Raw genomic sequence first — 69,660 nt, 5'->3', positions numbered from 1 at the left:
TTAAGAAGGGATGGGATTTTTAGGGATTTCCAACGGATTTTGGAATACATGTGGCAAATTACTCGTCATATACATCATCTTGCCACCTGGCAAAAAAAAATACGTGGGTGGAACACAAACAAATAGCTGACGTTGGAGAGGAGAGGCCTTGGCACATTGGGGCTTGGGGCGTGGCACAAACAAATTGTCAAAGACAGTGGGCCAAGACCCACCGTCCATGCACACGATGGACTACTGCTGTGAATGTTTCTCATCCATCATCTATTGTTTTCACTTGACTTAAGAGATCTGAGTCCAAAGTCAATCGAATCGGACGGTTGCAATGCTATGTAGACTAGACGGTAGAGCCCCATTGGTAGTGGGTCCTACACGAATTGATGGAGCCCAATTGAACCCAACCCTAGTCTGGGTTATAAAGATAACACTACACCACACAAATAGAATATTGAAAGGGGGCCCACTTAGAGACAATACCCAGGACGTGATGCACGAAGGAATCCATAGAGAATGGAGGGTTACCGACAAAAGGGGGAGCTGCCCTTCCCCACCCCCACCAACGTCCAAGGTCCATCCACGCCTGAAGTATGGCTCTTGGTTGTGAGTTGCGAGAATTGTGACTCCACCACGACCCGACCACCAGCCTCTCTGTCTCTCCCACTGGCACAGAGTCCAGAGTTGTCGTTTGCAGTTTTTTATTTAATTCCAATGTTTTAAAAATCCATCTGAAACCGAAACCGCTTTGACCATCGGTTTTAGGTCAATGATTTGATCCTTCGATTTGAATAAATTATTGTTCGGGTCAAATGGATCATCTGTATAATCGTCCAAATCAATTATTTTTTGTCAAATAATGGGTTAAGGGTGAAATGGAATTGGCCGAACCGTCTGACTGTCGATCAATAACAGTTTGAAAGCACTGCTTAATTCTGTAAAGCATTTGGCTCATATATCTATATGAATTGATAAGATGAATGCAAATTGGTAAGAGTATCCACACTTCTAACATGGTTTTAAAAACCAACCGACAAACCGTCTGACCATTCGATCCAAACTCCAGTCAAACAGTTATTGGGTTTAAAATCGGAGCCAGAAATTATAATCAGTTTTCAAGTTAAATGGTTCAACCGTCCATCTTGTCCACTTTTTTAAATCATGCTGTAACTTTGACCCCATTTTGGCGTGTTTTTACAAGCCTCATACACTGCATCTGATTGATTCTCATGAGATCTAACCATCAAAAGCTGATGCACCAAAAAGATGCAAGAAAGTCATTTTAGGCAATTTTCAGGAAACTCGAAATTGAGCTTTTCAGTTTTTTTTTATTGGAATTCACACAGAAAAACACGCCTAAGTCTAAAGGTCTTCAAACTGTCAAAATCTTAATGCAAAAGCTCACTGTATCTTTTGACTATCAGAATTAGTAGAATATCTTCCTAAAAAGATTTGTCAAATAACCCATTTATTTTCAAGCCAAGTTCTACGGGAATCTTTATTCTTAAGTCTGTGTTTGGAAACAATGCAAACATGTAGAGGATAAAACATTCATATAAATTGCAAAATTGGTTTAATTTAGCACTGACAAATTTACCTTCTTATCCAAACAGGCTTTTAGCTGTAATCGATGCAAACATGAATTCAAATAAAACATATGTTTTTTTATCAAAAGCTCACTTAAATGCAAATTTATTTATTTTTTATTGATGTACTGTTACATCTTATTATTAAATTTTTTTTATGCTAGTAACAGCCAACTAGCATAAAAAAGGAGAGGTGGGGTTGAAAATTGACATGGGCTGTCAAAAGATCAACAGTGTATGTGAGTGACAATTCCGGCCCAGATTATTACAAATCCAGGCCACGTAGTGAGTTAGTTGTAAGTTAGCACTTAGAAGTGCTCATTAAGAGGAGAGGTGAGAGTTGAAAATTGAAAGCTTACCAGTTACAACAATGTGTAACTGTAACGATGTGCTTTAAAGGCTACAGCTGTGTGTGTATGGGTAGAGTTTCTATCTTTAGAACGTTGGACCCACATCTGATACAATTGCTGTAATTAAAAGTATCTCCAGTTTGAATGTATTGCTTTATTATCCATCATTTTCATGAAATGGACGACTTTCATGATTATAGTTGGTTTATGAGATGCACCAACACCAACATTTCGCTTGCATCTTCTCACTTCTATGTATATGTGGCATACTAAAGATTAAACACCCTCCCTGCACGCTGCACATGCCCACCTTGGCTGCACCCAGAATTAATACGGAATGTTGAAAAGATTGATGGAGAAAACAGCAGAGTGGATCAGTGGATCACTTATCTTCAGTCTGATGCCCAGCATGGAGAAGGGATTGGGCCTTGGGGGCCCAAACCATTGTTTATACTTTATATGCCAAATTTTGTTTATGCAGGTAGGGTTTCATTGCCTCAATGGGGTCGGGTCGGGTCAACTGTTCCCATCAGACGTTAGGGTTTAGGGGTTTATATGTAATTTTCTTTTTTCTTTTATTTTTATACGAAACTTGGATTGGTCCGTCCATTATTGCTTTCAATTCGACTTTTTTGATAATCCAGCTGATATTTTATTTTTGCCCTAATTTATTAAGAGATCTTTTTCATCCCAGTCACATTTGCCCTATTTTTCTCAGCAGAGTGGCAGACCCAACCTTCTTTCCATAGAAATGTTCTTCTATTTGTTGCTTATTTCTTTAACTTTCAGATTTCGATTGCCTCCAACTAAAAGCCAATGTGCAAATTATCTTCGACAAATCATTGTTCTCATCGATCAATCATGGCCATCATCTCTTAAAAGCACATTAGGTGGGGTGATGGGAGTAAATTGGAGGTGGAAGCACATGGTTCTAACCTTCAAACCCTTTACCTTCTCGAGTTTCATCGCCATGATATCTTTTTCATTTCATATTCTTTTATTTTTCAGGTAAATAAGACAATGACTATTTTATCCATAAGAATCCATTATTAAAAGGGGCAGTTTTATTTCATTCAAGTATTGGCAACTTTCTCCCTATGTGGAAAAATTATTTACTCAATGGGTATCACTTTCAATTACCCTAGAAAATAAATTTTCCATTATCCCTACATAAAACTGAAAAAAGAACATGAGATTCTTGGTAATAACCAGTCCGAATCTCCCGCCCATGAGAACCCTGCCTACGTTTATCGCATCCACACATGGAGAACATCTCGTCCTCTACATAGTATTATTCAGGTGGAGATGTTCCCAATTCACAAGGGGTATTGTGTTGTGGGTAGACGTGAACAGCGTTCTCGTGGGCAAGAGATCCGAACTTAAAAATAACACCCCCTAAGATGTAACCAGGTATTCGACACTGCAGTACTTCACAATTATCCACTATTTTCTAATATTCACCTTAAATGGGATTTCTCCCTTCGCTCCCTCCTACACATCGCAAAGATTTTTTTCATCTATACTCAGTGATTACAAATTTAAAACAGTGCATAATATAAACGAAGTTTTTCATGAGTTATTATTTCAAGTTCAACTATCGAAAAACATGATTTGACTCGCTTCACAAAATAAAAAAGACAAAAAAATAAGAATTGACTCGATCCAAATTGAACTTAAAGCCAAATCCATACCGGGTGCAATGTTTTCAGTTCGCTAATCGAATCATTCGAACCATCTTCGGCCTCATTTTGCATTAGAAAACCAATAGCTTTATGGCTTGATTACTAATTGGGATTGAGATGACCTTAAATAATTTTTCTCGAGCTAAAGATGAAGCATCTCGAGTGTGCCTGTAAGAAGCTCATATGATGTGAACTCTGAATCGGATAATCGTGCACCTCTGAGAACCCTATTGCAAGGACGTCGAAACAAAGAGAAGAGATTATCTGACATGTAAATATGTGAGATTTAGGTGGTGTTTGGAACTGTGTTCATCTCGTTGATGGATCATTTCGGTCCATGGCACAGGATGAGTGCGTTCAGTTCATTGTGGACGGGATCAGTCTACACTATCTCATGGATCAGTCCTATCCATACTCTAATTTCTCGGCAATGCCTATTTTTCGTGGATGGGGTCGGTCCACGGGTTGAAAATGCTAATGTTTCATTCGCACTCTCTATAACCCTACATCTTTTACTGCTTTTTCCGCCAAAAGTCTCCAAGTTGTTTTACTCTATGAAGGTTTCCAAAGCTCTCCTCCAAGTTCTCCACTGAACTCTGTTGTGTTCCACTGATGCCGTCCAAGCTTGGCGTGGTCGTTTCCTCTTGCCTAAGCTTTGTGCAACTTTTTCAGGTTAAAGTTGAGAATTTGTCAAATTTTCAATAGGCCCAACCCGAAGCCCAAATCCGAAACAGTGTAAACTATTGACTCAGGCCAACCCGACTAGCAGCCCTACCCTTGCCAAGCTTCTAGTTGCAAGCAATAGTCACCATTCCTCGACTGACAAAAAAAATAAGGTGCGAAAAAAAATCTCAAACCTCTGTGGCATCGTTCCTATCAGGTAAATTCCATCTTCACCGTATTTTCCTCTCTTCTTTTTTCGTTCAATTTATGCTACGTCATGGTGATATATCAAGGATCTGTGAATCTTGCTTCCTTGAAAAATCAGATATTCACACGTGTCTCTCATGTACGAGTATAGCTAAGATTGACCACGGGAAGATCAATTCTGGCATCCAGAGCTGATGGTCTAGCCTGACTGGGTTTTTGTATACACATGCATTTTATAAATCATTATTTATAAATTATTTATAAAATGACCAAGTAGTCTTACATATGGTGTGGCATACTAGTGTGAAGCTCAAAATAAGTTCCAAGTTCCTGGAAAATTTGATCAAAATTTTGATATATACTTTTTAAATTATTTTATTATTATTTTATAAAAAAAATTAATTAATATTAATTTATTGATACATTTTTTGAAATATACAAAATTAGATATTAATCTATGTACATAAGATACATAGAATCAAAAAAGTGTGACATCCACACCACACTTTCTATCCACACTTAAGAATTCAGGGTGATTGTAAATGGGTGCAGAGGTTGTGGACTAGCCGCAAAAGTCGATTTTGAGACTCGCAATAACAAACTTGAACTGTTGAACACATCCAATGAACTACCTGTATATCGATTGATACGGGAAGCAAAATCGGCCAAAGGTCTAACCAATGGCAGTATTACTCAATTTGATTTTTTTTTTCTTTTATGTGGTTTTTGTCCCGCTAACAAAGAATTCTTCAAACACCTACAAGCATTAAACTGAAAAAGACATTGGTTCCTTCCCTCCGATTGAAAATCCCCCTGAACCTACTAGCATGCACCACCCTCAACATTTGACACGATCCTGAAGAACAAAGCATTCATCATCTCGATTATATTTAAGAAAATTAGGCAATAAAATTCATAACAAGAGTCGAAATGAAACACGACAGAAGGCCAATAAAACTTTGAAACCACTGGCACAACACTCGCTTTACTCAAAAGCATCGTCGTCATCATCGGGAAGAGGCTGACTAGCAGCTGCAGCAAGCTCAGCTTCGTGCCTGTAACAACCGCCAAATATATGCAAAGTTGGAAATACAACAAAATGATAGAATTATGTTTACACCTAAATCCAACACTAGTGTAGTGGGGGTTTGTTGTTGGATGTCGGATGCATATTTTTTTTTGTGGTACGTGTTGTCCATGTGACTTTATTACTGACTCCCCACCCCAATAAGGGAGTAGATAGCACTTCCACTAGAAATTTTCTTTAAGATCATTTTGCCCAGTTTTGTTTTCATACACTAGATATGGCAATAAGATAGGTAATGGAAAACTTACTGTTGCTGGGCTGCCAAATCAATATGCACTTCAGGAGGAGCAAGAGCAGGAGACTCAACAAAGTGAAGGTTAGGATCCCTATACCACCAAAACAATTTTCAATGTGACAATATGAACATTGTACCATTTCTTGCATGAGCAAAATTTTATTTCATCAGTCGAGATATCACAAAATGAACTCAACAATTATTGAAATATTCTTCCATTACCCTGCAAGTTTTCTGGCAAGATAGAGGAAGGGCTTCTCAAAGTTGTAGTTGCTCTTTGCAGAAATCTCATAGTATTGGAGATTCTTCTTTCTGTGAAATGTAACTTGCTTTGCTTTCACCTGCCTGTTCTTGACATCGACCTTGTTTCCACACAAAACAATTGGGATATTCTCACACACACTGTAATTGTCACCATTGAAAGCAGCACTTAGAAACATAATCAAGAATGGGACAAAGGCCATTTTAAACAACGATTAAAGATGAAAAAGAATTTGGATATATTCTCACTCACCGGCACAGATCACGGTGCCATGTAGGAACATTCTTGTATGTCAGCCGAGCAGTGACATCAAACATAATAATAGCACACTGTCCGTGGATGCTGCATGGCAGATAATCATTTTTAAGCACACAGGGCTAAAAGACATTAAGTAAAACCGCTACCATTACCAACAGTATGACACAGCTTTGCAGATTCAATACAAGAACAAAATAACAAGAAACAAGCATATTAAAATTTGATAAATACATAAAAGGTCGTAAAAAAAGAAAACAAAAAAGTGATAACCAATTACTGTTTGAAAAAAAGCAACAAAACAATATAAAAGAATAAAGACAACTATTATTATCCCAAGGAACATGAACCATGCTGTTGAAAACAAAAAAGTGATAACCAATTACTGTTTGAAAAAAGGCAACAAAACAATATAAAAGAATAAAGACAACTATTAATATCCCAAGGAACATGAACCATGCTGTTGCTTCTCACATCTTGGGGAACAAAAATTGTAATGTTAAATTCTACTCACAAACATTGTAACTGTACAATTGGCAAACACAAATTCTCAATGCAACCATTCAAAAAATCACAATAATAAAAAACTGAGGAAAAAAGCAGGATATAGATTTTTTTTCAGAAATACCACTTAAATTGCATGGACAAATTTGTAGAAAATGTTTTTTTTTTAATTTAGAAGCTTTTTAATAAATTCCACCTCTATCCATTGTAATGGTATACCTTTAGTTGATACCCTTGAAAACAAAGTAATTTTTTACTGTAAGAGGCAAAAATTGGGATGCCAATTACGATCATGCCACAGCAAACTTCTTACCCAGTGTTTTAAAAGCACAAGGAGCATTTTGCACCCAAGGCACATAAGGCACAAAAATGCGAAAAAAAGGGTAAATTTTCAAAATAAAAAATGATAAAAATAATAATGGAAAATTTTAAAATCATTAAACATAATAATAATTAAAAATATAAACTTAAATTTAAAACATAACGCTTTAAAAAACTTATTTTCTAAAACTAAAATACCTAAACATAACATGAAAATGTATTCAAGCATGTAAATTTTATACCAATTGCATTATTTCAAATAGCTGTGATATCAAACATTTTGCATTTCTGATTCTACAAGCTACCAAGGCGTGCCTAGGCGCACAGGAAAGGTGCATTTTAGGGTAGGCACCTAGCCCAACACCTAGGCGCACGCTTGGTGTTTTGCCACTGTTTGCCGAAGCGTGCACCTTTTGAAATTTTGCCACTGATTCCTTTTTTGAGTCTGGCGGTTGGGCCAGGGGCACCCCCCGGACCCCGTGACATGCCCCTCACTCACCGAAGCTTCAAGAATACCCTATTTGGTAATGTTGTTCATTCATTCATCCTAATAAAATATCTTCTTAAAAGCAATTAAAACTATAAAATTATTATTTTTTGGGTGAAAACAAAGAATTTAAGACCCTAACATGAACTTGTTTGGGTTTTGCCTCAAGGGGCGTGGCACAAAGGCAGCTCGTAGAATTAGGAATGTAATATGGCACATTAGCTACATGATGCAATTGAAAAAAAAAAAGGAGATTGTGGGTTCTATATGCTTGAAAATGTTTTATATGTTTGATTTCAGTTTTAAAGTCTCATTTGAATATGCTTTACATATTATATTTCAGTGTTTTAAAGTCTCATTTGAATTTGCTAATGTTGTTCGTTCATTTCTCCTAATAAAATCTATTTTTAAAACATAATTAAAATTACAAAAATGCTTTTCAGGGATTAAGAAATTTAAGACCCAAGTTTGGGCATGCCTCAAGGAGCTTGGTTGGGTCAGCCCAGAAACAAGGCTTAAAAAAAAATCAAAAATCGCAGATTTCAAAAAAGGGTGCACCAGGCACATGCCCAAGTGCACCAGGCGCATGCCTCATGTGTGTCTCTAGGGATGCCTTTTATATCACTGGCCTTGCCTCTGCGATCCTTATATTGAATGTCAAATACATTGACCACTACAGGTTATATGAATCACAAAATGCAAAATAAAAACGGCAGCAATCAAAGAGAGACTAACATTTAGCAAGTGGCATATTCTTTAATCAAACCATTTTGCGAAGAGAACATTTGGCCAATTCACAAAAATCAAGCAAGACAAAGGAAACTAGAATTCAACTCCCACATGGCCCCTTGTTTTTAATCCAATATAATTATGTAACTAGAATATGAGAAACTTAACTTTGAAAAGGTGTGGCCTAATCAGTGTAAATTCATCAAATCGGGCACCCAACTTTCTTTTCAATACTTAACACCAATAGTACATATTAATTTGACTTCTGGTTTGATTCAAGACAAAGCCAATATCCCTCAACAGCTTGGTTCCACTCAACAAAGAGAACTCATAAAGAATTTAGCAGGAGAACATCTCTTCTTTAATAATGAAGGATGTTTTGAGTTATAAAGACAAGAGATAAAGTGCTTCTCAGTGTACAAGTCTGTTTCGAAAAAAAAAATAACATATCCACCATACAGCCTTACTGAGCATATCTACTGAACCCTTTGCCAAGATAAATTGGGTAGGGAAAGGAGAAGGATTGGAAAAACATGATGTCATATTCCAGTAGAAATTCCCTATTACATCCACTCATATCAAGAACATCTTTTTGTTTTGAGGAATTCTTGAATAAAATACTTACAGCGTAATAGGCATTAAACACAAACTACTAGAAAAAAAAAAAAAAAAAAAACATTGATAGAGTTAGCAAATCACAAACGGGCAACAGAAAACAGCAGGTCAACCACAACGTATAATTTGGCATTAGAGTTAATGGAAGTAATCTAGTAATAATCCCATTCGTAGTCTACCTCACAGTTAGCTTAAAGGTATATGATACATTGTCCATTTACTATATATCTTGTGTCATAGAAGAATTTTTGACAAGCCAAATATACATTGATACTTACAGCGTAATAGGCGTTAAACACAAACTACTAGAAAAAACAAAAACCATTGATAGAGTTAGCAAATCACAAATGGGCAACAGAAAACAGCAGGACAACCACAACGTATAATTTGGCATTAGAGTTAATGGAAGTAATCTAGTAATCCCATTCGTAGTCTACCTCACAGTTAGCTTAAAGGCGCATGATACATTGTCCATTTACTATATATTTTGTGTCATACAAGAATTTTTTACGAGCCAAATATACACTGGCTACAAAGTAATCACTTACTAGTATCCATCTCTAAGACCTCCGAATTTCTCCTGCCCAGCTGTATCCCAGCAATAAAATCGGATTTTTCCACAATTTGTGAAGAAGTCCAAAGGATGTACCTCGACTCCAATAGTTGCTATTCCCAATAAAAGAAACAATAAGATAAAGTAAAAACATGCAACGATTCAAACTAAAGTGAAAGTATAGGGATGATAAAAGAAAAAGATACTTACGTTCATACTTCTTCTCAAACTCTCCGGTAAGATGCCTCTTCACGAAGGTCGTTTTTCCTGCATCAAGAAAACACTTTCAGCCTAATCAAGGCAATAGTAATCAAAATCGCCCTAACCTAAGTATGAGCAGAAAAACCTCCGGCTATAAGTAAAAATAATACAATAAAAAGAGATCCAGTGAACTTGATCGAAAATAGAATACCTGTTCCACCATCACCAACGATCACGAGCTTGAAGCTAGGATAATCAACAGTCTGCTGGTTCGGCAGAGCCTGCATGACAAGATAAAAACAAAAGAAGAAACAGAATGTAAATAACCGCAAAATGCGAGCTCAGAGGAGCTAAAACCCTAGCGACTATTGAGAGAACTCTGAAGCAAAGAGAAGAAAAAATCAAGACGAAAACGGAATCCACCATTTTTTGAGAGACTTTCTGTAGAGTAGAGTAGACAGAGTGAAAGATTGTTTGCGATGAGATGGAGATGAGATTGCTGCCGAAAGATATGGAAATCGCAGAGCGAGAAGGGAAGAGAGATTTTTGGGTTTTTATAGGATCAGAGTTAAAGGATCCCTAATGTTCCTTCACGTAGCTTTAAGCTGACGCGACTCTCTGAGCCGTCCATTTGAATTTGAACCGATTTTACTTAGCGTTCCATAACGGCATCATTTTGCACCGTTGGATTTAATCTGCGTTGACCGTACGCTCAATTGGGATCTAGGAGCAACGTATATGGTCCAGATCCTCGTATATGCTTGCCTCTATCACCCTTGCAAGATTCCCTTCTGCGGTTCTGCGGCTTCCGCCTTCTGCGATCAGGGGATGGGTGGGACCGACTACCGACTACCGAGCAATCATCTTTTATTTTTGCTCGTCATGGGCGGTGATGTTATACGGCAACTTAAACCAAATTTCCGTGTGTGACGTTTCAACACAATCGGATCCAGTATCAAAGGCAGGGGCAACTAGTATCTGTCACCCGGAACCCGAAACCGATGTGGATCTCTTATCTTTTTTCAAAACAAAAAAAAAAAAACGGACCCACCAGTCCGAAATGGGATTCCACCTATTACTATGTATGATCGGCTGTAAAGTATAAACAATATTATAAATAAAAAATGAAAATAGAAAATTGGGTTAAAATCATTAATCATGTATTCCTCAATGAAGGTGGGTCCCATCCCACCCCAAGTCAAGGGACTAGTCATAAAAAATGTGGCAAATGGAGCTGTTGAGCGCACCACCATAACGCTCAAAAGCTTTGGTGGGCCCCAGTCGGTCATCATCCAGCGAAGAGATGATCCGTTTATCTGGAGGACCTTTCCGCTTTCCAAATCAAAAGCATAGATAGGGACCTCCTGTCCTATGGGCCCATCCTTGGCTAGATCGAATGCACAGTACAAAGGAGAGTTCAGAGTTCCCTGTTCCCGCCTTGTATGGCCCAATGGAGCCCAAGTCCATTACCACCCCGGCACCCCCAGCTATCATGGTGGCTTTTTCCTTTTATTTGCAGCTTTTCCAGATTGCATTCTAGAAAGCCGCATTTACATTACACAGCTGTAGACCTGTGGTAGGAAGTAGGAATTAGGAAATAGGATCCTATCCTTCACTCGGTCGTTTCTCACGGCATTTGGAATTCAAGCAGCCGTTAGAGGTGGATAAGGACAAACTTACCACTGTTCCCTGCAAGATTGGTTTGACACACAGGGATCATCATTGAGAATTGAGAGATTTCAATAAGCCGTAGATCAAGCATCATTGGATATAATTTCCAGTCAGCTTTTACTGCAGTTGCTTAGAGTTACAACCAATACAACCGAACCACAGCGAAACAAGTTTGCCTTGCTGCAATGTCAACAAGACTCAGTTGAAGAAATGTACTCTCTCAGTTTCTTTTCTTTTCATTGAACTCTCTGTCTCGGTTTGTGTTCAGATCACATCTTATGATTTATTGGCAAATCTAATGCTTGGCTAATCACATCTTATGATCAGTAACTCCGTTCTGAACCCAAATTTCAATTGATGTCAAGAGATCCCAATATGGTTATGGATTTGTACAACCCTATACACAGCAAAAAGGATTTGTGCAACTCTGTTTTCAAGACTGACTGTTACTGTTACTGGTTGCATCTTCCAGTTCTCAAGGATACCCACCACTCCAGACCAATCTGAACATCTGATTGCATCTTCCAGTTCCAAAACATTGATGAGACCCAGTTGCATTTTTAATCTACTTATTTAGTAGAAGGCAAGAAGCGATCTTAGGACGATGAGGTAAGGCCTTGAACTGCAACATGATTTGCAGCTTTAAAACTCCACAGAAGTTTCAAAGAGTTCTTATGTGACTCAAAATACAAACAGACTTTGAGATTGAAATAGAAGCGGTTGTTACAGTCTCGAACAAAATAGAACCCATATTAGAGACTATTATACCTCTTTAGGCATTATTAACTTTCAACTCAGCCACAGGGGCTTCTGTGGTTTTGCCAAATCCTAACAGGAACCAATGTCACCACCTGAATCAACAACACCTCATTAGTGAGAAAAAAAAAAATTGAAGATGTTGCACTGTTGAAGCATCTCAAGAAGAGGAGATAGCTCTTTCCACAACTATTTGAGGCGTTATACAAGAACAATACAAGTGCTACAGCAATCAGCCCGACCCTTTTATAAAGCCCAAAGCCTGATCTAGAATCTAGATAGACAAAATTCCACCTACGGTGTGGGCTCGAATTGGGCTTATTTGAGAGATCCTGAGCCCAAATACTATGTTAAAGTCCAATAAAAAATGGATCGGGCTGGGCTAGCCTATTGGACTACCCAGATCATGAACAAGTCTACGTGGAAAGCCTGCTAACTACTGCCTCTTTACATGGTATGCTTTACAACCACCTCAATTAGGATTTAGGACTTAGGAGTGGGGCTTCAAATTCAACCTAAGAAAAATTTAAAAAGAAAATTAATACTATTCGCTCTATAAAAAAGGGGGCCCCGGATCTGTTCATAACAAAATATTTTTCCAACATGATCTGTGTCTCCACATCTTTTAATGAAACCGGAACCCACATTTTTCTGTTGTTTCCTTTTTTTCTTTGGTTGGTAGAACCCACTACGTAGCACTGTAGCTTGGTGTAATGCTGTCAGCAAAATTGGACGCTGGAAACGATTCCAAACTTGGTGGAATAAATGGGTGTCCCAGTTCTAAAATAGAGTATATAATCGGGACGATTTGGTCTGGCCTGATAAGACCCAATTACAAAGAGGGATGTCAATTAGACTGGATTTGATCCAATTCGATCCAGTCCAATGTGAATTCATTATAAATGGATCAGATCTAATCCAACGAATATTTTCGATCATTTTGGATTGGTCCAATTTAATGTTTTGACCATCCAATTTGTTCAAATTTGCTTTGATTTAAATTGATTTCAAACCAAACCCATCCAATATAAATGTATTATAGACGGACCAGGTACAATCCATTCTAATAAATACATTGGACCAGATTGGTTCAATCCAATATGTCTTATGGGTCCATCCAATTTAATTTTGAACTGGATGGGGTCCAATCAAAAACTGGTCCATTGACACCATTATTTACAAAGGACAAATATAAAATGTAATTTGACAATAAAATTATTTATGGTTAAATTGAGATATTTAAGCATCATCGTGATTCATAAGAAATCTGATCTGGTCCTCACAAGACCATACTTATACCATTAGTATAGTGCCTTGCATTGGGAATATCTCACCATGAAAAAAGAAAGCATACAAGTACCAAAATATATCCAACATATGGCTGTAAAAACGGTGTAAGCATGGTCTTACATGCACTGAATCCAATACTGATTCATGAGTGATAAAACACAAGCATCACAATTCATAAGCTCGAGTAAGGTGCCGTTTGATTGCACTTTTTAGAGGTCTGAATCTGAAAATGCTACTTTTCAGATCTCACCCCTTGTTTGGTTGTACCTCTTAAACTGTGTATGAAACTGATTTTCATATCTGAAAATCATAGACCTTGAGCCATATCTTAATGCGCTCAGACGCGTTTTAGAGCCAGCCCAATATCCAAAATATCCTTACGTTTTTTCGTAATTGACTCGAGTTACCCCCGATACCTCCAAACCCAAAAAACATTCAACCTTTCTTTCTCTCTCGCTCTCTCCCCCTCTCTCTCTAGTCTCTCTCTCTCTCTCCGCCCTGTCTTCCTACCACCGCTGCTACAACTTGCAGGGGCAACTCTCTCTCCCCCATGCCACTGTCGTTATCTTCTCTCTCTCTCCCCTAGCGGCATCACTCTCTCTCCCCCTGTCTTCCCTCTCCCCCCCCCCCTCTCTCTCTCTCTCACTCTCACTCTCACTCTCTCTCCCTCCCCTGTTTCCCACCACCACCATCGCCGCTGCAACAAGCAGTAGTGGTAGTTCGGTACTTCGGTGAATAATAATAATACTTTTATTAATTATTTAATTATTTAAATATTTTATATTACACATTAATTATTTTTATTAAATTTACTTGTGTTATTTATTAATTATTTTTATTAACTAGAAAATTTTAATTATTTTATTAAATTTTATTTGTGTAAATTATTAATTATTTTAATATTTTTATAATCATTAGTTTTTTTTTTTAATTTTAATTGTTTCATTTATTAATTTATTCCTTTTTATTTGTATTGTTTCAGTATTATTTTGAGGTTGAAATTTGTTTTTTTTTAGATAATGTAAATTGAATTCAACATTTCGAAATTATATGCTTTAGGGGTAAAATAGTAACATCAGTACATTTTAGATGGTCAAAGGTTGATATAATACAAACAAACTTATGGATTCAGATCCTCTAAAAAGTAAAAAAGCAACTATGCCTTTTTTTTCAGATTTCAGACATTTAATTATCTCTTTAACTTTTCAAATCTGAATTTTCAGATTTATCAAACACCACCTAACTAATTGCCTAGGGATTTGAGGCAAGACCTCTCATTAGTTGGTCATGTATCACTCAAATCTCTTGCTTAGAAAATGGGCCTAATTTTGATACAAGGCAATGCAAGGCTGATTGACAAGGGCACTTTATTTTTCTTTTCTCTTTTATTCTTGTTAATACTATTACCTATTAGTAGTATCCAACTTGTTATTGGACAGTTGGACCATCCATCAGGGCATTTTGGGACTTGTATTTAAGGGTGTCCGTCCAATCCAAAATCAATTTGGATGGATTCCATGGACCAATAAGACATATTGGATTGGACCAATCCGGTCCAAGATATTTATTAGATTGGATTGGATTTGGTCCGTTCGTAATAAATTTATATTGGATTAGGTTGGATTAAGCTAATATCTGGTACATTGATAATATAAGTGTAAATGAACCGGATTTGAATTGAAACCAATTTAAATTGATATAAATTTATACAGATTGGATGTTCCAAACATTGAATTGGACTGGTCTAAAATGGTCCAAAATAGTTATTGGATTGAATTGGACCTGGTCCATTTGTAATGGACTCACATTGGACTGGATCGGATTGGACCAAATCCAGTCCAATTGACACCCCTACTTGTATTTGCTCTCTCTCTCTCTCTCTCAATAGTTGAGAATAATGGACTAGGCTTTATTTCCTTGTAAGTATTCCACTCAGATCAACAAAGAAGCCCAAATAGGCAGGACCGAATCTGACCAATGATGGTAATCTAGAATCTAGAATGGGCCGCATCGCCTAGTACAAAGAATAAACAGGAACTACAAATCAGTGAACTGTGAACCACGATTATTTGATGGTCAATTGGTCATGCTCTCTCCCTCCTATCCTCATTCCTCCATTAGCTCCTCCTTGGCTGATGCTCTGGCTGTCTAAAACGATGAAACAAGGTGCATGAATAACTGACAATATCTGATCATAAAAATGAAAGAATGGTAGGATCCATCTAATGGACGCCATAAAGGTTGCGGAATGGATGGGCGAATTTCAAAAAATTTCCTACCTTCTCCCAACTGGGAATCATATTCCCTAAATTTAGAATACAATATTCAAGGATCCCACTTGAACCATAATCAAACCAGATCTGTACCAAAAGACAAATGGGAGGAATGTACCTGATCTGGAGAAGCACTATCTCCCAAAGTTGGTGTTCACGCCCAAAGAATGCTCCAAGATCCGTTCCTGCTGAAGATGACACAGCTGTGGGTGGAACAAAACCAGCAGGGTGCGTCCTACACACTGGATCCTTCGCAAGTATCCTCTGGAAGCACTAAACACTGAATCTATTTCAGTCTTTCTTGCAAGACTGATGTCAAGAACAGATTTCTTGACTTTCTTTTCTGCAAAGATCTAATCTTGCATAAATAGATGGTGGCGGCAGGAGTAGAACTCCAAAGGCGAAAAAGCTGAACTGCTTCTTCTTTCTTTTTCTGGAGTATGAGATCTGATCTCAATTCGCAGGAACCTTTCTTGCGATTTCTCTTGGTTCAAAAACTGTTGTATTTCTCCCCTTATTGGTTAGGGTTTCTCTTCCTTTCTTCTTGATTAAGAATCATCCTAATTAGGAGTTATCCCAATCCAAATCAGTATTTGGATAGGGGATAATCTTAATCCTATCTGCAGATAAAGTTAGCTTACTCCTGATCTTATCAGGAGGTTACCAGATTCAAATCTAATTTGAATTTGGTCTCCAAGAGTGGATAAGGCTAAAGGCCCAATCCTTTTACTAACATTAATCTCAGATTTGCCCCAAGGATGGGTGATCATATCAGCCCACCTCGAAATGGGCTTCTGGCCCATTAAGTGTTCACTGTCTAATTACTTTCTAATCTGCTGCCCAGTTGGGCTTCTTTGTATGGCGTGGGACCCAAGCATTGATCTACACACCAGCCACATGGGTTTGGCCCAGCCGAATTCACTGAAAAACTCAATGAACCCCTGAGTCCATCATATGGACCCTATGGGCCCAACACTTACATTAAGTGGTCCCTGGGCCAAGCCATCTTATAAAAACCCAGGGACTGTGGGCAGGTGCAAGATTAGCCCATCAGGTATTATCCTCAATGGTCTTACACTTAACATCTCAGCCCTTAATGATCAAGCACTGCCCGAAAATTGAGGACCTCTCCCTCGGCTGCAAGGAATAGTGCCGCACTCTCCTCTCACATGGATCCCGGGAATTAAAACCATTTGCAAACAATTTGAAACCGTACATATATATATATATATATATATATATATATATATATATATATATATATATATATATAAATATATTAATTTTGCAAAACAAAATTCCAACGATTGAAATCAACTGCCGGTAGTTTGGTTTCCATCAGAGAGAGTGCATTCCCGATCATTACCCTTTGTCCGACAAAGTGGTTGATTCTGTCACTATGACCACCCACTCAGATGAATTCTCAAACTGCCCCAACATACCCAAGTTTTGATCCCCGCTAAGGATCTCACTGATTGGCATATCAAAGGCAGCCTGATTCAACACCTAGTGAAGTGTCATAATCGAGTCTAGGGGTCAGGTGTAACTTTCCAGTTTTGCCCATCTATCTCCAAGGTCCAAGGCAAGACTGGAAATCTGGTCCGGTTCAAGGATTCAAGTAATCCCATACTGCATGTGCCTCGGGTCTTACCCTGGTGGCTGAGACAGGCCATCCCAACACTTGGTGGCACACCAGTATCAGCCTTGGTAGGATAAATCTCCCCAGACTTATCCAACGGCTGTGAACATTTAAAACTAACACGAGTCTCTATAAATGTCCAGTTTTAGGGTTTTACACAGAATTAAACCAAACAACATGAATCAAACATGCACTTTATTTATTTCCACTAAATAACAAAAGTACATCAAATCAGATTGAAGCTAAGGGCATACATAAACTGTCTAACAAAAAAACTTTCAGATCGTAGAGGCAGCACCAAGTGTCGCCTCTTACGCTGATGGTTACATAGCACATGCCCGTTTGCCCTGATGTAGGCTGAAAAGAGGCATCAACAAAAAGATAAGCACCGGAACCGATAATATAAACATATATAGCTGCTAGCTTGTTCGACTAGTTGAACCAGATTTAGAGCAGACTGGTTGTGTGTTATATATGGCATTTCTCGAATTCCAAATGAGTCGGAATAATACAAAGAAATTTGCTAATAGGAGCTCCTGGTCAGTTTTTGGGATTGAGCTCAGTTTTGAGGCAACCCAACCTTCTACAAGGAGTGTTGATGTGGCGCCTTGAGAAACATAGCTGATAAGTCAGTGGTAGGAGACGTTGTGCACTTCAAATCGGGACCGGATCCAATGGGCACAATACAGGAATCACTTTTAATGAGCACTTTATGTTAAAGTTGTATTTAATATTTTTCAATGATAGGTTGGAGGTAATTCAAGGGGCATGTGTCAAAAAAAAATTTTTAAGTGCTCATTTAAGGTTCTTATAATGACATGTCTACCTGATCCAGACTCAAATCGAAGGGGACTACATGGCAAATGTTGAATGAACCCTAGCCAACTTTTGAGCTCGGAACAATGGCTCTCATCCTCTCTTCGCTTTGTCTTCGGCGAGGCCTGTTACCCATGTCCCGCAACGGTTTGGACCAAAATCATCTTGGAAGTAGAAAAGTGTGTCCTATTAATGAGAAGTACAACGGCTCACACAAGCACATATTTAAAGGCACATGTCTCCAAAGTATTTTTGTAAAAGTACTTTTATAAAAATGCTTTCATAAAGTACATTATTAAAAGTGTTTTTATAAAAATGCTCTTGTAAAAGTATTTTTATAAAAATGCTTTTATAAAAGTAATTTCAAAGGGTATATTTCAAAAATTTGAAAGAAAATAACGAAAAATATATTCACAAATACCTATTTAAGTGCTTATTAGAGAAAAAGACTATCAAACACCCAATATAAAATGTGTTTATTTTAAAAAATAAACATTTGAAAAAGTTGGGTGCTAAATGCCACTTATTTTTAACTTAATCTCTCCTAGACATGGCCTTAACTAGTTTAGCCTAACCAATCACACCTCATCTAGCTCATATTGCTCGTACACCTCAGCTCAGACAACATCACTGAAAAATTCAGCCATAGATTTGCTTAAAGGATTGTATGTAGCAATTTGTAACCATCACTTGTCTTTTAGTTTTGGGAAATTGTCTAAAACTCACCATAAGTTCTCAACATTTATCCAAATTTTTTTTTTATAATTTTTGTTTTTTTACATTTTCTATTTTCTACAATCTAAATTTTCCTGTATTTGTGTTATTTATTTATAATTTCTGTGTTTTTCTATAATTTTGGGTATTTTTTTCTACAAATTTTAATTATTTTCTGATTTTATTTTTCAATTTCTATAGTTTTTATAATTTGAAAATATTTTTTTTTATTTTATTTTTTTGTAATTTCTATGTTGTTATGTATTATATATTTAAAAATATTTTTTTTATTATTATTTTTTCCTTTTTCATGTCTAAATATTAAAATGGTAATATATTAACACCCATTAGTTTGTTTAGGCTGTGTTTAGTTTGAAAGAAAAAGTAAGGAAAGGAAAGGAAAGGTAAAGAAACCTTTACAGGTCTTGTATGGGTTTCTCTACCTTTTCCCTACATTTTCCTTTAAACCAAACATAGCCAAATTAGTGATATGATGGATTTTAGACATTTTAAAAAGTTGTGGTAAATTTAAGAAAAATTCTGAAAATTCATGATGAATTTTAGACAATTTCTCTCTAGTTTTCCAACCAAATAAAATTCTACATATTGATTTGAGAAAAGATTACTGTGACGAAAACCACAGCATTTTCCCTCCTCCATAAGGGTAGCTAGATAAGTAGTTATTAAAAGTATATTAAGATATTTGTTGCAACTTGCAAATCAAAATATGCACATTAACCACCCACACATGAATTTATAGGAACGGCATGTGCATCCCTTAATATTTTATTAAGGGACTGAGGGTAACAAGTGAATAGGAGACATCCATGCCTTCTTCTCAGCTATGGTCTATGCTGTGACACATCGATCACATGTATTTCGAATTAATTCAAACAAGTATTAATTTACTGGACAATAGTATACAAGTAATCATTTCTTTCAAAATGATTATATATAGTCCTTAAAATGACTATTAAAATATGGTAAACAAAATTAATGTTATTGAATAAATTATTACGACGGATCGTCAAAGAAGATGAATTTCTATATTCAAAGCCTAGCATAAAAGCTTTCTCCTTGTGAAGAAAACAGACTTTTTAGTTTCTTATAGCAATGTGTTATGTATATAGCCATTTTGTTTTGTTAAATGTATATTTGACAAATTCTTGAGTGTTTCCCTCAATTTATGGAGTTCACATCTCCGCCCCACAATGCCCTACAGTTCATCTCTGCCGTGTATTAAAAATATCTCCAGATGAGGTAGTATTAGAAGTGATGATATCATCATCGAGACATGTTTTCAATACGCGGCGGGGACGTGCTGTGAGGTGTTGTGTGGCGAAGATGTGAACTCCAATTTATGATGCTAGCTTCTCAACCAATTTATGAATTTCTATATTCCTGGCAAGTGTTAACATCTTTCCTATCTCCATGATTGTAATTTGGGTTCGATTAGGATAGCTACCGGATTACACAAAATCAACTGATGTATCATGTATTTTCGTAGATTTTTTCCTGTAACTTATATCACCCTCAGGGTCTTAAATGATATATTGTTTTTGTTTGAACTATGGGCTGTTTGACAACTGCTGAATTGCTTAACGGCTTAAAGTAGCCATCTTGACATGCAATTGAGCAACATGTGTATATACCTCACTTAATTGCTTATTCATTAAGGCTCACTTTGAAAATAATATAAATACAAATATGCATGATACAAAATAATATAAAATACAAGGTTTTGCACTACGAATTTGTATTTATACTCCTTCCAAACAAATTGACAATTAATTCAATTCAAAAGTTTTAATTGTTGATTAATTACCAAGCAACCCTCTTTCTTATACCCCAAAATATATATATATTTTTTTATAAAATGTCAAGTCCTTATTCTTATTGAGTTACTTCTACATAATAAGAAGGGCAGCCCAGCTACCGAGGCGGGTCCAGGAGGGACAAATGTGAACAGCCTTACCTGGCCCTATAAATACACAGAGAGGTTGTTTGTAAGATTTGAACCCCATTCATAAATGAAGCAATCCAACTTAAGACAAAGCACGAATATGTATATATTATAGTTTCACTTGGGACATGATATGCCGGGGAACTAGAAAACCTGATTGCCAATATTCACCATTATTCATTGATTTTTGGACTGGAAACATATATTTATGAAAAATCTAATTGGTTAATGAATAATAGCATTAACAATTTATTGAATCCTAAAGCAAATTGGATGCTTTACAATTCATTCATGGTATGTGGATACAAGAAAAATGTAATTATAGATTGCCATGAATGAAGTTGGATGCCTATCAATGAAGACGTGCGTAGTGTTGTTGTTGGAGGAAGTCCAATGATGCAGAGCTATTGTGCAAGGTAAAAAGAGTATTTGGGAAGTCTTATATATAGGGGGTCTTCATTATCAATCCTGCTTGTGCTGCACGCCTGAGCATGATCTACGCCACCAATTGATGCTTTATTTACCGAGATAATGATTTATTGTTTAAACAAAATTACCCTTTTAATTAATTGATTTCAATCTCTGGCCGCCCGGGTGTGTATGTGTTCCATTAGGAGTTTATACTTTATACCCCTCTCTCTCTCTCTCTCTCTCGGCTCGATCATCTGCTGACATAGGAGGTTTGCTTCTAGCTAGCTAGGGCTTTGAGCTCAAACAACAAAGAATGGATACATGATATCATTAATACCACAACAGTTTTTAATTTATTTGAGGAACTCGATTGGAGAAAATTATGGTGAGAAAGCTACCTTAGAATCTCTGTTATTACTTGCGCTTCTCATAATAAAGAAGCATTTGTTGCTGGGGTTGGGTTAACCCTAGGAATCTACTTGTCACTAAGATATGTTTGCTGATATCGGTTTATGATAAGTTTCCTTTCCTCTTTAACAAAGTCTGTGAAAGTTTAATTTATTTCATTTTTTCAGTAGGAAGCAGCCTTCAGATGGCCTCAAATTAGAGATATATGTACTTGTGTAAGATTTAAATTATGTATAGAATAGAAATTCGTATTCCACTGTACATCAAAGACATGCAATAATACCTAGACATGTCCTTTAAGGGTATTTCTCTTAATACTAAAAGAAGTCTACAACACCTTGCAGTCATGATCTAGAATATGTAGGTTATAGTGCCAGGTTTGTTTGCACTGCAATTTCGTTTGCAGTGGTGTAAAAGCATGCCAGCACAAATTGATTTAGTTGCAACTTCTAATTAATTTAATTTTGTTTCACCTTTTGCCTTGGTTTGTTTATTTGCATCGTAAACGAATTAACCAAGTAAAATAAAACTGAAGCAAAGGAAATTAAGTAGAAGTGAACTAGATTTTGCATTCTTCTCATTTGCACTCGTATTAGTGCAAACGAACTTTCATTGCAAGCAACTGGAGCCTAAGGAACAATTGTAAAATTTGAGAATGATATATATAACAATTTTGTCATCTTAATCATATTTGTGGAGAACCCATATATATTAATTGCTCAATGAGAAGCTCACAAGAATGATGAAATTAAAGCGGCATGCATTTCTCTTTAAAGTATTAATCCTTGATTAATTTGATCGTGCAACTCCTAATTAACCCCTAACCTTGATCTTTTTAGCTTAGATAAACTTAGATCGCCAAACCAGCCGGTAAAGAAATGGTGTTGCTTCTCCCATTTTTTAGAAAGCTAGAGAGAGAGAACCTTCATCTTTCAGCTAGGGAAAATATCATCATGGTCCCATGGGAAATGTCAGAATTCTTGCAGCTTTAAAGCCTTCCAAAGCACGCACTGCACGATACTATCCATGACCAAATCCATAGGAATCGTGTTTCAAACTTTACCTCTCTATTTAAACGACCCAACCCAAACCAGAATGTGGTTCTTCCATGGGAGACAATGACAACCTCTTTTCAGTGGTGTTGGGGCCTATTTCTATCACTTTCACTTTATTCTATCCATTCAACCTGCACAAACAATGTAACTTTATTTCTCAATGTTCCCAAGTTTTTTTTTTCTTTGCCTCTGCCAATGATCCCACATAATTATCTTGTCCTCGATCTCACTTCTCATATATATCCTCTTTTTGACAGGTACATATTATCTACTTAGGGATAAACCAAGCACAAGATCCTCTCCTCACTACCAAATCCCATGTCCAACTTCTCTCTATGGTCTTCTCTAGGTAATATAATTTATTTGATTGAACAGTATTTCTTCTCTATATAACCTGGAGCCATTAATTTCGACTTAATTACTGTCTTACAGTGAACAAGATGCAAAAGATGCCATGATATACAGCTACAAGCACAGCTTCTCCGGCTTTGCTGCTAGGCTGAATTCAACTCAAGCCACTGCTTTAGCAAGTAAGCACCTGATGCTGAATATTCAACTCAAACTTCGCTTCATAAGACTTACTGTTAATGCCCAAGTTGAGAAATAATCAAACAAAAAAAGATCCCATGTTGCAGTGATGGAAGGGGTGATATCAGTGTTCAGGAGCAAAACACTGCGGTTGCACACAACGCGAAGCTGGGATTTCATGGGCCTGGCATTAGATCACAATAAAGCAGCAACTCCATTGCAACTAGCTTACGGTGATGATGTTGTGGTTGGGATCTTCGACACAGGTCTTTAACTTTTAGTTGAATCCAAACAATTTCTTTTCTTCTTCTTTATTTTTTTTTTCTCGATCAGATAAATCCTAACTTTCCTGTTCTTTCTTCTCTCTCTTTAAGTTCTTTCTCGTTAACCTCTTGTTAGAGGCAATTGTTTCATTGAAATCGGAAGGGAAAGACAACTCCACTGATACTTGTTATATATATATATATAGCTTCATCCTACTTTTCATTTCGTAGTAAAAATCAGCACACAAAAAGAACCCTATATATGCTAGTATATATGAAACTACGTGGTCCTGTCCTGACTTCATCTCCTGACCCTGTCTGTCTGCACCCTAAGCCCACCTTCATCTTCTTACACTTACACACAAATGATGCCCTACGTGCAAATGTTTATCTTTTTTCTCATCTCGTGTCAAATCAACCCTAATTATTTGATGAGTTCGAATGCTACCACTCGTGCAAATCTACGCCAATGCTGTAATTAAGGCTTAGTTTGGAATGAGTACAAATGCAAATTATATATGTTAAAGTATAAATACATATTATGTAAGGTTTTGCACTGCACATATTTGTATTTGCATGTATTCCCTCCAAACTGAGCCTAATAGGGTTGTTTGCTGATTTAATGCATGCATGGAAGCAAAGCATGCACGTAAACAAACTTACTAGCTAGAGAAATCATACATTCACAGTTTAGACTTAAGATAAAAAAAAAAAGGACTAGGAAAATGCACGGAGAGAAAACTTTAATTGGCTCTCTTTTCTCTACGTTTACGTGACAATCCCTAATATTAATGGTAGCCTTTTTGCCTAGCTACCTTGCAATAAGCCACTAATAATGCTTCTTGAAGCCCCCCCCCCACCTCCTTCTCCAATATTTAGCTAGCATTATCTTACTTAGTTTACTTATTGATTGATGATAAGGTAGGTATCTGGCCGGAATCTGAGAGTTTCCGGGAAGAACACGGCATGGGACCAGTACCATCATGGTGGAAGGGAAGGTGTGTGAAAGGTGAAAAGTTTGTGCCAAACAAAGCATGCAACCGGAAACTGATCGGTGCTCGTTACTACGTAGAAGGTTTCGAGCAGATATATGGGCCACTAAACACAAGTGAAAACGGAGAGTACCGATCGGCCCGAGACTACTTGGGACATGGGACGCACACAGCATCGACAGCAGTGGGATCCATCGTGAAGAATGCAAGCTTCATGGGGTTTGGGGAGGGCACAGGCAGGGGTGGTGCCCCGAGGGCTCGGCTTGCGGTGTACAAAACATGTTGGAGTAAGGAGCTGGACGGACGGTGCACGGAAGCTGACATACTGGCGGCATTCGACGATGCGTTGCACGATGGGGTGCATGTGATATCGGCTTCATTTGGGGTTGGGCCTCCCTTGGCACCGTTCTTCGCCTCCAGCGCTGATATTGGTTCCTTCCATGCAACACAGTTGGGCGTCACCGTCGTCTTCTCTGCTGGAAATGATGGCCCTGAACCGTCTCTCGTGGAAAACGTTTCGCCTTGGGGCATATGCGTAGCTGCCTCCTCCATTGACAGGAAGTTTCCCGCCCGGCTGCTGCTAGACAACAACCTCACAATTCTGGTATTTTATTTGCCACGCCATCTTTATTATACCTTTTTAATTAATTTTCCATGCGTAGCTGCCTCCTCTCTCTCTCCTGTTAATTTTTGAATTTCAGCCTTGTTTATGGTGAATCAAGATCTAGCTAGTTGGCACACTCTCTATGGCCATACGATATATATATCAACTCTACCTCTCTCTCCTATTATGTTTAAATTAAGTGCCCATCTCTCGATTCTCTCTCCTATTAAGATCACACGTCACAAGGATCAAACCTAGGTCACCACTCACTTTACATCGCCAGGCCGTTAATTAAGCGAAAATGGTACAAGAATTCAGATACCATTTGTTTTAATTAAGTTTTAACTTTTGACCGATTAAATTTTACAAACTTGTGTTATGAATTTATGTTTGTACGTGTAATTCTTAAGAGAGTAAAATCTTATTCAAGGACCTCCTCATTTAACAGCTCAAGTTTTTAGATTGAATGTTTATTTGAGATGTTATCATAGCCTATTTGACCAAATGGTTTACTAGTGTTTCATTTTCCATTTCTCATTGGCTTCATTTATAATTGATTAATTAAACTTCAGCACAAGTAATGAGTGCGTTTGTGTTTGTCTATGCTTCAAGCCCAATGGACTTTCACATGAGAGAGTGTATTAAGAGAATAAAAGCCTATTCAGGGACCTTGTGCTTGTTTGGGACGGTTTTCACACAGCAGCTATCCATGAAAAGCTTGGAGTGGGAAGCTATGCTTGGTGAAAACCTGGAAAGCTGAAATACATTTTCATTGAGCCAAGAAAGCAACTTTCCAGTGAAGCTGTTTTTAGTAACTTTTTCAAAGCAGCTCAATCATAGCTGAAGCTCTTACAAATGGACCCTCATCTAACAGTTTAATCTTTTAGGTTGCATGGTTTGTTGAGATAAACAATTGAACACGTTTTTTTTATTCACAGGGTGAGAGCTTCAACTCCAAACAAATAAATGGGAGACTGGTGGATGGGATCAACTATTTCTTTGATGGGTCTCTCTCTCTCTCTCTATCTACCTATCTATCTATATATATATGAGAGCAATGTGGCGCTGATATCTGAACTCGCTGCACCATATTTCACCTGTGTAGGAGTTGTGATTTTGAGAAATGGAGAGGGAGGTTGGCCTCAGGGAGGTTTGTTCTGTGTTTCTCAACGTTAGGGCCTGTTTCTAGTGGTGCTGCGGCCTTGGCAGTTCTGAGAGCCAATGGATCAGGTTTGATCTTTGCGGAGCCCGCTACCAAGCAAGCAGCTGATGTTGATATTATCCCTACCATCCGAATAGATGTTAATCAAGGGACTCGGATTCTCCATTATCTTGTTCAATCTCCCAAGTAAGTAACAGCTAGCTTAACGGAAATTGTATACTTTGTACACATGCATGTATATGTTCTAATGTATGTATGTAAGTGTTTTGTCGTTCAGATTATTTAGCTTACAGTTCATACATGTTTAATTGATGTGGGTGAAGGGTCCCTATGGTGCAATTACTTCCCGGTAAAACTATCACTGGGAGGTCACCGGCACCAGTGGTTGCCGACTTCTCCTCCAGAGGGCCAAGTTCGATTGCTCCTGATATTCTAAAGGTATATATATTCTTTATTTTCTTGTTTTTTTTTTTTTCTTAACTGTCTACCCCACGAAACAGGTCAAATCCTGAAACCATGTGTATTTTGATTCTTGCTTATAAGTTATAGCTAATGATTTTGTAAGCTCTTAATCAGTTAATTAATATATATGCAGCCAGATATAAGTGCACCAGGAATCAATATCTTAGCTGCATGGTCTCCAGAATCGCCTCCAACTTTGCTACCCATCGACGGCCGGTCTGTGAGTTGGAATTTCCAGTCGGGGACTTCCATGTCCTGCCCTCATGTAGCAGGGGTAGTAGCCCTTCTCAGATCCGCACATCCTGAATGGTCTCCTGCAGCAATCAAGTCAGCTCTGATGACTACAGGTAATTAATTTAATTGAGCAAAGCTAGCTACATCCTGACTGCACGGAAACTAATAAACTTGTGCACCTATCAACATTCCAATTGCAGCAAATATGAACTCCAAAATAATGGCCTTAGGTAAAGGAAAATTATATACTTAATTTCTATGGCTGGATTGAGTGTATATGATGGCTCACATAATGCAGTTTCATTTTCAAATAAGATGTAGCCTATATATATTTACCTAATTCAAAGTTAGGATGAGGGAGACCACCACATATCATCATCATCATCATATAAGCATTGATTCAACTATATATGGGATGGGTTACGTGAATATAATCATGTTTAGCCATTCAATTCTCTTCAATGCCCTATCTATTGGTTTATCTCATATGGCTCAGCCTATACAAGAGACACAAGCGTCGACAAAATTCTTGCCGGGGGATCTATGAAACTTGCAGACCCATTCGATGTTGGTGCTGGCCACATAAATCCAGTAAAGGCAATGGACCCTGGACTAGTGTATGACATGAATACAAGGGACTATATCATCTTCCTCTGCAGCTTGGGCTACACAGAAGCCCAAATACAGAGCATGGTCCTTGAGCCAGCTGCTGCAATGGTCGACACCAGTTGCCCTAAAGGCCATCGGACGACCTTAACACACCTGAATTATCCATCAATTACAGTGCCCAACCTCCAATCCACTGTTACAATCAAGAGGACTGTGCGCAACGTTGGTCCAGAGAAGGCTATATACTTTGTGAGCATCGTCAATCCTGACGGAGTGAAGGTCGTCGTCCGGCCCCGAATCCTAGTCTTCTCCTACTGCAAACAAGAAATCTCATATCACGTAACGCTTACACCCATGAAGCATTCTCAGGGGAGGTATGATTTTGGGGAGATAGTGTGGTCTGATGGCTGCAGCCATCATCATGTCAGGAGTCCATTGGTTGTGCGTGTTAACACAACGACTGTTGTTGATGGTGTTGACTCCATATCTCAATATTAATTTTTAATTCTACTTTTTTAATTATTTAGTGTTTTAATCGCTGAATTAAGTCCTCAAAACAATCTAGACTTTGTTTTTTAATATGGTTGATGCTGATGAACGGATTTACTTTAATTAAGCTACGGCGTTCAAAAATAAAAAATAAATAAAGAAAGAAAAAACAAAGATTTGGTTTGCATTCGGAATGGTCTATTCTCACATATAGTCTATTTGATGAGATTTTATTCTTAATTAAGAAAGGGAGAAGGAATGATCATTGCTTCAAATGGGGAATGCCATTTCAGTGGAAATGGAAATAAGATTCAGATTCCACCCAACCAAACATTTGGTTGAGTGATTTCAGACCCAAATTCCTGAGAACCAAATAGGCCCTCAAAACCATTAAGAAAAACGGGATTTGAGGTCAACTGGTTTGGTGGTTCATCGATCGGTCCAACCGTGCATCTAGGCTGATGATAATTTGAAAACTTTACGTATTTAACTCCCATAATCAGTTAAGTTGCGACAAACTTGTCACAAATGAAAAGATTTTCAGACACACCAATATAATAAGCAATATCCAATGGGTTTTGATTAATTATCAGAATCTTAGCTACAAACAAAAGTTTCAAGGAAAATATAATTAATGATTGAGATAATGTGCGTTGGATAATGAAGATTGACTGCAACTGATGTTCTCTTCATAGAGAAGGAAGAAACGGAGACTAAAAAAATGGAAACATTATTGGTTGATGTTGGAAACCAAGTACGTAGTTTCCAAGAAGCTCACCTCATGCTAAGAATATAACAATGACGACTGACGACTTTGGCACATCTGATTTGATGGAGGAGTCTAAATTGGAGAGAGACGCGAGGTGAGCTTCCGTCCTCATTTCAAAGAGAGATTCCTTGTTCGTCCTTTTGTCCTGCTCGAGCTTCGCAATCTCATCCACATATATTTTGATATTTTCAGATGAGTAGGCGTTTATGTGGCTGGCTGCAGGCTGCTACTTTTGGTATTTCAACAGCCACAACCGCGCTTCAGGCTGAAGTCTTTACAATTAAAGAAGGTGTGTACGCAATCACATGCTAAGAAGTGGAATCTTGTGAAGGTGATAATTGAAAGTGATAGCCAGGTGGCAATCAATAGCTGTGTCAACAGCCTACTCAATCGATTGATCCCAGGGGGGTTGTTGGTTCTCGTCTCCAAGACTCAAGGTCTGTATGAACTCCTTGTATCCAAATTTGGTAGGAAGTTATAAATACCCATGCCCTAAAAAGTTCATAAAATCCTAAAATGGTTAAAAATATAGAAGCTTCAAATGAACTTTTCTATCTTTTTGCACCTAATTAGACTAGGATACTTATCAAATGGTCTAGTTTTTTCAGGACAAAACTCCAAAAGTTCATTAGGTGCCATTTAAGGGTCTTGCCCTTAAAAGATGTAGACAGTATGCTACCCTACCATGATCTAATATCTGTTAAGACAATAACATTCACTTGAAGCTTTCATATTTTTAGTCATTTTGAGTTTTAATAAGCTTTTTAGGGCATAAGTCTTTTTGGTTTCTTGTCTTTATTGTCAAATAAGAAAGATCAAATTTTGGTCTTTCAAACTTTAAAAAACTCAAAATACCATACCAAAAGACTTTCCATTCCATACATCTTTCTAAACTGATTTGCCAAATGACACCTAAACAAATAATTTTATCCCTCATTTTTTTTATTTTATTCTTTAATTGTTTTCTTTTGTCCACTTAAAGTGTAGGTTTTTCTTCTTGGTCAAAATAATTAAATCTGGGTTTTTTCATGTGGTTTAATTAGTAGGACAAAGGATCGGGGCTAATCATGTACTTTAGCCATAAAAAGAAGGCATTTTATAAAAAAAAAAAGGCTAGTCATGTAATTTAGCAACATTAAGGGTGTTTGGTTCTGTTTACGTTGATTCAGTAAATGTTTATTGATGGTGCACCATCTCATCATTTTCTGTCATGCTATTCTGCATACATTGAAAATGTAAAAAGTGAACTTTGGTTTATATGCGTGTCAGCCGTTTGTAGAAGTTACTTCTTGAAGCTTCCACAAATGGCCAATCATTTATTCACTGTTACGCTGAAGTGGCACCTATTTGTCATAAACAGTTGCAATTATTGCATTTCTCGATTTTACTAGCAAATAAAGTACAAATGTTTATTCAATAAACATAAACGGAACCAAACACATACATTATCATTTCAAAGGAATGAAGTCTGTGAGATTTTTTTCCCCACTTTTAGGCCCTTTTTAATTTTTGTGAGCAAATGTCAAAACTGGCCAAATTGATTGCGGGTCCATTGCCTTTTATGGATATGCCTTTGTGTGGGTTTTCGATCTTCCATGAGCAAAACAACTATGAGTTTAGGTTGGTGGCTAGGTTTTTACTTTTTCCTAATAACAAGTGATTATGGGCTTTTTTAATGGAAGAAGCATGGGCCACATGACTGGGCTTCTTGTCTTAGAGGCGTTTGGCAAATTGTTTTTTGAGAATGGATTTTTATTCTACAAAAAAAAAGAAACTGTGTTTGGATAATGAAATTATTCTTGAGACAAGATCTAATTTAGTACCCCAATCATGATTCCTACATCGAAGTTACTTACTTTTTGTGACAAGATTTGTATAGTAGTATGAGATGTTTCACCAAATCGGCATATAGTAGCTTGAGTTCGTGAAGATAACAACAAAGGAGGAGATTCGCTTAAGAAGAAAAAATAGAATATGGAAAAAGTTTTAGGATGAAAAAAATAGATAATACTAAGTTAGAAACGCCAACAACAAACAAAACCTTACATGTGTATGAGATTTTGACTAGAAAATGGTTGTCAAAGATGATAAACTAGTCATTCATTGTCAGTCCTTGAAAGTGGATTTGTAGCAGGAGCACTAGGAAGAAATGAAGAAGATTGCTGAGGCCTAGGGCTTGGAGGGGTGGATAGTTTATATCGTCAATGTGAAATGATGACGTTGCTTGTTCTCTTGTGTGGGAAGGGCAAATACGTGTTCATAAATAAATTGAGATGATGTGGGAACTACACATTCCTTGAGAACGTGTTCTTCAGGAGTGGCTATTTGTCAGTCCGAAAGAACATGTTTTTTGGGCATTGCTCTCACTCAGAAATGACTTGTTTCTTGCTTTTTTTTTTTTTTGCCAAACATGTTTTTGTTCCGCAAGAGTATTGGGAATGAGAGAAACACTTTTGCAGAACGTTGCCAAACAGACCCTAATTTGCTAACTTTAAAGGATGGCATCAACAACTTAGTACCACACATTAAAAAGCATTTTGGATTTACCAATGCCTTGGTATTTTGTATTGTGGGTTTTACCATGGTTTTCAAAACTGGACCAGGTCGGATGGTTAGACTAAAAAACGGGAAACTAATCAGGTAACCAGTTTTGTTTCACCCCAAAACCATTTTTTGGTTAAAAATCATTGATTTAGTTAGTGACCATTGATCCTAGTGGTTGAACTGTCCAACTTTTAGCCCAGACAATGGGTTTTGACCATTTTTTATTTTTTATTGTTTTTTATTTTTAATTCAAAATGATCTGTCCGTTTGAACTGGAAGATCAAACCATTCAACCCATGAACCGGTCCCCATAACATTTCCTTGCCCAATCCAATTTTAAAATTCTTGGGTTATACTGGTTTAGAACACCTTGGTCGTGGTATATTGAAATAAATCAAAAAATAATTATGGCATCATACACGTCATCTCTACTGAAAAAACACATTTTCACGAAGGAAAACCATAAAATGGGATTTTGTTAGTTTATTGGATATATTCTACTCATTTGCAATTAAAGAAGGTTTGTTGATTAAGTTTGTTTTTCAAATCATAAATACAAGAACATGTTTCTTATTTTCAGTCATGAAAATAAGCAAACACTTTTACAATCAAAAAGATGGTTTTCATGTTTTTCAAAATACTGTGTATTTTCAAACTGGGTGATTTTAATTTCTTTTTGAAACTCATGACAAAGAAAACAATTCACACTGGAGAACATCCCAAGTTTTTTCTTAACACCCCCAAGTTTATGTTTTTGAATAATCGAGACTTTTAAATGCCATCAAAAAGTTTGCTTAGAAAGTATGCGATTAAAATAGCATTAGTTTTCCCTTTCATTAATGAAATTATTGTTTCTTAACGGTGTAGATTTAAAAAAAAAATGCATTAATTTTTGGTGCATGCACAAACTCCTTTAAAGGGGGGAAATGAAGAGTGATTAGTTGAGGAGTGCATTATCTTCAAGGCCTAATAGTTGGATTCAAATCCCTCCTCTTCAAGTGGGAGAGTACTTCCTGTGTTTTATCTCTGGGTTTCAGAGATTTCTTCTTTCTGTGTTTAGAGAGGGCCCTTCTCTCGATGCCTCCTTGAGGTTCTTCTCTTTGTCTGCCTTTCATTGTTTCCTCTTCCGCCATTGGTCCACTGGGGTGGGGCTCCCCTTTGGGAGTCCCCCATCTCCCTTTTCTTTTCCTCATCCTTTCTCTCTCTCTAGTCCTCTTGTTTTTCTTCTCCCCTTCTCCTCACTTCCACTCCTCTCTCCCTCTTGATTTTTTTTCATTCCATTGTTTCAGTTCTACACCATTTTTCCATCTCTCATCGTTTTTCCCTCTCACCTAATTTTCTTCTTTGTTCTTTTTCTTCTTTTGCTTCTGTTGTGTAGGGATTTTGGTACAGGAGGTAAACTCTTCATTCTTCTATTGTTGGGCGGTGGCCACAATCTATTTTAGTTTACCATCCATGGCTATTTCCCGACTTATTTCACCGCTGGTTGCAAATTTTGGTGTTGGTTGCAGTTTCTTGGGGGTAGTTGCAGTTCACCAGCGGGTTCCATTGTTGGTAATGGGTGCAGTTATTTGGGACGTTGCCATCTTTTGTGGCTTTCTCTGTTCGTGCTATTTCTAACACTTCGTCCTTTTCTTTGAGCATCACTCCTGTCTTTTTTCTCTTAGTTTTGGTGGATGAAGCTGCAATGGATTGTTGTTTCTTCTGTTGGTGATTCTTAATTGTAGAAGTTCTTTTCTTCTCTTTTATCCACTAGTTATGTATATTTTGTTCTTTTGTCCATGGGCTTTCTAGCTTGGTATTATTACTAATTTTGTGTATTCATTCAATTTTCTTGATTGAATGAAATATGCTTTACTGTTGACTCAAAAAAAAAAAAAACAAGGCCTTTCATTTGCATCTCCTTAAGTAATTTATCTAAATAAATGTACTTATCCACGCAAGTGTTCTAGATAAATACATTTACTAGTGTCATTTTATTCACCGGCCAGATAAAGTTGTACAATGGTTGTTTTATCTAAAAAATGAGACGATATTATTTCATTACATATTAGCAATTTTCTAGGTAGATAGGTAAGTGATTTCTGCAACTCTCATGAATTATTACTCGCCCAAGTAAATGAGGTGCTCGAGAATCATTCTTTTTAACAAGACCCATTAATTCCAAAATATGAATGTAAATTTATGTCTTTTTCGTGGAACCCACCTCCACTTCCCAAAAAAATGAACGAAACCTAACGACTTTTTTGGGGATGGTGAGGTGGCTGAACTAGTCAAGGATCTGTTGTTTCGTTTTGATAAATCACAAGCTAATTTAAAAGATAAAATAGTCCATATAACATTCTATACATTCATTAAGAAGCATAAAACCTGCTTAATGTCTTACTCATTAAACAATAAGGCAGAATGCCAAAGCCATGTTGTATTAATTACTCTCTCTTGCTTCGTGAGGGCTACACGAGAGGGGTCAGCCCATCTCCATATCGTAATCAGGTTTGATCTTATCAGAATTAGAGAATCCAATCTGACATTGTTATTTGTAGATCAGATATGATCTGATAAACATGGATTTGAATTTGAATTCAATGAGGAAGTTGGATTTTTGGATATAATTTGATCCAAGTTGATTTTTTTAATAATAAATTATTAAAAGAAAAGTAAAATACAACAATTTAAATAAATAAAAGCAAAAAATATAAGTATCTTTTCAACTAATTTCATCATATATATACATTTTTATATATAAATAAATAATATAATAAATTTACAAAAATACAATATAAATAGTGCATTTATAAATAAATAAATAGCATATAAAAGTGTTACCTATATTTATGTAAATAAAAGGATAAATAACATATATATCGGATCAGATCTTTGTGGGTTAGATAGGGGCAATACAAAATTGTTATGATTTCTGACCGGCTATTATCACTCGATTTGACCCAATCCGGAGATCCGAAATGGGTCTATCAAAATCCAATAAGATAGGATCCATGATCATATCAAATCGGATCATGATCTGATCCATTTGCACCCCCTACGTGGAAAGATGTTCCCAATGCACGGCTTTAAATGTTGTGAAGACAGTACGAGGACAAAATCTGGATTCCCTCGTACCTAAAAGGCCAAGTCTTCTAATAATCTCATTAGACACCATTCAATGTAAAGGTGCAAGTAGGCTTAGGTTGGGAATTTTTTAATTTTTCAATAGGCATGTATCCTAACCTGCACCCAATGCAATTGAAAATTTTCAAATCAAGCAACCCTACTTGCATCTAAGGGTGATCATGGATTGGGCTAGGCTAGCTAGACTTAGCACCTATGGCTATGATAAGGGCCATAGCCCAATCTTAGGTTGAGAAGGCTTGATTATGGGCTTATGAATTTTGTTTATAAAATGTAGGATACATATAATGTTATATATTATATATTATGCAATATGTTACTTGGTTAGAGGCTGAGTGCAAGCAACCTTGATCTCATTGCACTGATACATGGCATTAACATGCAGCCAAGAAAGCAACAATTGGATCCTCGTGATATAGCATGATAACATACATCCATTTTTCGTCATGCTTGGTAACCAACTAAAAAACATAAATATGCTACCGCAAAATGGATTTTTCATCGAGTCCAAATCTACTCGTCACACTAACCTCATAGCATATACCAGCCGTACATCAAGAATACCTTTCACACTTGTATGTTATTATTCAAGGTAGATGTTCTCAATACACAATGGGAGGTGGCTGTGAGGGGAGCACTATATAAGAAGTAGATCATAATTCTTTTCATTGGCATTAATACACAACAACTTGAGACTTTAGCATAACAGTGTTCATAAAGTTTTATAATAGTTATATGTAAAGTACAAAAATATAATATAGAAAAACATATATATGCATAAACTAACAAAATATAAATGTGTGCAATCTAGGTATGAAGTATTAGGCTGGGTTAGACTTAAAATAATCAACCCGACTTGCAGCATTAGGTGGTGTTTGGTTCCGTGTTCATCTCGTGCATGGACCGTTTTGGTCCATGTCACGGGATGAACAGGGTGTTCGGCTGGTCATGGACGAGACCGGTTCACACTATATTGTGGGCCCACCCTGTCCACACCCCATATTATCAATCACTGCATTTTGTCGTGGAGGGGGCCTGTCCATGGTTTTACGTTGATATTCTACTTCACATGCTCCCTGGAAACTCTATCTCAGACTTCGCTTCACATCATTTTGTCATTAGAGGTCTCCATCACCTGTCGAAGATCTTTGTCTCTATGCTCTGCCAAAACTCTCCACCACTGAAGCTCTCCTCTGCAGGTATGTTATCTTTCCTTGTTGTTGCTTTTCTTTGGAAAAACATATAATCGAACTCGAAGTTGTTAGAAGCATAGAATCGAACTCAGTTGTTAGAAACAAAGAATTGAATTCTTATAAACAAACTTGTTTGTTTAAATATTATTTTTTAATATTTTTATCAATAAACTATTAAATGTTTTACTTAATTTTTAATGTTTTTTCAATAAAATAATATTTTAAATATTAAAAACATATTTTTTTTATTTTAAATTATTTTACTATTGTTTTTATTAAAATTAATATTTATTGGTTAATGTTAATTTATTGATGCATTTTTTTCAATATATTTATCATATAAAATGCAAAAATTAGATATTTATTATTAACTGTGTAGTCAATCATAAAATGTATATGAGATACATAGAACTGAAAAGTTTGTCCACACCACGCTATAGAACACCACTATGGGTGTGGAGTGTGGACTAGTCTAGTCCACAATCTATCTACAGTTCAGAACAACTGTGGATTGTCGTGTGGTGTGGACTAGTCCACAACCACTAATTTCTTACGCACGTTAAAGAACACCCCCTTAGTTCGATGGGATAAAATTTTTATTATTTTCATGTGTTTATCCATCAAATCATGACACATAACTTTGAGATTTTTTCCTTGTAATAGTTTTCATGATCGTATTCACGGTGAAATGAATCATTCCTACTTCTTAGTAGAGCTATCAATTGACTCCAAAAGTTTGGACCTATTATCATTATTGTTGATTTTTTTAATGCATGTTTTAAAAAAACTTTTATTTGTTCCAATGATTTGTGGGACTTGTTACCCCTCATCTTGTCTAACTCCTTCTATTCTTATAAAAAAAGCATGTCTTAACATTGCAATTGACCTATTTAAAATGGTAAATGCAGAAAATAACATTATAAGACTTGGACAAGACACAAAACTATAATGTTCGATGAGTCACGGGACAAGAGATGTAACTAGTAAAGTATTTATAATTAATGGTAAGATGGCCTCACTTTTGATACAATTGACTAGGGTTCAAGTCTTTTAATTAGGGATACAAATAGGTAAGATTGGGGTATATCCGAATCAAAATTGATAGAAAATACATAGGATCCAAATTCAACTTTGAATTTGTATAATTATTCAAATTTGTTTTGAATCATTTAATTGCAAAGAGCCGGTAATAGCATGGTTGGGGTAGATCCGCAGAAGATGACAAAGCCCCAAACATTACAACTGACACCAGATACTGTAATTGCATTCCAAAATGACATTCATCAAAGAACTGCGAATGGAACTAACCATGAATTGCTTCTGCTAGAAAACCACGAACGGACTTAACCATGGACGGCAAAAACATAAAAAAACACCCACCAGTATCAAAAGCCCAATACATGATCCAAGAGCAAGTAACCCCTTTGTCAAAACGCTTGCAAAAAGAAGAAGAAAAAAAAAGAAAAGAAAGGAGAGAATAACCCCTTTGACACTTCATACTTTATAAGACTATTTTATAGGCATGTACTTTTTTTTTTCTTAAATTGCTTGAAAAACTTGCTCACTCACACATACAGGCAGTTAGGTCCCATAGCAAAAGCAATAGCAACGACAACAACACTAAATGATAACAAACCCACCATCACTTTTTATGAATTCACTTAAATTCACCATAACTTTTCAAAATGTCCAAAACATACCATATCTGTGAGATAACAGTAACTTGACTAACGGGCATCATTAATTTCCTATTTTACCCATTCTTCCACTGTTGAAATCTTTTTTTTCTATCTTCGTTGTTTAACGCCAGCATTATTTCCCTTTCTTTCTCTCTTTCCGGCTCCACCTCTCTCTCTCTCTCTCTCTCTCTCCATCTACAGTGTTACAAGTTTTGAAACCATAGTGATATCTTCAAACTGGTCTCCTCCCATTTCAAATATAACTAGCCCTAACTCAAGAACCCAGGACAACAACTATGGATTCAACAAGTGTTTCGGTGGAAATTCTTTCGCAAGACCCTCAATCATTCCTCATCAGAGAAGCTTCAATCCGGCCACTTTGGTTAACACCACCACCACCACGTTCATATCTCCAAGTAGGGGAATTCTCTTTTTCGCTTTTCCAATGGTGTGGGGACTCTGCTAAAAGTCGTATACTGTCATTCGTAGTCTCAAACACACATATAGAGTTCATCTTCTTTTCCCAACTTCAACATATCATCTCCTCTTCTCTCCCTCCCTCCCTCCTTCCCTCTCTCACTCTCTCTCTCTCTTTGATTTCCATTCACCTCTTTTGCTCCCTCTAAAGAGAATTGCAACTCCAAGTATGATTACGAATAACCTTCGTCAACAAGGCCTGTGTGGTTGCATGCCAACAAAAGACATAGAAGGGTGACACTGTTGAGTTTAAACCTCGTAGCTTTCATCCTTCGGAAATAGTCTATTGCTTCTCCCTCTCCCTTTTTGCGCATAACCACTAAAGTGGTGGTGTTGATGTTAACAGGCTGACTCACCATTCAGGGGTTGTTTGGTCATGAAACATACATTTAGGTTGACGTTAAGGGTATTGTAATGGATGGTGAGTTTTAGAAAATAAAATCTCACTAATATAGTGAGTTTTGGACGTTTTGAAAAGTTATGTTGAGTTTAAGAGAATTCATAAAAAGTGATGGTGGGTTTTGGACAATTTCCCTAACAACAACAACAAGGGTGATTTACTAAAACACCGCCTATAGTTTCATGAATTTACTAAAACATACTCCATACTTTGTGTTTTAGTGAAAGATCCCCTATAGTTTGCAATCAATTTGCTTAATTGACATTCCATTAGATGAAAGTGTAAAATGACAGTTTCAACACTAACATCCACTCAAATAAATTTAATCAAAAGAAACTAAAATCAAAATTACCATTTTGCCCCTAATAAAACATGGGCAGCCACTCTATTTTTCTCTAATTAGTCAATTTTGTTTTCAATACAACCATGGGTTCATACCCTTGAACATTTCCCACTCAGTTTAGGGGTACTTTTGGAATAAAGAACCATGGGTCCATGCCCTTCAACATTTTCAACTTGGTTTAGGTGATCATACTACTATTTTTATCAAGGTTTTAAAAATCGACCAAAAAATGGAACTGTTCTAGTTACTGGTTTATGGGTCAACAGTTCAACCGTCTGGGTCGAATGATTTGCATATTAGGGCAAATGTTTATATAAGATTTGCCCTAATATGCAAACCTCATATAAGAAAGAAGAGGTGTTGGTTGAGAAAGCCAAAAAGCATAAGGAGAAAGGAGAATTGTTGTCGGCTGAAAAAGAAAAAAAGAAAGAAGAAGAAGGAAGGAGAGGAGGGAAGAAGAAGGAAGAGGATGAGGATGATTGGATGCTCATCGGTGGCGATAGCGACGATGGTGACGACGAGGCAGGGACAACAAATGGAGATCTGAGTTCTCGTATCTCATATCTAATATTGATTTCTCTAAAACACCTGTAGAAGAAAGTCTTCTTCTTCTTCTTCTTCTTCTTCTTCTTCTCTTTGTGCTAGATCCCATATCTGAGTTCGTTCCTCAGACTGGATCTCAGATCTGAGTTATTTCTACAACTTTATATTGCGAACCGCTGGCCGGGTCAACAGGTTTTGACCCAATAACAGGTTAGTGGTGAAACGGAATCAATTGTTTGAACGGTTTTCGGGCCAAACAACATTGATTTTTATATGGCAAAACAAATATTTCCTAATGACATGTCAATTAAGTAATATAATATAAATTTAAGTAAATCAGTGAAATTATAGGAAATGCTTTAGTAAATGACCCTAATAATAATAACAATAATAACAATGATGGGCCAGGTCTATTTGACAACCAAAATTATATTGATTATGGTTATATGATTTTGTCTCTATTAATAATTGGGTCGACACTAACTCTTGTTGCCCCGAGACAATTACATAGTTAAAATATACGAAGGCACTAATGAGTTTTTTGTAGTTTTGATTCTACTTTAGTTCTAACAGGATAAATTTTATAGACATTAGATAGTATACAAGATAATCCTGGTTAAAAACATTGTTTTACCATCATACAACGGCTTTACTCTTTTACATTCAATTTCATCAACTTATCTTACCAAAAATATAAGTAACTACAGATGTCAAGTATAATTGGCTGAGACCCAATTGTCTCCATTAATAATTGGTTTCTGTTTTGGATGTATCTCATGGGACCAATTGGCAATCGATCCAGGACTGGTACGTCCTGCCTTAAAATCAAACTTGACCCATTGACAACTCTATATGCATAGTCAACGAATGAGCCATTATAACTATACACCCATTATTAACGAGTTGGGATCTCTCGTAAGCAAAAATCTCTTCCAACACCCTTTCAACATGATCTGATGCCACACATTTCATATTTCACTTTTAAGAAGATGGGTGTTGGAGTGTATTTTGTTCATTATTAGCACCCTTAGTAATGTGTTCACGGGGATTCAGACTCTGGATCGGGCCCATACAAAATTTGTCAAAAACTCAAAAGCTATGCCCAAACCGGCATCGAAAGAGACATCCCATGAAGAAATAGGCCTTTAATGAATTAGTAAGCCACAGCCCAGTAAGCGTAGGGCCTTAAATGCAAACCTAAGCCCATCCGTCCATGTGGTTAATCGGTAATCCATTTTGTTTTTGTGATTAGGGTTTCGGTCGGGGAGCGGAGAGAGCAACCCTCCAAACTCCAAAAGCCAAAAGAAAATCCGGTTTTGGAGGCGGAACCGTGGTGCTATTTGAATCACCGCTTTTCCATCTTAAAAACCCTTTCTTCCCAAAGGCCCAAACCCTTGGCGGCTGACCTGACCCTCCCCTTTTCTCTCTCCTAGGGTTTCTCTCTCTCCCCTCCAGTATCCCATAATCTTCGTACTCGTTTCTAGGGTTTTCTTACCTCCTCCTTTTATCCACTATTTGCTCGTCTCCACCGAAGATCTGATCATGGCAGCGGTTGCTCCACCTGCGGATCGTATCCTTACTTAATACTGAGTTTGTTGGTATGCTTTAATTTGTTCAGTGTTTTTTACTTTCATTATCCCATATCTTCTTCGCAGTCGTAGACTTGAATTTTCTTCTTCTTAAGCTCTTTTAGCTGCCTATTTTCCAGTATTGTGTGTTTCAATGTTTGCGGGTTTTGTAGGGGTTTATGTTTAGATCTGGGAATCATGTTTCTAGAAAACATCTACAGTTCTACTATATTATTAAACTTTAGCGCTTTCAAGATGTATCTTAGTTCATGACTCTTGGAATAGTTTGAAGTTCTTTTGTTACAAGTTTGGGAATTGATCTATGCTGGGCTCTGTTTTTTATGCGGAAATTATTCGTTGAGGAAGTTTTCTTACTCATAGCGGATTAAGTCTTCTTTTGGCGTTTGGTGTTATTGCTCGTGTACACTCTCTCTAGAAAACCCATAATTTTGCGTTGGTTGGCTTTTGGATCATCAAGAATGCATTCCCTTTCTTTTTACTTCTTTCTCTTTTTGCTGTTTTGATTTGATTTGGACTTGGTACGATAAATGGCTTTTTGTTTGGTGAGGTATTGCTTTGGTCTTTCATGCTACTAGTTACTTTGGAGATTTGGTGGAGAATCAAAAGGGTGGCTGGTCGATTTTCTTATAGCTTATGATTACTATTCTCATTTTGAAGGAAGGTTACCATAAAATTATTATGAAATATTCATTACCGTTACTACATGATTTGGTTCTGACAAATCTATTTTTTCCATTCTCACATACTCGTGGAGTGTGTGGGGAACAAGTTGCAGAAAAAAATTTTCATAACGTTACTTAATTGGACAGAAGGGAAACTTTTCTTAACTGTTGGAACCTCAATTCTCAAATTCCCAATGTAAAATTGACAAAATACAGCGACTTCAGTAAAATATAGATAGAGTTGCTTTAAGCATACGGATGAATTACGAATTCATTTTGAGAGAGTTCCAAACACGACCAATTATGATTTCCGATACTAGTTGTTTCCTTTACCAATAATATTACAGAAGCTGCAGATTTACTGCAGAAGTTGTCAATAGATTCTCAGACCAAAAATATTGAAGTTCCTGAGGCCACCAAAAAGGTAACACATTTTTTTATATAATGGTTTGAAAGAGAATTTTGCATTCTCTTTCAGCTGCTATTACTCTCCTATGTTCTCCATTGCATCTCTTTGTTATTAATTTTTTCCCACAGCCTTTTACTATTCAGTATGGGTCTGTTGAAACTGCTGAAGCACCCAATGGTCCTGTCCAGTCATGTGAACGATCTACAACTCCTCTACTTCAAGATTTCATGGATCCATCAATGTGCTATCTTCCTAATGGCTATGCATCTACTGCCTATTATTATGGAGGTTAGCTAATTTGTGCTGGTTTCTTTATGAATGTGTCTACTATAAATTACTGCAAATGTTTTTTTGCTATTGCAAATGTTGGTTTTGTTTTTATGACTATATAGATGTTTGATGTTCAGGTTATGATGGGCACATCAATGAGTGGGACGATTACCTTAGATTTGTAAATCCTGATGGGGTAGAGATGTCAACTGTAAGTTTTCGTTTCAGCTTTGCTTATATATGTTGCTATTCAATTTATATTTCATTCCGTTTTGGAATAAAATCCTTTTAATTGAGCCAACATCCAAGGGTCACCACTGATTCTTTTTTTTTTTTTCTTTTTTCTGTCAGAAGACTCAGAAGAGATTATTTCAATGTTGTGATTTGGGTACTATGTTAAGTGTTGGTTTTGATGAGGTTGTTTCTGGTTGGCAGGGAGTTTATGGGGATAATGGCTCTCTTATATATCACCATGGTTATGGATATGCACCTTATGGTGCATACCCTCCAGCAGGTTCTCCAGTTCCCACCATGGGGCATGATGGTCAGCTGTATGGTCCTCAACATTATCAGTATCCTAGTCCTTATTACCAGCCACCGACTCCTCCACCTGGTGGGCCATACCCCTCTAGTCAGACATCCTCTCAGGTGGAGCTTTCCACCTCTGTAGCTGCTGATCAGGCACCTTTGACTGTAGAAACAACAAAGGAAAAGGCTAATGGTGTTACAAATGGAAATTCCAATGCTAATAATGGCTCTGCACCATTGAAACCAACAAACCAGAACTCAACTTTGAATTTGAACAATACTTATTGTAGAGGAGTTTTGTCTGGAGGAATCCCAACATCTGGCTACCAGGACCTAAGATTTGGTTATGATGGGATGCGGTCTCCAGTACCCTGGATAGATAGCCCGGTTTTTTCTGATGGGCAGCCAAAACCCGCCACTAGTAGCTCCTTTTCTTCAGCCGTCTCACATGCAAATAATGTCCACTCTGGAAGGAATCAGAATATTCGTCCACTTCCACATCTCATTGTAAGTATCTGATATTTATCTTCATTTGCTTTATGTACACACTGATGCTATTTTTGCATTTGTTTATATTTGACAGTATGTTCTGATTGGTGCATGGGATTGCTTTTTTATTCAATTAACAGGGCTTGCACCATCCAAGACCTGCATCCGGAATGAACCCAACACCAGGTTTTATGAATAGGATGTATCCAAACAATAGGATCTATGGTGCTAATGGTGTTAGATCTGGACCAGGCTATGGGATTAATGGCTATGATACCCGCACAAATGGTCGTGGATGGTTACCAATTGATTCAAAATACAAACCAAGAGGCAGGGGAAATGGTTATTTTGGTTATGGGAACGAGAATATGGATGGTCTAAATGAGTTGAACAGAGGACCCAGAGCAAAAGGGTTCAAGAATCAGAAGGTGTTTGCACCCATCACAATTGCAGTCAAGGGGCAGAGTTTACCATCAAATGTGAATGACAATGAAGACAAAGATAATTCAAATGTTGTTCCTGACAGGGAACAGTACAACAGAGCAGATTTCCCTGAGAAGTATTCTGATGCAAAGTTTTTCATTATTAAATCATACAGCGAGGATGATGTTCACAAGAGCATCAAGTATAATGTGTGGGCCAGCACACCTAATGGGAACAAGAAGCTGGATGCTGCATACCAGGAGGCACAGGAGAAGTCTGATTGCTGTCCTGTATTCTTATTTTTTTCTGTGAGTACATACTGTGACGTCTTGTGCATTTCTTTGGAAAGAATCTGCCCATAGTCTAACCTTCCAGCTTTGATTCTTCTTTCCCAGGTAAACACTAGTGGGCAATTTGTTGGTCTCGCTGAGATGGTTGGACCAGTTGATTTTAACAAGAATGTGGAGTACTGGCAACAAGACAAATGGAATGGTTGCTTCTCGGTGAAGTGGCATATTTTAAAGGATGTGCCTAACAGTTTGTTGAAGCACATCACCCTTGAAAATAATGAGAACAAGCCCGTCACAAATAGTAGGGACACTCAAGAGGTATGTGTGGTTTTATACTGTCTATATGTATGCATCTTATTTTTTTTTTAATTTCTCTTAATGTCAGATGTTTTGGTTTCTACAGGTAAAGATGGAGCAGGGGCTTCAAATACTCAAAATATTCAAGGAGCATTCCAGCAAGACATGCATTCTTGATGACTTTGGGTTTTATGAGACTCGGCAAAAGACAATGCAAGAGAAAAGGGCCAAGCAACTGCAGTTGCAGAAGCAGGTATGATGCGAACTTTAAACTATTGTCTATATGTATTTTGTCATCAGCTATGACCCATTTATATAAGTTAAGAATTTACGTATAATACCCATAATTTATTCCTTGCAAACTTCTTCCATTGGTAATGTTGAGCCATACAACTCTATGGTTTACAAATATTGACCTGCATTGTAGGTATGGAATGGTAAGCCTGCTGATATTGCTGTTACTGATGATAAAGAAAAAGATGGTGCAACTGGAAAACCAAGATTGCAGAAATCTTTAGAGGTTGCTTCCGTTTTGCTCAAGGAGTCTCCAACCGTTCACTCTAATGGGGAGTGGAAAAGATCAGAAGAAAATGGAACAGTTACAGCAGCTAGAGATGCGCCAAAGGGTGCCAAACCTGTAGGCACAGAAAAGAGGGTTGTGGCTAACGGGGTTGCAAATGGTTGCTAGATCTTCACTTATCAAGAGTGGGTATATGGTTATTGGAATTGTTAAAGAGTTCGGTCAGAAGTATTGCCGGATTATTATAGAAAGTGGGCAAACGCTGGCCAACTCCAAGTGGACCTGGCTTACTATTGAGGTAATAAAATGTTGACAGCCCTTTTATTGTCGTTTAAAAAATATGGTGAGTCGGGATAAACTTATTTTAATGATCCTCAATATTTGAGTCATTATCCCCTTTATGACCTTTTTTTCCCTTGGCATTAGGATATTGTGGTGGGTCAGTTTTCTTTTCTTTATGAGTAGCTCCTAACTGCTTTTTACTTCAGGGTTTGGGTTTAGGGATCTTTTTGTGCTATTATTTCTTAATGGTTTTCTTTGATCTTTTTTTTTTCTCTTTAAATCTTTTACCCCTTGTAAATCTGCTCTGTTGCGGTTTTTTGTATTTGTAAGAGGACCAGAATCCGGGTGGAAACTGTTTGCAATAGAGGAATCCAATATCTTGAAGAGTTTTTACAGTTATTAAGGATTCAGGAAGGAGAGACGACGTCATTGTATATCATCCTCCTCCCGCGCGTGTATTACCTAGTTTGTTTTGATACAAACACCTGTCGATCAAGTTGTTTCTGCTGCCTGTCATCTTGGCTCATTGGAGCTTTTAGTTTGCTTTGATTTTAGTAGCGGTTTTTAGTGCCTCTAATCTCTTGAGAAGGTCGCAGTGTTCTACAAGCGTCGAAGCATATTATATACAATTACAATCAGAATTAAAAAAAAAAATAATGGATCCTTGTTTATGAATATGATCGCACTATTCCATTCCTTTTTTATGGTCCTGTGCAAGTCAAATTTCTGGTCTGAAACCCTTTTGCTCTCACCCCCGCAGCCAAAAAACAAACAAAATCCCTTCCCAAATTCCCCATACCTGATCTCTTAAATGATTAATGCTTTTAATTCGCGGACTATATTTCTTTTTTCAACCTTTTCTCAACACCGATGGCCAACTAATTCAATCTCGTAAACATAAAAAAAAATGGAAGGATACAAGTATGGTTTGGGAATGGCTAGTTGCGTTCATATTGAGCAACCCTAGATCGTCTTTAAACCATTAGCTGTTATTTTGTTACGGACCAGGCTATCAAGGGAATCATCCCTTAATGTGAGTCGTGAACACCCACGTCGATAATCACTTTTTTTATGCTCAACGGTTCAGAGATTACAAACGGTTTGGTGTGATGGAGTAGCATATGAATGAAGTTTGCACCGCAAACAAGGTTAGCCTCAGTTTCTCATTTAGATTTGCTTTCATACATGTGTATTTCTCTGATTTTTGTTTCTGCGAAGCCCTTATAAAGTTTGCGGAACCTATCATATGGAGACCATGATTTGGTTAATCAATTGATTATTGGCTCTGAAAAGTATATGGCTGGTTGGCATGGAGTTCATGGGGATTATGGTTCTCGTATGTATTACCATGGTTATGGATATGCACCTTATGCTCCATAGTCCATACCCTCCGACAGGTTCTTCTATTCCCACCATGGGGCGTTATCGTCAGTTGAATGAATTCACATCTGCGCCCCACAGCCCTGCTGTTCAAGGTGAGGTTTCCAGCTCTGTTGCTGCTAAGCGGGCGCCTTTGTAATTAGAGACAACAAAGCCCAAGCCTTCTCTAATGCTCCTTCAGCTTTACATACCCATACCCAAACTTACCCGCCGCATTTTCTGACAAACCCTACCTATTTCTTCTCTCATTTTCTTGTTTAATTTGTCCCCCAAGAAAAAATTCCTGTCTCCGCCACTGATTGGATAGATGGCCCAATTTTTTCCTGATGGTGAGGCCCAACTTCGGGAAGGAACCAAAATCTTCGACCTCGTCCACATATCATACTCAGTATCTGATACTTATCTGTGCTGGTTTTACACGCACACTGATGCTTTTTTTAAGTATTTTGTTACATTTTTATAGTAAGTTCTTATTTGTACTCTGCTATGTTTTTTCTCTAAATGACAGGGCTTGCACCATCCAAGGCTGGCATAAGGCCTGAACCCATCTCCTGCTTTTGTAAATTGGATGTACCCAAACAATAAGATTTACGGTCAATGTGGTAATGGTGTTAGAACTGGTCCAGGCTATGGGAATAATGGTTATGATACTTGATGGATAATTTGGCTCATCTAATAATGTGATGACACCTAGAGTGACGGAATGATGTGGTGACACCTTAGCGACCTCAGTGACCTTAGTGATCTAGTCACCTCATGCATCTCGGGTCATCCAGTTAGACCGAGGTGTGAATAACTCAAGTATATGCACCACCCTGCCGAGGTGCCATGTAACTTTCATCTACAAGCAAGCCAACCGTCTCCGATCTTCTTGGGATCATGACACCATGTCAACGGAGTTTATCTTATCCCCGCCCGATTCGGATGGGCATGGATAAGCCTTATCAGTTACGCGGAGTCCATCTTTGGGTGCGAAACCAACTCTGGACCAGACGGGCCGATGATGTTGGACACACATCATGACTTGTGAGGCCTACGACAATTCGCCTTTTTAAAGGCCTTGCCTCCAGTCTCACAAGGTACATACGACTCAGCTCTCTAATTCTCTTGCAATCTAAGCTTATAGCTCTCTTAAATCTCCTAATCGCTAACTTAAGCATAGAAGTGTCTACACCGGATAAAGCACCCCGAACAATCTGACCTATTTGCCTTGCAACTCAACTAGGCGACCCCACTTGTCTGACGTCCGAGCTGTCCTCTAGCAGGGAGCACCAGATCAAGTTACATCAATACTCGTGCAAATGGTCGTGGACGTAGTACTTGATTCAAAATATAAACCAAGAAGAATAGGAAATGGTTATTTTGGTTATGGAAAAGAGAACATGCATGGATGGTCTCAATGAGTTGAACAGAGCTTACCATCAAATGGGAATATCAGTGAAGATAGAGATAATTCAAGTGTCATTCCCTGACAAAGAACAATACAATAGAGCAGATTTCCCGGAGAAGTATTCTGATGCAAAGTTGTTCATTATTAAATCATACAATGAGAATGATGTCCATAAGAGCATCAAGTATGATGTGTGGGACAGCACACCTAATGGCAATAAGAAGCAGCTGGATTTTGGGTACTATGAGAAATGGGAGAAGCCTCGCAGCCAATGTTTTTAAAATCGGACCAGACCGGAAAAACTGGGAATCAGTCCCGTTTCAGCGTAGAATTTCTTTTTGGCCAAAAACTGTTGTCTCGGGATTTTTTATTAGAATGAGCCATCTATTCGGTTTGAACCATCGGACCATTCGACCCTAGTGGCTATTCTGTATTCCTGTTCTTCTCTATGAGTATCAACATATATTTTGATATGCCATTCTATTCTTTAACAGGGATGTGGTCAATTTAGTCTAACCTTTTTTTTTTTTCAGGTGAACACCAATGGGCAATTTGTTGGTCTTGCAAAGATGGTGGGCACAGTTGATTTTAACAAGAATGTGGAGTATTGGAGCAAGGTAAATGAATGGTTGCTTTCCCGGTGAAGTGGCATATAGTAAAGGATGTTCCTAACAGTTTATTGAAGCACATCACCCTTGAAAACAATGAGAACAAATACTAATAGCAGGGATACTCAAGAGGTAATATATTTTGTATCTTTTAATTTCTTATTGTCTTTTAATGCCAAATGTCTACAATCGTTCTTGATGATTTTGGGTTTTATGAGTGTCGTCAAAAGACAATGCAAAAGAAAAGCTCCAAACAAAAACAATTTCAAAAGCATGCAAGATTTGAACACTACACTAATAAGTGACCTATGACTCTACATTTGACAAATGGTCTCCTTACGCTGCCAAGTATGGGATGGGAAACCTGCTGATGTTGCTAATATTAAGATTGTGGAAATGAAAAACCAAGACTGTAGAAATCTTAAGAGGTTATTACTTCACCTCTGCTCTAGGGGTCTCTTACTGTTCACACTAATGGTGAACGGAAAAGGTTAGATGTGAAGAAGGATTAAAATATCAATATGGTATGCCCGAAACAATGTGTATTGTCTTGGTATCGGGTCAAACTGGCATGGGGTGCATATCTGACCGATACACCATTGTGTCCTAAGACCCTAAGTCGCCTAGTGCTCAAGAGCAATGTAACGTTGACCACTAAGCCAACTTTTATTTCATATCAATAAATGAAATAAATTAACGTTTATTACATAGCATCTACATAAAATCCCAACAACCAACATACACTTATCTTCAACAACTCTAATTACAAATAAAAAATAATAATATTTTAAGTCAATATTTTATAAACCAATGGAGTAAATAATCTATCAAATCCACATTTATACCAAAAAATAGATTTTTAATTTAAAGAAATTTAAAAATATTAATAACTCAATAATTATTTTAATACTTAAAATTTATAAATTTGAACATGATATATATTTCAAAATTTTTATAAATTATTAAATAAAATTTTAATTTGCACTAAATAATCATGTATTTATTATTACCAAAATGAAAATATTGTTTATAAATTGTTTAAAAATGTAATATAAATTGAATCTATGAGATCCACTAGTCGATATTTATATTAAAAATATTTTATTTTAAAAAAACTATAAACAGTAAAAAATTAATAATGATATAATTATTGGAGTAATTAAAATTTATGAATTTTTATATAACATGTATCTTTGAAATTCTAATAGATTTGATTTATTTGAAGTTAGGACTGTATAATTTTATAAGTTATCAATTAATATTTTAATCTAAAATTTATAATAACATATTTATTTTTACAAAAATAAAAATAGTGTTTACTAAAGTCTTGAGAATTAATTTCCAATTGACTTTTTTGTTAATGGTAAAAATTATAAGTAGTAAGGTAGAAAAAATTGATATAATAATTAAAATATAATAGTTGCATATGTTTTGTGCATTGGTCTTTAATATAGAATAAGATAATAATGACGGTGTGCATGTATTAATTTGTATTATTATATGTAATAATAAGTAATAAAGTAGAAAAAATTGATATAATAATTAAAATATAATAGTTGCATATGTTTTGTGCATTGGTCTTTAATATAGAATAAGATAATAATGATGGTGTGCATGTATTAATTTGTATTATTATATGTAATATTGTCTAGGATTTTTATTGTTGCATTTCAGTAAAATTATATGATATCTATGCATTCCGTTATATTAATTGTAATATATTTCTTCATATATATATCATTAAAATATACAATTCTTATTATTTATACATTATTTGTAGCTATTTTGACATTAAACTAGTTGTTAGTAATATATTTATGGAATGAAATATTCATTTTCTTAGCGTAGCCAAGTGTTTCTATGTTTCTCGTTCGTATCCATGCGTTTCTAAAGCATATTTGTATCCGATATGATACCCAATATTGATACTTTAATCCTTATATGTGAATGGGAAGGTTGTAGGAGCTAGAGATGCCCCAAAAGGTGTTAAACCAATTTTAGGCACATAAAAGAGGGTTGTGTTGCAAATAGTTGCTAGTTTTTTTTTCTTTCTTTTTTTTCCATCAATAGTGGTCTATAGTAATTGGAAGAGTTTGGTTAGAAGTTTTGTTGGATTTTAGTTTAGCAAGGGGGCAATTTCCGGCCAACTTTCCAATAGTGTCTCAAAGTGAACCTCGCTTAAGACTTAGGTGGCGCTCTTTTTCTGGATTTTGAGAGGGGGGAAAGTTGGTCAATGGGATTTTGATTCCCATTGACCAAAAATCCCTTGTTCTTTTTTCAAATTTATGTGGGGGCCAGGGAAAGTTTATTTTCCCGGGTAAGTGATACCCATATCCTAGGTGGGTAAATAACTTTTCCACCTTGGGGGAAGTTGCCAACACTTTAAAGGGACAAAAATGCCCCTTATAATGGATTTTTATGGATAAAATGGGCATTGCCTTATATGGGAGATAAAAGAACATGGGTAAATGCACTTACTCGGGTAAATCTTTCCTAGGAAACAATTACTTGCATAATTGCATTTACCTAGATAATAAATAACTTACCGAAATAAGAACGAGGCCTTAGAGGAAATAAATATTGAGAGAGGGTATAGAGCATCTTTTTAATCACCGTTTCAAAATTGTGGTAAAGTTGGGTTCACCTCTTCTCTTGACCTCTGAATATTCGAGTCATATGTTTTATTACCCTTTTTATCGTTGGCATTAGGATATTATGGTGGGTTGGTTTTCTCTCAATTTTATATTTTATAGTGAGTGGCTCCTAACATGTTTTATTGAGGGTTTGGGCTTAGGGATATCAATTTAGTGCTTTTATATCATTACGGTTTTCTTTGCTCTATTTTTTTAGGTAAATCACAAAGACCCCTCTATATTATGGGGTCTATGACAATGACTCCCCTATACTTCGTTTTGCAGCAAAGACCCTCCTGTACTATCATGTACTATGACTGTGATACAAAGACCCCCTTCCGTTTACCTTCCGTCCAAAAAGGCCATTATAATATTTTTTAATTCCTATATAACCCTTGTAATAATTATTCGGACAAGGAGGAAAAACAATGTTTATCTTCCCCACTTCACGATCCTCGATCCATGTTTCTTCCTCCAACTTTTGCTTCAATTCATTCACTCCAGTCCCCTTGAAAAGGAAATCTTCAATGGTGTCGTCAACATTTTCATTCTCATCCATAAACATGGATGTAGATCCGTAAACGTAAGTTGTCAGAAAAGTCGAAAACCCATTAAGCCTAATAAATTCAGAGCCCAAGAGCCCAGATCCGTGAACGTAAATTGTCAAGCCAAACCAAGAGAAAATGAAGATGGGCTTCTCGTAGTAATCATCATCTTATAAGAGAAGGGATTTAGATACATTCTCTTCTAAGAGACATCTAGTTTTAAGTTATTGAGATTAGAAAGAAACAAAAATTAAACAGAGATTTAGATACATTATCTTCTAGAAAAATTAACACTAACTTTCGGATTTAATTACTCACCAGCATTTTGTTCTGATTTTTGAAGCAAGGAGTTCTTGCAATGAGTAATGGCTCCTTGAATCGCACTCTACAACTCCTCCATTAACAATGATTCTGCATACTGCATGCTTCCAACGATGTTAACAAAGCACATCGAAATGACTGGGTGACGACTGCGTCGAAGATGGGCAACTAGAAACACATTTTTTCCTTCGTGGGTATTTCAGGTTTCCAGAGAATGAATGAGAGAATACATTGTTGTTTTCTTTCCTCGTACTTGAAGCAGAGATTTCTCTGTTCCCGGACTTCTATATCCTCATCGCCAATGATCTTCGAAATCACCGTAGACCTAATTCACCACTAGTTGGGAGTCGCAGCACACTACGAGGTGCTTCTCGCCGATTTCCTTTGATAAACTCAGCCTGTCAATTAATGCCTCGTACTCTGACTCATTGTTCAACGCCTCAAATCCGAACCGGAGAGCATACTCCAGCTTTACCTCGTTCGGCCTGTACAGTATTAGTCCGACGTCGCTTCCTCGCTGATTAGACGACTTGTCAACATGGAGGATTTAGGGCTCCTCATCCCAGGTCGGTCCTACTCTGATCGGCACCGATGCCACACAGGTTGATGTCTCTAACGTGTTAATGGGCTCAGCTAGTCCAGGGGTCGGTGCGTTGAATGTACATTCTACCACGAAATTCGCCAAGACACGGGATTTGATCGCTAGGCATGGCTCAAGCCGGACGTCGTACTTGCTCAGCTCAATGGCCCGCTTCGTCAACCTACCAGATACCTCAGGCTTCAGCAGAACATGCTTCAAAGGCTTGTTGGTTAGGATGATGATCGTGTGGGCTTAGAAGTACGGGCATAATTTTCGAGTTGTAATTACCAATGCATACGCCAACTTCTCAATGTCGAGGTATTTGGTTTCCGCAACCTGCAATACGTTACTTAGTAGATAGTTCGTTGGACCCGGTCTACTTCTCTAATTAGTACCGAGCTGACCATCTCGTCACTCGCTGAGAGGTACGACTTCAGCTCGTCGCCTTCCTCAAGTTGGGTTAAAACTGGTGCGATACATAAGTATCTTTTCAACTTGTCAAACGCGAGCTAGCATTCTTTGTTCCACACGAAGTCTTCGTTCTTTTTAATTGTCTTGAAAAAGGGTAGGCACCTACCCGCCGATTTAGACATAAACCAATGAATGGCAGCTACCCGGCCAGTTAGCCTTTGTATTTCCTTTATCTTTTGGGGCGGTCTTATATCTAATATGGCCTTGATTCTGTCCTGGTTGGCCTCAATGCCATGTTGGTTCACTATATAGTCGAGGAACTTGCCTGACGTGACCCCGAAGACACTTGTTTGGGTTGAGCTTCATGTTATATTTTCTTAGAATTTGAAATATGCAATTTAAATCGTTAATTAAAGAGTTCAAAAATTGGGTCTTCACAACATGTCATCAACATAACACTCTACTTTATTTCCAATAAGAGGCTCAAAAACCTTGTTTTTCAAGTCGCTGGAAAGTTACTATAGCATTTTTCAGTATGAAGGGCATCACTTTATATCAGTACAACCCCAGTTCGGTTACAAATGTAGTTTTGTCCTGATCGGCTACATCCATCCTAACCTGGTTGTAGCCGGAGTAGGCGTCCATGAATCTCAGCAACTCGTGCCCCGAGGTCACGTCTACCAGACGGTCAATTATAGGGAGTGGAAAACAGTCCTTCAGGTATGATCTATTGTGGTCGATGTAGTCAATGCATATGTGCCACTTTCCGTTAGCCTTCTTCACCAGCACAGGGTTGGCAATCCAGCTCAGGTATTGGACCTCCTGGTGTGATCTGAAAGCGTGTCGTTAAATACTTCGGAACACCAGTTTATGATTCTCAAGCAACTACTAACACGGTAAAATGATGAGAATAGGTCGTATACATAGGGAAGCGAGGGAAAAATTAATACGTACTCAAATCTAAAAAAGAGAACACAAGAAGGAAGTGCAAAAATATAAAAAATAATTAATTAAACAGAAAAAGATAGAATTCGAACATTATAGAAATTAAAAGTGCAAAAAAATAAATAAATACAGAAATAAATAAACTAAATAAATGAAATAAAGAATCTATAATCCGATCAGAGGTAGCAGTCTCTGGATCTCTCCTTTGACCCTCGAACTTCTCGATCTAGGCCTTCCATCTTACCTTGTTGAATTTCAGATTTGCAAACAAGTAAACAAAAAATAAACAAAATGAAAATAAATTGCATAAAGGAAATAACGAAACTGAATTTGAAAGAACCGAAATTAAATCTAAGACTAATGGTTGGGATCCGAATCCAAAGGTGGTCGTAGTGGTGTTGGTGAACCGCAAGAAGGAACCCCTCCTCTTCCTCGAGCGTCCTCCTCTTCCTCTACCCTTGAACTTCTCAAGATCAGCCTTTCGTTTTACCTGGGGGCAGAATCCAACCCTTTCTCAAGAGCCCTTGGGTCATTTTTATAGAGAATGGTAGATACTATTGGGATTAGCGAGAAAGAGGGGGGCGACAGTCGGGTTTTAGCAAAGATATGGGCACCCTATGGTTTCTAATTAAGGGTTAGGATGGTTTTGGGTTTATCCTAAGGCTGAGAAGAATAGAAGATGGCGCCCAGTATTATGTAGGGCTGAGATTTGGGCGCCTAGAAATGGATGGTGAGGATTTAGGCGCCTAAGGTTGAAAGGTGGAGATTAAAAAGAGAGGGTGGCGCTGTAAAGTGGATGGCTGAGATAAAGGATGGAGTGGAGGGCTGAAATCTAGAGGTTAGGGGCTAAATGGTGAAGATTAGAAATTAGGTGGCGCTCGATGGTTTAAAAGCTACAAAGGGAGTGCCCTAGAATGAATGGTGGAGGGTTTAGATTAAACTGTTGGGGGTGGATAAGGTTTGCTAAGGAGGAAAAGAATAGGTTAAAAAGGGCCCTAGGGTTGGTAAGGAGAGAGAAGCATGCTAACACAGTAGGAGGGGCGCCAAACTGGGTTTAACAGATAGGAGGCACCCTCCTTTTCTCAGTTTTTTCACATAAACCCCATCTCTCAGTTGGATTTCACACCAGCTTCTCAAAAACTACATTTCAACCATGTAACTTCCCTAGTTTTTCACAGAATTTTCACAGAGACCCTTAGAGGTCACAACATTGAATTTAACTAGGGAAAGGGCATACTTTGACTATTCTAAGGTTGAAAATATCCCCGAAATGATGCCCTTAAGGCATCAAAATGCATAGTTATCACCTCCTTAACAAAGTCCGCTGCGAGGAGTTTTTCGACCTCCTCGTCAACTACGCTCCACCGCTCCATGGCAAGGTTCCGTTTTCTTTGTTTGGCTACCATGACTGAGGGGTTCACATTAATTCTATAAGTAATTATGCTAGGGTCAATACTAGACATTTCTGCCGCGGACCAAGCAAAAACATCTAAATTTTCAAGTAGAAAAATTACCAACTGCTATCAGAGAGGTTCTCTTAGTAGTGTGCCAATCTAGAAGGTTTTCGTCGTCTCGTCTTCAGAGATTCAGACATGGACGATTTCTTCCATCGGGGCAGCTCACTCCTCTATTTGCTCGGGTGGAGGCTCTAGTTCGACATTGTCTGCCAACTTCGCCTTGCCCTTCAGTGCGGCTACGTAGCACTTACGCGATTCCAGCTGGTCACCTCGTATAACCCCTACTCCGCAGTCTGTCTGGAACTTCATCGCCAGATAGTAGGTGGACACGACTGCACGAAGGGCATGCATAATGGGCTGACCTAAAATTGCATTGTAGGGGGACGGAGTCGCGACCACAAGGAAGGTGTGCTCGAAGCGCGCTAAGTTGGGCCATGTTCTCGCTGCAATTGGCACTGTGATTCGTCCAAGGGGCTTGACTACTTCGTCCACGTTCAAAATCTTACAGAAAAAGAATATCCACGGAACTCTTGAGTCCACCAGTATTCGCTTTACCTCGAAGTCGTTGATTACTAGCTTGACGACGAGGGCATCATCGTGCGGATATTATATCCTACGAGTGTCGTCCTTAGTGAAGTAGATAGGCTCTTCGATCCGAGGCCTCTTCGATGGATTTTCTGCTTCATGTTCGAGCTCCCGAACTGAGGTTTTTCTTACTGCTGTTGTACACCCCGCAATAATGGACTCGCCGGTGATCATGTTGATCACTTCGCGGATTGGCCTGTCTTTAGGCGGATGCTGCTACCGGGGTGGCTGGTCGTTTCTTCTATTGGACTCTGGAGCATCTCTTCTTTGGTCGGCTTGACAATCTCCCGACTCCCTACCATCGCGTTGGATGTACTGTTTCATGTAGACGCGGCGGATCAACTCCTCAGTCTCATCGTGCAAGTTCTGACAGTTCTCAGTGGTGTGCCGAAGTCACAATGGAAGTGAAAATAGATGTTTGGGTTTCTGGTCATCAGATATCTCTTCATTCTGGGTGGCCACTTGAGGTAATCGACGTCCTTTATTGACATTAGTGTCTCACCTAGCTTCGCATTGAGGGGAATGTAGGAGGACCTTTCAACGGGGGGTGTCCTAGATTGCCGACTTGAACTAGAACCCTGAGATGGAGACTTACTCTTCTTTCTTGGAGACCTACTTCTCCTTGGTGACTTACTCTTCCTTCACCGATGCTTACTGCTGCTAGCTTCTTCGTCTTCCCTTTTCCTCTTTTCTCTTTGCGAGGCCTCAACCTTGGGATTAAGCACCTCCTGGGTTTTCATAAAGTTTTCAGCGTTGGAGACAAATTTCTCGAAGGTCTACGGCAGATAATCACTAAGGTGCCATGCAAACTCTTTGTGCTTGACTCCCTTTATTGCTGCAGTGAGCCGAACAGCTGGTTTGAGGTCCAATAATTGTAAGCATTCATCGTTGATGCATGCAATAAAACTTTGGATGGTCTCATTCTCCCTCTGCACCACATTTAGAATGCTCGCTTGGGACTTCGGGCACTTCTTACAAGTGATGAAGTGGGCATTGAAGTGATTAGCAAATTGGGCCCAGCTAGTAATTGAGCCCGGCGCTAAACTCCTGTACCACGTTCTGGCTATTCCTCTAAAAGTAGTAGAAAAGGCGATGCACATGCTGGCCTCATCTGCCCCAGCAAGGAGCATCTGAGACTGGAATGCATCGACGTAATCATTGGGGTCGTACTTCCCATCTTAGGTCTCTAGAGTTGGGATCTTGAAGTCCTTTGGTCTCGGGGCCGTAATAATCTCTGACGATAGGGGGGAGGGCTGGCTCATCAGAACTGGAGCCGGCTGTGTAGCTACTGAGCTTACTTCCTCCCGCGCCTTGCTCTGCTCCAATGGTTAGCTGGTCCTAGGTGATGGGTTGTTTCTAGCGGACTGTCGAAATGACTTGTGGTGACGCCATTTCTTCGTTGCTTCCTCGTTGGTGCTGTTGATCTCCGTGTTGTCTTGGACTTCAATCCTCGTCTGCTCATGTTCTCGAATACTATTGCGAGGTGGGAGAGGGTTCCAACTTCCTGCTTCTTCACGGTCATGAACTTGTTGATGGATGTTGCGAGGTTCAGAGGGGACTCGGCGTGAGCTCGCTCCTCTAGCCCTGAGCTACCGTTGGTCACTTACTTGGGGCTTGAGGTTCTCCCTCCACGAATGTTGCTACTGATCGGTCCTCGTTCGGTGGCTGACCTTGGGCCGCTCGTTCTAGTTTTTACGCCCTTGTGGGGGAGGGGGTGTACGTCGACCCTCGGCCCTATCCCAAGGTAGGATTTGTTTTCTGGGGGAAGTGGAACTTGGGGATTTACCACACCATGGGGAGGAGACTGGCGCACATTCTGCTACTGGTTCGGGTTCTTGTTCAGATTCGGGTTTAGAGATTGATGCTAGTTACGACACTGGTGTTGTAGTGGCGGAAATTGTTGCTAGTACTACAGGTAGAAATAGTATTGTTGAAGCTGTTGGAGCTGGTGCATTTGATTCATTTGTAGCTGTATGGTTCAGATACTCTGGACTAGTTCATCGAACTGTTGGTGCTCGACCCCAAGGGGACAACAGAGGGCTTCGGAACAAAGAAAGTGGTGCTCACCTGTGGTAGCGAGATGTTCATCTGTTGTGTACCGTAATAAGTGTGCTGAGAGAGATCCTTAAAGCAATAAGAGGGATAGTGAACTAGCTGATGCAGACCGAAGGGAACTCTTGGTTGGTTGTGCTCTGATCATGTCTCCTGGAGACGGTCACGTCGGCGCTCTTTTTGCTGTTGCTTGAAGAAGCCATTGAGTAGGAAATAATTAGGAGGTAAAGAGCTTTAGCTTTTCGAATGTTTCCCATATATGGTGCCAATTGATGGTGCGCGATCTTGAAGCTTGTAGCTGGAAGGTTGTCTGGAGGCTGGTTGTGTAACGAGCTGGTTCGAACAGCAAGGAAACATCAGAGAACCCGGGGTGGCTAACCCGGCGAGGTCGTTCCGATGCTTAAGTTAGTACTGTAGTCTTGGTTATGAGCTGAAAGCTTGAGTATAAGAGAGCTAGCGAGCAAGTAATCGCACGTACCTGGGTCAAGGGGGCTGATGCCTTTATATAGTTGAGCCACCGTGAGCCCCAAGGAGCCTCTCCGGGATCTTCGGACCAGTTGGTTGGAGTCCACTCCGTTTCAGACGAGGCCAATGTGCTAGCTGATAAGGCTTATAGTGTCCATCTGATTCAAGCGGGACGAGTATAAGGTCTACGGTTACGCAACGTGATCCCCAAAAGGCTCGAGGGCAGCTAGTGAACTTCCAAAGTCCATTACATGCCACCTCAGCACATGCGATCACCGAAGTCTTCATGCTTCAATATTATCCGAAGAGATTGAAGTACCCGAGGTGGCGAAGAGTGCTGAATCGTTGCCTGACTGGAAGGTGGGCAAATCATCCCTCATCAGGAGATATTCCCGATGCAAGGTTGAAAGAGGCTATTGGCACGAACTTGCCCTGACCGAAGCTGATCTCTCTATGAATACTCGAGTAAAAGAAAACAAGTAGCTGAGATGGTCATTCGGTGTTCCTCCTAAAATAAATGGTTCCACAGGCTGGATTTAAGCTTTGCTTCACAATATTTCGGTTCGGGCTTAGGCAGGGCCCATTCAAATAATCGCAAAAACAAAGACCAAAGTCCGACCCATATAACATGTCAATGCATCTTCTCCTTTCATTATTCATTTTAAGCTGAGCCCATCTAGTGAACGGTAAGTTCATGTTAAATTTTCATTTCGACCCCGACTTGAGCCTTCAGTGAACAGTATTTTCCGACAACTTTCCTTTGTGATGCTCCACAACCTAATCAGTTATAAAGTGTTTATTTTTATTTTTATTTTATTTTTTTCTGCTCTAAAAAAATCTGGGCCCGTTATCAAATTATAGACCAGTTGGTGGGGCTGATCATTGACCAATAGTAGGTCGGTTTGGTTTCACCATATGAGGGCTGAATAGGGGACTGGGCCCCTGCAATTCTTCTAGGCCCAAGATTGTGTCTACTACATTGATGATATGGTCCATTGCATTTTAGGGTGTGACCGTCCTTTGACGTCTAGACTTGGGATCCAACTTCTGCCCATCTACCTTGGGTTGGGCCTTTGACAGATTAAAGTTCGAATTAGGTTGGGTTAAGACTTTAAGAATTCGGATTGGAAAATATCAACATTACTAAACCGGACTTAAACCGGTTTTTCCCTTTGGGTTTGGGGGGAGTTGGTTGCGGTTTGGTTTCAAAAGAGACATCCCATTATGATCTAGGTCTTTAACGAATTAATGAGAAGCCAGCCCAGTAAGTATAGGGCCTTAAATGCCCACCCACACCGAAGCCCATGTCCATGTCCATGTGGTTAATCCATTTTTGTTTGTTTTTGTGATTAGGGTTTCGAGAGAGCAACCCTTCAAACTCCAAACGCCAAAAGAAAATCCTGTTTCGAAGGCGGAGCCGTGGTGCTATTTGAATCACCGCTTTTCCATCTTAAAAACCCTTTCTTTCCAAAAGCCCAAACCCTTCTTGGCGGCTGACCTGACCCTCACCTTTTCTCTCTCCTAGGGTTTCTCTCTCTCTCCCCTCCAATATCCCCTAATCTTCGTTCTCGTTTCTAGGGTTTTCTTACATCCTTCTTTTATACACCATTGCTCGTCTCCACGCATAATCCGATCATGGCAGCGGTAGCTCCTGTGGACCGTATCCTTACTTAATACTGAGTTTGTTGGTATGCTTTTATTTGCTCAGTGTTTTTTACTTTCATTTTCCTATATCTACTTTACAGTCGTAGACTTGAATTTTCTCTTCTTCTTAAGATCCTTTAGCTGCCTATTTTTCAGTATGTTGTCTTTAGATGTTTGCGGGTTTTGTAACGGTTTATGTCTAGATCTGGGGATCATGTTTCTAGAAGACATCTGCAGTTCTACTATATTGTTTAGCGTTAGTGCTTTCAAGAGGTATGTTAGTTCATGATTCTTAGAATAGTCTGAAGTTCTTTTGTTACAAGTTTGGGAATTGATCTATTCCGGATCCTGTTTTTTCTGCGGAACTTATTCGTTGAGGAAGTTTTCTTACTCATAGCGGATTAAGTCTTAATTTGGCGTTTGGTGTTATTGCTCGTGGTCACTCTCTCTAGAAAACCCATAATTTTGCGTTGGTTGGCTTTTGGATCATCAACAATGCATTCCTTTTCTTTTTTCTTCTTTCTCTTTTTGCTGTTTGGATTTGGTTTGTACTTCAGCAGGATAAATGACTATTTGTTTGCCGAGTTATTGCTTTGGTCTTTCAAGTTACTAATTAGTTTGGGGGATTTTGTGGATGATCAAGAGTTTTGCTGGTCGATTTTCTTATAGCTTATGATTACAATCCTCATTTTCAAGGAAGTTTACAATAAAATTATTATGAAATATTCGTTACCGTTACTTCATGATTTGCTTGTCTCACAAATCTATATTTTCCATTCTCACATACACGTGCAGTGTATGCAATGGAACAAATTGGAGTAAAATTTTTCTTAACATTTCTTTATTGGGCAGAAGGGAAGCTTTTCTTAACATTAGAATCACAAATTACCAACGTAAAACTGACAAAATACAGTGACTTAAGTAAAATAGATAGAGTTGCTTTAGGGATAAAGAGGTATTCTTATTCTAGCTTTTAGTGTGTCTGACAGCTAATATGTTTTAGAAGTTGGTAATGAATTAAGAATTCCTTTTGATAGAGTTCCTAACACAACCATTTTTTTTTTGTTTATTTTTCATAAAATGTTATCGGATACTTGTTGTTTCCTTTACCAATAATATTTCAGAAGCTGCAGATTTACTGCAGAAGTTGTCAATAGATTCTCAGACCAATATTAGTGAAGTTCCTGAGGCCACCAAAAAGGTAACAACATTTTTTTTTTGATATAATGCTTTGAAAGAACATTCCATATTCTCTTTCAGCTGCTCATATTCTCCTATGTTCTCCATTGCATCTCTTTGTTATTAATTTTTTCCCACAGCCTTCTACTATTCAGTATGGGTCTGTTGAAACTGCTGAAGCACACAATGGTCCTGTCCAGTCATTTGAACGATCTACAACTCCTTTACTTCAAGATTTTATGGATCCATCAATGTGCTATCTTCCTAATGGCTATGCATCTACTGCCTATTATTATGGAGGTTAGCTAATTTCTGCTGGTTTCTTTTTGAATGTGTTCACTTATAAATTACTGCAAACGCTGTTTGTTGCTATTGCAATTGTTGGTTTTTGTTTTTGATGACTATTTAGATATTTGATCTTCAGGTTACGATGGGCACATTAATGAGTGGGATGATTACTCTAGATACGTAAATCCTGATGGAGTAGAGATGCCAACTGTAAGTTTTTATTTCAGCATTGCTTATATATGTTGCTGTTCAATATATTTCATTATGTTTTGGAATGGAATCCTTTTAATTTAGTCAACTTTCAAGAGTTATGACTGATATTTTTTTCTGTCAGAACTGATAATTTCAATGTTTTGGTTTGGGTATTATGTTACATGTTGGTTTCAATAAGCTTGTTTCTGGTTGGCAGGGAGTTTATGGGGATAATGGTTCTCTTATGTATCACCATGGTTATGGATATGCACCTTATGGTGCATACCCTCCAGCAGGTTCTCCAGTTCCCACCATGGGGCATGATGGTCAGCTGTATGGGCCTCAACATTATCAGTATCCTAGTCCTTATTACCAGCCACCGACTCCTCCCCCTGTTGGCCCATATCCCTCTAACCAGATGTCTTCCCAGGTGGAGGTTTCCACTTCCGTAGCTGCAGAGCAGGCACCTCTGACTGTAGAAACAACCAAGGGAAATGCTAATGGTGTTGCAAATGGAAATTCCAATGCTAATAATGGCTCAGCACCATTGAAACCAACAAACCAGAACTCAACTTTGAATTCGAACAATACTTATTGTAGAGGAGTTTTGTCTGGAGGAATCCCAACATCTGGCTACCAGGACCTAAGATTTGGTTATGATGGGATGCGGTCTCCAGTACCCTGGATAGATAGCCCGGTTTTTTCTGATGGGCAGCCAAAACCCGCCACTAGTAGCTCCTTTTCTACAACCGTCTCACATGCAAATAATGTCCACTCTGGAAGGAATCAGAATATTCGTCCACTTCCACATCTCATTGTAAGTATCTGATATTTATCTTTGTTTGTTTTATGTACACACTGATGCTATTTTTGCATTTGTTTATATTTGACAGTATGTTCTGATTGGTGCATGGGATTACTTTTTTATTCAATTAACAGGGCTTGCACCATCCAAGACCTGCATCCGGAATGAACCCAACACCAGGTTTTATGAATAGGATGTATCCAAACAATAGGATCTATAGTGCTAATGGTGTTAGATCCGGACCAGGCTATGGGATTAATGGCTATGATACCCACACAAATGGTCGCGGATGGTTAGCAATTGATTCAAAATACAAACCAAGAGGCAGGGGAAACGGTTATTTTGGTTATGGGAACGAGAATATGGATGGTCTAAATGAGTTGAGCAGAGGACCCAGAGCAAAAGGGTTCAAGAATCAGAAGGTGTTTGCACCCATCACAATTGCAGTCAAGGGGCAGAGTTTACCATCAATTGTGAATGGCAATGAAGACCAAGACAACTCAAATGTTGTTCCTGACAGAGAGCAATACAACAGAACAGATTTCCCTGAGAAGTATTCTGATGCAAAGTTTTTCATTATTAAATCATACAGCGAGGATGATGTTCACAAGAGCATCAAGTATAATGTGTGGGCCAGCACACCTAATGGGAACAAGAAGCTGGATGTTGCATTCCAGGAGGCACAGGAGAAGCCCGATGGCTGCCCTGTATTCCTATTCTTCTCTGTGAGTACATATTGTGATGCGTTATGCATTTCTTTAAAAAGAATCTGCTCATAGTCTAACCTTCCTGCTTTTATTCTTCTTTCCCAGGTGAACACTAGTGGGCAATTTATTGGGCTTGCTGAGATGGTTGGCCCAGTTGACTTTAACAAGAATGTAGGGTACTGGCAACAAGACAAATGGAATGGTTCCTTCACGGTGAAGTGGCATATTGTAAAGGATGTGCCCAACAGTTTGTTGAAGCACATTACCCTTGAAAATAATGAGAACAAGCCCGTCACTAATAGTAGGGACACTCAAGAGGTATGTGTGCTTTTCATACTCTCTCTCTCGCATGGTCTCTGTATATATTTTATATATATATCCTATGTTATTATTTTCTTTTAATGTCAGATGTTTTGGTTTCTACAGGTAAAGATGGATCAGGGGTTTCAAATGCTTAAAATATTCAAGGAGCATTCCAGCAAGTCATGCATTCTTGACGACTTTGGGTTTTATGAGGCTCGGCAAAAGACAATGCAAGAGAAAAGGGCCAAGCAACTGCAGTTGCAGAAGCAGGTATGATATGAACTTTATTCTATTATCTATATCTATTTGTTATAAGCTATGTCCACTTTGTATAGATACGGATTTAATGTTTAATTCCCATAATTTATTCCCTGCAAACTTCTTCCATTGGTAATTCTGAGCAATACATCTCGATGGTTTACAAATATTGACTTGTATTGTAGGTATGGAATGGTAAGCCTGCTGATGTTGTTGTTACTGATGATAAGGAAAAGGACGGTACAAATGGAAAACTGAGATTGCAGAAATCTGTAGAGGTTGCTTCCGTTTTGCTTAAGGAGTCTTCTACCGTTCAGTTGAATGGAGAGTGGAAAAGATCCGAAGAAAATGCAACAGTTACTGCAGCTAGGGATGCCCCAAAGGGTGCTAAACTAGTTGTAGGCACAGAAAAGAAGGTTGTGTCTAACGGGGTTGCAAATGGTTGCTAGATCTTCCCTTATCAAGAGTGGGTCTATGGTTATTGGAATTGCTAAAGAGTTCGGTCAGAGGTTCTGCCGGATTATTATAGAAAGTGAACAAATGCTGGCCAACTCCAAGTGGACCTGGCTTACTAACGAGGCAATAAAATGTTGACAGTGAGGGTAGACAGCCCTTCTATTGTCGTTTAAAAAATATGGTGAGTCAGGATCAACTTATTTTCATGATCCTCAATATTTGAGTCATCCCTTTTATGACCTTTCCCTTACCTCTAGGATATTGTGGTGGGTCAGTTTTCTCTTCTTTACGAGTAGATCCTAACTGCTTTTTACTGTAGGGTTTGGGTTTAGGGATCTTCTTTTTGTGCTTTTATTTCTTAATGGTTTTCTTTGATCTTTTTTCTTTTGGTTATTTTACCCCTTGTAAATCTACTCCGTTGCGGTTTTTTTTTATCTGTAAGAGGACCAGAATCCGGGTGTAGAGTGTTTGCAATAGAGAAATTCAAGAGCTTGAAGAGTTTTTACAGTTATGGAATTGAGCAAGGAGACGACATTGTGATTGTATGTCATCCTTCTTTTGCGTGTATAACCCAGATTTATTTGATACAACAGCTGTCAATCAAGTCGTTTCTTCTCTCCCCCCTTGGCTCATGGGACCGTAGCTTGCTTTGATTTTAGTAGGGGTCTTAAATGCTTCTTATCTCTTAACAAGTTAGCATTGTTCAGCAACCATCGAAACTTACCATATTATACAATTAAAATCAGAATGGAATAAAAAAATGAACATGATCGCACAATTCGTCTATTCCTTAAAACATTTTTTATGGCTTTGCATTGATTGTAGGACGGAGCGATTTTTTCAAATTTCAATTGACATTTTGGAGCGCTTTATAATGTTAATGTTATTTCCAATTAATAATTTTAACGCGACATTTTTTGTTGATTACTGGTCCCCAAATATTTTTACGCACCAGCGGAATAACCCGTGCTGAGAACGGGAGAGTTGTACTGAACGTGTGAACGGGGAAATATCCTAGCAAGTTTAGAAAATGGTAATGGACATTAATGGGAATGGATGACTGTACTTGCTCTCACTATTTAGAATCCAAAATGGATGCATCTTTTGAGCCCAAATAAATAAGAGGTTTAGAATTTTCTGCCTCCACCTGTTATATTTAAGTTGATTATTTTGATGGATTCACCAGTGAACAATTGGACACCTTGATTAACTTGAGTTCCAAATGCCTAGAGGTAGCCTTATTTTTCCGAGCTCTTTATTAATTATATGTAGCCATTTGAATGGTTTAGCTTTCGTTTGGAATCCAACCAAATACATCTTTCACAAATTTTAAGCATTTACTCAAATAGGCAATCTAAATTAAATGCAAAAAAACGAAACTCGACAAACAAAAAGCCTAAGAGAAATAGAAACTGAAACATAACAGCATAGGATTCCATCAAACAAAAAGAAGAATAATCATGTGGCATTCAATAAATGCAAATATCGAAATCAGCATCTGTTTCACAAGCTGATTCTGGATCATTAATATCTTTGCAGTCTGCATCGGCGCCAATAGTCTCACCATCTAAAGGAAGAATTCCTTTTTTTTTTTTTTTTTTACATCAACCTTTTCAGTAAAGATGACAATGTATCCATCTTATAATTACAAAAAAAAAGAGGCAAAAATATGGCGAGCTATATCATTGTCTATCCTACTGACAAGTAAGATTTAATATACATCAAAAACAAAAATAATGTTATTCATCTTTACTTGGCAAGAAAAAAAAAAGAAATCATGTTCTTCAGTCTTAAGTATCTTCTCATCCCAATGGCATTCTGCCCACCATTCAGCTTCAATGTTGCTTCTTGCCCTGCATTGGTATTGTGAAGGTGAAGGAAATATAACTTTGTCACTTTGAAACTCAATTACTATCAGACCTGTAGTAACATAATCTGTAAGTGGCTGATAGGACCCATCCACATCTAAAAAGCTTAATTATTGTAGAAAGAATGTAATCTATACGTTTATTATAAACAACCTATTTGTATTTGCATACTCAGATTATGCATTTCTTTTTATAGTGCTAGTATGTGCCCTCACAACTTAGATTGCTAAATAATGGATATTTGTGAGTAGAGATTGAGAACTCATTCCTGTGATAACATACATAGAGCAGTTGTTAAAAGCAAAAGAAACATCTAATTTTCCTCTTACCTTGTATTATAGGAAAGCAAGATTATTTTAGGAGTTTCCCATACATCTGGTGGGACTCCTTCAAATATGATTACAAGTTTTACGATATTGGTTACAGCCTACAAGATGTTACAAGGAAGCAAAATCCATCATTGATGGACCAAGTCCCCATTGATGCTATTCGTTCAGTCCAAAAATTGGAAACCTTGAGAGGGATCATGGTGTCTTCCATCATGAGAGACATATCGTAGTGAGGACATTTGGTTAAGAAATGAGATCCAACAAGAGATGAGCTCTCTTATTGTTGATACAGAGTCTTAAAATCCCGATTAATGTAAACTGGAAATATGACAATTCAAACCGGTATTTTGATACAACAACCAAAATTATCACTACCAAACAATACAAATTTATTGAAAAAAGAAAACAAAACAAATCAGTACAGACAAGGTATGAACCTAATTGAAAATAGGACAGATAATTAGCGAAAATCTATAATGGACAAAACTCCTAATACCTGGCATGAAGTGTCAAATTTGTTTTACATGAAATGGTTGATTTATACCAATAGACTGATCTCCTAAGAAAACGAGCTTGTATTTGGCGAGAGGAGAGACACCCACCATGGTTGAACAGATCTGAATCTGAATTAGTTAAAAGAAAAAATCAAAGACGATTGGTTTTACAGGAAGAGAAGAGGAGAGAGGGAGATCCGGTTCTGGAAATATTCAAAAACAAAGCATGAAGTGGAAATCAATGTAATGGAGGAGGAGGTGGAGAAAGAAGAAGAAGAAGAGGCGGAAGGTTTATCGCTGGTTGCCTGTTCGTCTGCTGTCGGTTTCCTGTTGATTTCCGCCTCTCAAGAATCATTCAAAAACAAAATATAAATCAGTTTATAGGGAAGAAGAAGAAGAAGAAGAAGAAGAAGAAGAAAATGCTTACCGCTGGCTGACTTGTTGCCGTTGAACGTCGGTTGCAGAGGGGTTTCTCGCTGGTTGCGGCTAGGGCTCGGAAGAAAGGAAGGGAGTTCAAATGAGGTTTCAAATCTTGTTTTGGAAGCTTTCATCAAAAGGGGCCATCAATGTCCGGATTAACCGGACGAACATAGAGGCCGTGCGCCAATCCCCTGTTCGAACTCGTCGCCGGTCACCGTTTCTTCGATGGTGACGGTATGATTCACGCTGTTAGCGTCCACGACGGCTCGGCTAGTTACGAACATAGACGCCTTGAATGCAATCGGGGAATAGGACAAGTACTCTGGCATAGAAGAAAAGAAGCCGAGCAATACCAGAGTGACCGTGAAGCTCACCAATGGCCTTCAAAAAGGCAGGGCGGCCAATGGCTCGTTCCTGAATGGAACGCCGCGTCTTAGTGAAGCGGCAAACCATGCCGTCACCATGGAAGAAATGGTGACCGGCGACGGGCTCGAACAGGTGGACCACGACTCCTTCTGGACAGATCCAAGCATCCTGCTATATTCACACGCGAAGAAAGATTTCACGTATACCTTTTCCTGGGAAGAGAAGCGCTTTTCGCACGAGAAGAAGGATTTCACGTGCGGATACTTTTTCCTGCGGGAAGAGAAGGCTACGTCATCTTGACGAAGGCCCTTCCCGCCTTGGTATATATAATAGATTACTGTGATAGGTATAAGGCGTATGCGAATGTGATTAGGTTTTGAAGGACCCTTACCACCCTGAACCATAAATTCTCAAGAAGTTTGGTTCTTTCTATTGAGTTTGCGTTGATGGTTCCCAAGTTTCGACATTGCAAATGAGTTGCACATTCAACTACACAAACTATTAATAGAGTCCGAGTCCGACTTCGCTCAGGGCAAACCCTGTTCCAACAATCTTTACAGCCATATGTCGGGAATGCGAGCAGTCGAGGTAACTGGTTTGAATCATGGCTTTGAAAACTGGACTGGATTGGATGGTTTGACCAGTTGACTCGGGAACAGTCAAGATAACTGATTCTGTGGTTCCTTTCATCCTAAAACCGCTCTTAGGCCAAAAAATGTTAACTTGATTAGTGACCCACTGGTCTGGGCAGTCGATCCATCGACCCGAATAATGATTTTTGGCCATTTCTTTAACCTTTTTTTTTTTTTTTTAAAATCAGAATGGTCCATCCATTTAAACTGGATTGTCAGACCGTTTGACCCAGGAACCTATCGCCAAGATGGTTCTGATCCAGTTTTTTAAAGTTTGGTTTCAACATGTTTAATGTCTATCATCGGTCATCCATGAGAAAAAGGTAAAACACTATGAATACCAACTAAGCACACGAAAAAAATCCTCCTAATTTGTATCACAAATACTTAAAACATTAATAAAAGATTTTACTTTCTTTAATTATCAAAATCTGTAAAATCTATGATGCATCAACTGCACCTTGCAACAAAGAATGCGAACCTGTAATAAGATGATACGTTAGAGGGGACATCTTTAATGTTGTTAAGGTTTTAATGTATATACATATACTAATAATTAAGCACATGTATTGCATGTGAGAAAATTTTCTTCATATCAGTTACCTAAATTTTAGATATATCATAGTTAAGATAGAAATTAAAAATTATCAAAAGTAACAATATGATTAAAAATAAATTTAAATATTTTTTATTCAATTATGACATCATGTGTTTCTTAGAAAAGTTGGATCATTGACCAATCATCTAGATAAGAAAATAGCATTGCTTTTGGATTAGTGTTAAATTAGGAAAAATTATAGTTAGAGCTGGTTATACATTTAAAATTAGGCTACAAGTTGGTCGATAAACCAACATAACTTTGAGAACCAACTCTATATTTCAAATGATAAAAACCCACACCATGTTATCAGAGGCTTATGTGACTGTTGCCAACATGAGACTCTTAATCCATGTTGGAAATTTACACTGAAATTGCCTTTTAATGTTGGGTGATTGGAAAATAAAAAGAAGGTTTTTAATCTCTCTTTCTCTCTCTCTCAAATCTCCCTCTCACCATCTCACGGTCATCTTTATCTACTCAATGACTATGTGATTTGAAAATAAATAAGAATGGTTTTTGTATTCATGTTCTCTATATCAATTTCTCATTCTCTCTTTAACTATCATTCTCCCTCAATCTCTCTCATTCTCTTTCTTTGGTTGATATCTCATTCTCCCTTAATTTTTATCATTCTCCTTCAGTTTCTCTTCCACTCTCTCTCTTTCGTTTGTTTTATTTTCTTATACACTTATATGGTATTAATCAGATCGTATAAAAGAACATGAGACCAACTTGGTATGGTTCTATTACACCAATTTAAAAAAAATTCACAAGAAACTCTTGGCTATGAAATTTACACCAAATGAAGAACAATAGAGATTGAGGGAGGAGATATTGACACAC

The 69,660-nt window shown here is 38.0% G+C and overlaps 4 protein-coding genes, 1 long non-coding RNA gene and 1 pseudogene across 11 annotated transcripts; 4 read left to right on the top strand and 2 right to left on the bottom strand.

Moving 5' to 3' along the window:
• Positions 1-5,336: 5,336 nt before the first annotated feature.
• On the bottom strand, positions 5,337-10,255 carry LOC148844505 (GTP-binding nuclear protein Ran-3). Its single transcript, XM_088953569.1, has 8 exons — positions 10,152-10,255; positions 9,940-10,009; positions 9,738-9,794; positions 9,523-9,640; positions 6,316-6,405; positions 6,024-6,203; positions 5,815-5,892; positions 5,337-5,534 (listed from the first exon to the last, which is right to left on the bottom strand). Exons 1-8 carry the CDS (start codon positions 10,152-10,154, stop codon positions 5,465-5,467), a joined length of 666 nt encoding a protein of 221 aa, XP_088809695.1. The 5' UTR covers positions 10,155-10,255; the 3' UTR covers positions 5,337-5,464.
• Positions 10,256-22,772: 12,517 nt separating this feature from the next.
• UNE17 (Subtilisin-like serine endopeptidase family protein) lies at positions 22,773-28,112 on the top strand. The gene is made up of 10 exons (XM_088955354.1): positions 22,773-22,868; positions 22,982-23,073; positions 23,157-23,254; positions 23,360-23,518; positions 24,441-25,111; positions 26,050-26,117; positions 26,217-26,459; positions 26,597-26,711; positions 26,869-27,082; positions 27,466-28,112. Exons 1-10 carry the CDS (start codon positions 22,788-22,790, stop codon positions 28,074-28,076), a joined length of 2,352 nt encoding a protein of 783 aa, XP_088811480.1. The 5' UTR covers positions 22,773-22,787; the 3' UTR covers positions 28,077-28,112.
• A 12,247-nt stretch (positions 28,113-40,359) lies between these two features.
• LOC148844503 (YTH domain-containing protein ECT4-like) lies at positions 40,360-45,302 on the top strand. Of its 5 annotated transcripts, none has more exons than XR_016101959.1 (10): positions 40,360-40,714; positions 41,743-41,819; positions 41,948-42,092; positions 42,212-42,285; positions 42,510-43,109; positions 43,232-43,822; positions 43,910-44,122; positions 44,208-44,354; positions 44,529-44,919; positions 45,234-45,302. XR_016101959.1 is itself a non-coding variant. In XM_088953567.1 (9 exons), exons 1-9 carry the CDS (start codon positions 40,687-40,689, stop codon positions 44,787-44,789), a joined length of 2,136 nt encoding a protein of 711 aa, XP_088809693.1. In that variant the 5' UTR covers positions 40,360-40,686; the 3' UTR covers positions 44,790-45,302. The 5 variants fall into 5 exon arrangements, 3 of the variants coding, with proteins under 3 accessions (XP_088809693.1, XP_088809692.1, XP_088809694.1); XR_016101958.1 differs by having other exon boundaries at positions 41,933-42,092; XM_088953567.1 differs by having other exon boundaries at positions 44,529-45,302.
• Positions 45,303-47,584: 2,282 nt separating this feature from the next.
• On the top strand, positions 47,585-57,834 carry LOC148844502 (YTH domain-containing protein ECT4-like; annotated as a pseudogene).
• A 1,800-nt stretch (positions 57,835-59,634) lies between these two features.
• LOC148844501 (YTH domain-containing protein ECT4-like) lies at positions 59,635-64,618 on the top strand. 3 transcript variants are annotated; one of them, XM_088953563.1, is made up of 9 exons: positions 59,635-59,935; positions 61,044-61,120; positions 61,239-61,398; positions 61,523-61,596; positions 61,796-62,395; positions 62,518-63,108; positions 63,196-63,408; positions 63,517-63,663; positions 63,837-64,618. In XM_088953563.1, the coding sequence occupies exons 1-9, from the start codon at positions 59,911-59,913 to the stop codon at positions 64,098-64,100; spliced, it is 2,151 nt and encodes a 716-aa protein (XP_088809689.1). In that variant the 5' UTR covers positions 59,635-59,910; the 3' UTR covers positions 64,101-64,618. The 3 variants fall into 3 exon arrangements, with proteins under 3 accessions (XP_088809689.1, XP_088809690.1, XP_088809691.1); XM_088953564.1 differs by having other exon boundaries at positions 59,637-59,935; positions 61,254-61,398; XM_088953565.1 differs by having other exon boundaries at positions 59,697-59,963; positions 60,123-61,120.
• A 1,057-nt stretch (positions 64,619-65,675) lies between these two features.
• On the bottom strand, positions 65,676-67,079 carry LOC148844500 (uncharacterized). Its single transcript, XR_016101957.1, has 2 exons — positions 66,801-67,079; positions 65,676-65,960 (listed from the first exon to the last, which is right to left on the bottom strand). It is a non-coding gene; the product is annotated as an uncharacterized LOC148844500 (long non-coding RNA).
• Positions 67,080-69,660: the final 2,581 nt, after the last annotated feature.

Source organism: Nelumbo lutea, chromosome 7 (genome assembly GCF_056320005.1).
Source record: "Nelumbo lutea isolate HS-2025 chromosome 7, American lotus-T2T, whole genome shotgun sequence".
In the NCBI taxonomy this organism is placed as follows: Eukaryota; Viridiplantae; Streptophyta; class Magnoliopsida; order Proteales; family Nelumbonaceae; genus Nelumbo; species Nelumbo lutea.
This window is presented reverse-complemented; position numbering and strand designations above follow the sequence as displayed.

Excerpts from the sequence above, each read along its gene's own strand:
- LOC148844505 (XM_088953569.1), bottom strand. Across the intron at positions 9,641-9,737 it reads GTTTGAGAAGAAGTATGAAC|CAACTATTGGAGTCGAGGTA; the intron begins GTAAGTATCTTT and ends TATTGGGAATAG. Across the intron at positions 5,893-6,023 it reads CTTGCCAGAAAACTTGCAGG|GGATCCTAACCTTCACTTTG; the intron begins GTAATGGAAGAA and ends TTGGTGGTATAG.
- UNE17 (XM_088955354.1), top strand. The coding sequence starts at position 22,788 with ATGACAACCTCTTTTCAGTGGTGTTGGGGCCTATTTCTATCACTTTCA. Across the intron at positions 26,460-26,596 it reads TATCTTGTTCAATCTCCCAA|GGTCCCTATGGTGCAATTAC; the intron begins GTAAGTAACAGC and ends ATGTGGGTGAAG. Across the intron at positions 26,712-26,868 it reads TTGCTCCTGATATTCTAAAG|CCAGATATAAGTGCACCAGG; the intron begins GTATATATATTC and ends ATATATATGCAG.
- LOC148844503 (XM_088953566.1), top strand. The coding sequence starts at position 40,687 with ATGGCAGCGGTTGCTCCACCTGCGGATC. Across the intron at positions 41,820-41,932 it reads TTCCTGAGGCCACCAAAAAG|CCTTTTACTATTCAGTATGG; the intron begins GTAACACATTTT and ends TTTTTCCCACAG. Across the intron at positions 42,286-42,509 it reads ATGGGGTAGAGATGTCAACT|GGAGTTTATGGGGATAATGG; the intron begins GTAAGTTTTCGT and ends TCTGGTTGGCAG.
- LOC148844501 (XM_088953563.1), top strand. The coding sequence starts at position 59,911 with ATGGCAGCGGTAGCTCCTGTGGACC. Across the intron at positions 59,936-61,043 it reads AGCGGTAGCTCCTGTGGACC|AAGCTGCAGATTTACTGCAG; the intron begins GTATCCTTACTT and ends ATAATATTTCAG. Across the intron at positions 62,396-62,517 it reads GTCCACTTCCACATCTCATT|GGCTTGCACCATCCAAGACC; the intron begins GTAAGTATCTGA and ends TTCAATTAACAG.